At 35.1% G+C, this 72089-nt stretch overlaps 2 protein-coding genes across 2 annotated transcripts; both read left to right on the top strand.

Annotated features, from left to right (window-relative positions):
* Window positions 1-4814: 4814 nt before the first annotated feature.
* Window positions 4815-18174, top strand: LOC149226516 (ubiquitin-conjugating enzyme E2 1-like). Its single transcript, XM_089380218.1, has 6 exons — window positions 4815-4930; window positions 5089-5114; window positions 5203-5292; window positions 5501-5589; window positions 5717-5839; window positions 17779-18174. The coding sequence occupies exons 1-6, from the start codon at window positions 4821-4823 to the stop codon at window positions 18172-18174; spliced, it is 834 nt and encodes a 277-aa protein (XP_089236344.1). The 5' UTR covers window positions 4815-4820.
* Window positions 18175-43984: 25810 nt separating this feature from the next.
* LOC149226517 (ubiquitin-conjugating enzyme E2 1-like) lies at window positions 43985-45016 on the top strand. The gene is made up of 5 exons (XM_089380219.1): window positions 43985-44100; window positions 44260-44285; window positions 44374-44463; window positions 44672-44760; window positions 44888-45016. The coding sequence occupies exons 1-5, from the start codon at window positions 43991-43993 to the stop codon at window positions 45014-45016; spliced, it is 444 nt and encodes a 147-aa protein (XP_089236345.1). The 5' UTR covers window positions 43985-43990.
* The last annotated feature ends 27073 nt before the right edge of the window (window positions 45017-72089 follow it).

A 72089-nucleotide genomic window follows, 5' to 3' on the forward strand; every position in this document is an offset into this window, starting at 1 on the left:
ATACAAAGGACAAGACCTCCTTTCTATATATAGGAGTCTAAGGGGTCATAATATAATGAGAGCCAAAATAACAATAATAATGTAAGGGCACAATAATAACAATATGGGGACTACATGGTCAAAATAATATAATAAGGGTGTTTTACTAATAACAATAATGGATTATGCTAGTAGTATAGGGACCTAACACAGTGATTATTGTACTTGAACAATATAACAATGCAAGAAGAGATTCAACTTTAGGTATAGTAAAACTTCAACCATATAACAAATGTTACAACCATTACACCCTACAATCCACAAGGAAAATCATAATTGTCAAATATTTGCAAACAGGTAATAGGGACTACAATTCTTTGGCAAAAAGTACCATAAACTTTCACAACGAACTATGCAAGGTAAATTAAAAAATATAATCACCATGAAAATTACCTCAATCTATAAATCAAATATTGATTGCAGTTATTTACATGATATGATTCATACTGAGACAATTTTGGGAGGGACCTATAGGTGAAAATAATAGAACACATGGAACTCCATGTATACATTAAACACATTAATCTATTGCAGGGGGCTAGGAAAAAGTATATGCAGGGGTCAGAACAAAATAACTTCATGTGGAGACACCTATACCACCACAACTGATAAATTAGGAAATATGAAGTGAAATTATTGAGGCATAGACACCTTACAATTCCAAGAACATAAGATGGAAACAAGGTCACTAAATTTCAAAGGAAAGTAGTCAATCTAAAATTTCCAATGTCCAAGAAGAAGAAGAATTCCCACCAACAGCTAATGAGGTTACCATTTCTTAGTAGACATGCGGAAGGTCTTTCTTTTGGAATGATAATGTGTATTTTTAGATAAAACCATTAAAATAGCAATAGGTATAGATTAAAGTTCCCCCTTGATCTAGAATTCAACTAAGGATTTGATATTAGCTACGAATTGCAAGAGAAACACTCCCCTTGCCCGACATAATGTGTAAAGCACTAGCCTAATTGCAAATATCTAGATAAGGTTTTGAGTTTAGGTTTGAATGAGGGTTTAATATTAAAAACAACAATTGTTTATAGTGAGGCATTCAAACTGAAAAACATGGATCTTGCAACTTACTTGGGACTCAACTTGTCATTTTCGCTCCACAATGATTCAAACTCCTATGGCATGGAAGCCACTCCTCCCATTTTTGTGGGATATGATAGAAGAAACTACTATCATTTTCATTTTCTAGGGATGAAATGGCTACAATTTAAATGTTTGGCTGAGAGGTTTAAATATAATTTCAAATTCTTGTTATAGAGTTTAATTAGAATGTAAAGTCGAGAGCAAGAGATCTAAAGTAGAATATAGACTCTCGGTTTTTTTTTTCTCAGTAAAACTATGCTATTCTATTATATTATGTACATATAAACATTACAGACAGAAAGACAGGTTGCCCAAGGCCGACCGTGGCACTGTGGGTTGGCAGCTTGCAACTCCAAAGAATCCCTCACAGGGGTGACATTTCCATCTGGAATTGTATCCAAACCACTACACAACACATCATAGATTTCCTTCCAAACCAAAATCACCCACGCAGGAGCTTTGAAGCAAAAAACTTCCCTCGCAGGGGCGACCGAGGACCTGTGCTAGTGCCTTTAATAGACCTACTAACTGAACCAAAGCATATAAAGACCTGCACATGAAGTTGAAAGACCCAGACATAAACATATAACTTTTCCCATACGCAGACACAGATAGCGACCGAGACAGAAGACTTAAACCAGACCTGAACAAAAAGATGGTCGACAGAGCATGCCGCTGAATGCTACTCCTCAGGCTTCTCCTCGATAATCAGAGCCCATCCATAATGCTCAGGGAGGCCTTCCCATTCTTCCCCTGCAGCTTTCTTGGAGGACGACGCCTCCTGCTTCTGAGGTTGGATGGGAGCCTTCTCAGGAGCTCCCACTGTTCTTTCCTCAGCAATTTCCGGATGTTCATCGGATAGCGTTGCCCTGCTGCCCGAACCGTCTTCATCTTCCTTGGTGTCCTTAATGAATAGGACTGAGATGTGTGCACTGATGCTTCCAAGGGTGAAAACTGCAGTGCCAAACGCTGCAAGAGAGGGTGGTCCTGCAGTGGGGCTGCTCATGTCCATGAACTAGGTGGCCTGCATGTGGGTAGCCCCGGCCCTTCTGTGACAGTAACAACAACAGCAATGGTGGTGGGAATCCGCTGCTGGAGGGCGTGAGGAGCCCCCTCGACCAGAGCCGCGTCTGCATGGCATTCTTTCCCTTGGCCTGGCCATGCTGGCAATGGAGCTCGCGGTATCAAACACAGCTTCAATTGTAGGTTGCCCCTGCTTGAGTCACTTCCCAGCGGAGTGAAGTTCTCTCTCCTCAACTCTTGAAAATAACACAGTGATACCCACGCCTCTGTCAACAGGGAATTCAAGCTCGAAATATCCCTTGACCGCTTGTGAACTGGCATTAACAACCGCAGCGTATCCCAGAAGGAAGAGATTGCCCACACCAGCCTGCGCAGCGTGCCTCTCACTCTGAATATGGTTCTTCCCCATACAATAACCCAACTTAACCCTCTCAGCATTCTCTTGAATCCTGGGCGCCATAAATGCACTCTGCAACCTCCACAATTCGCCTTAGATTTCATTGAAGGCTCTGAGCTAATGCCTCAGAATTTAATTCCTCGACGGCGATCTGAGTGTCCTCCCGCATATAATCTCGTGGCGGCACATGTTGGCCATGTTGCCTCTCACCTTCTGCCGTGCGAACACCCGCATCCGGGGGAATATAGACTCTCGGTTGATAGTTTGCACTCCAGAAATTATATTTTACCAAACCTTCTTCCTAGACTATTAATTACAATCTAAAACTCTTCAATGCTAGTTTTAAATAGAATATAAACGATTCAACAAGAGTTGTGGTTAGAGTTTACACTTTCATCTCAGAGATTTTGTCCAATAATTTCTTTCCCGGACCTCTGGACTAAAGACTCCTTTAACTCTTGTCCTTGGAGTTGGTCGCCATGATTGTGAGTCAAACTCTAACTTGAAATATTTTAAAACTCTTGGTTGGGAAAATATATTGGGTTTTTTTCTTGATCCATATTTCAATAAACATAATGCAATTGAGCACTAAATAACACTAAAATAAATTCTAACCCCAAGGTCAAAAATGTGGTAGTATTCATTTATATTTATCTATTTAGCATAAAAAAACATGATATATCAAATTGGATCATATTACCCAACTAATCCCTGTAAAACTATATTAATTTCCCAAAAAAATATACACAACTTGTTATCATTAACAATTATGGCATAATAATAATAATCCAACTTCACGAGATCCATGAGACTCCTTTCTTTGTGTTAAAAGGGGACTACTTCTGGGTAGCTATATGACTGCTAAAGTCTAAAGCCTAAAGGTAGAGATACTCTACAATACTCTTTAATTGAGATTATGACCTCTTGGAAGGAAACACATTGTTAAACATTAAACATTACAATCTAAATATCTTATTCAACTTATACATGTCTATATAACATTTCTATAAATATCATATTTTATTTGTTTTATAAAGTACAACATGCTATCAATTGTAATGATTGTAAGGGTAACCTATATTTACCTTGAATCCAAACTTTTTTACATTTTAATTTTATACATACATATATAAATTTACTTATTATTTGTGTGTCTCCATATTAAACTTCCATAAAAATTACATTTTAGTTATTTTATAAAATACAACTTTTATCGATAGTAATAATAGTATGGTTAACCTATATTGACTATAAACTCAAACTTTTTTAATATTTAATTTTATATCGGGCACACATAAATTTACTTATTTGAAAAACTTAATAAAATATAAGATAAAAATAAATTTATGAGTGATGTATTATATATTGTTTAATTTATTTTATATTTCTGACGAATAACTAACTAGTCTCTTTGCTCTTACACATACCACATACCTTACTCTTTACGGTGTAAAACACATATATGGTTTACTGGACAAACTACGAACATAAGAAATAATGGATTCAAATGAAACAATTAAAATTTTGAGTTTCCCTCATTAGCTATCAAGTTTTGTTTAATATCTGGAATAATTTAAAAGAAAAATAAAACTTAATAACTAGCATATTGATGTAAGGATGCGACGCTTACATTTAAAGGAAATAAAAGTTCATAAATAGAGAAGAAAGACGCGGGGTATTCACACTCCATGGTCACATTTAAATGTGGTAGTATTCATTACACATTTTCCCATTTCCATCTTTTCACATTTAAATGTGGTAGTATTCAGTACACATTTTTCCATTTCCATCTTTTAATTTTTATAAATTCTAACCTTAAGGTCACAAATGTGGTAGCATTCATTTATATTTCTCTAATTAGCATCACAAAACATGATATATCAAATTGTATCATATTACCCAGCTAAACTGTATAAAACTCCATTAATTTCCCAAAAAATATACACAACTTGTTATCATTAATAATGATTGTTAAGTTTTATTTAAAAGAAAAATAAAAAATGTCATTTAAGTTTATTAACACAAACAACGATATTGATGTAACGACGCGACGCCTACATTTACAGGAAATAAATGTTTATAAATAGAGAAGAAAGAGGTGAGCTATTCAGATGGTTATAATCACGGACACCCGTTGAAGTCCTTTGCTTATTCTTGTTGATCTTTTGTTCAATCCCAACAACTTTTCTTAGTTGTTCGGTTGCATCCTAGTAATTGTGGTACCTAGAGAACCAGGATGGCTGGAGGCAGTAAGTCTACTGCGTGCATGAAGAGACTGATGGCTGATCTGAAGAGCCTGGAAGATGACGCCCCTGCAGGTGTTAGCGCCGAACCGAGAGAGGGCAATCTTATGATATGGGATGCCGTAATTTTCGGGTATGTATACTAGGGTTTCTGTAATTTTATATGTCTGCTTCGTCATTAAATAATAATAATCATATCTCTGCTTCTAAAATTTGGATTCATCTGAATACGCTCTTCTGTTCACATTAGATCCAAGTAGTTGACTGACCTGTGTCCATAATTGTTTGCAGGCCTCCAGACACTCCATGGGATGGCGGTGAGTATTTCCCCAAAATAAGACTTCCTGTCTACTTCAGAAATTTTGATTAACTGAACCTGATGAGTTTTGTATCGCAAATTTGTAGGCATATTCAAGCTAACGCTCGAGTTCAGGGAGAGTTACCCTAACAAACCTCCAATGGTGAGGTTTGAGTCGAAGATGTTTCACCCGAATAGTAAGTGTTGTCTACCCAAACTTCATTTCTTAGTTTTCAGTAAATACAAATTGATTATGCATTACGTTTATTTAATAGTATTCGATGTTGTAAGAACAATGAAATCTGCCCTTCTTCTTCTCAAACACTTACCGGGCATATCAGATCATAGGTTTAAAAAGCTCTTTGGTAATCATCAACGAAGTGATGTTTGGTTCGTCATGTGTAGTTTATCCAGATGGTGGTATTTGCTTGGACATTTTGCAAGACAAGTGGTGCCCAGCCTACGATGTCCCAACGGTTCTCGCTTCAATTCAGGTACATTTTTGGTTGTGAGGTGTTCTTATGATGTGGCATCGTAAAAGAAGGGAAATATAATCTACAAATGCTTTAAGTTGCAGTATTATTGATTCTCAATACTCATGTTTGTATCATTTGGGTGCAGTCATTATTGTCTGACCCAAATCCAGATTCTCCTGCGAATCCAGACGCTGCTAAGTTATACTTCAGTGATGTGAAAGAATATAAAAGAAGGGTCCGCCAGGTTGTTGAAGAGAGCTTGTCTGATGTATAACAGAAAATTAACGTGCTGATAAATATTAGAATTTGGTTTCAATTACGACTGTTGTGCGAAATTAATACTTCGTTTTTCACGTGGTCAAGTCCAGCAGAAAACGATAAAATGCGTAATTAAAATTTTAAATTTTCATACTTTTCCAAATATAAGAAAAGCAAGACATGACATGATGGACATAACTATGTTTCAATACTCTATCTTTTTTTTTTTTTATAGATAGAGAAGTGTAAAGCAAGGTATTTATTTATTTATTGTTATGATAAGGATTATGAATTATTTTTATTATTATTATTTTTTAAAATATCATATATCAATTTCCTTTTAATAATAAAAGAAATATATTATATTTTTATGGATTTATATTAAGATGTGTGGTTTTGTTATATTGAAAAAAATAAATGTTTCATTGTTATATAGTTTTTTATTTTTTATAATTATTAATAATCATGTAAAATAAAGGTTTTAGTTACTCATTGGTTTTTTTTTGCTACTTTTGTTGAATATGTGCAAAAATTATGGAAAACAATTATTAAGAACATTTTAGGAGAAATAATTATAGCCTTATTTTATTAAAGTTATCTTTTGTTAACATTAACCAGAAAATAATAGTAAAACGTTTTTTATTTAAATAAATGAATACAAATATTATTATTCTATATTAAACATTGGGTAGGCTATTAAAAAAATAGAAATTGATCGTCTTTTAACAATCAATGGTTCACTACACATGATAGCCTTAGTGAGGACTAATAACATCAAATCTTCTATCAAGTAAGCTCAATTTATTTTTCACTTCATGTAAAATCATACTAAATTTTATGACATTTCTTTCTTATGATTGCCTTCTCATTTTGCAATGAGAATGCTTCAAAACAACGAAGCATTCGAGTTACGTTACCCACAAGTCACATAAAATAGTTATTTGATGTAGGGTATTTACTCCGTAAAGAAGGAGATATTTTATTTTCATTTTAAATTTAGAATTTAATCCTCTCATATTTAACTCTTTGCCTCTTGTAATGTTCATTGATGCCCACAATATAGTGACACTCTTCCTTTGTAAGTCAAGGTTTTCTTTGTCTCTCTTTCCCTATATCTCTCCACTCTCTCACATCCTTTCTCTCTCTCTCTCATCATAGGGGTTGTAATAGGTCTAGGATGTCCATTGCATTTCTTGTTGGTAAGTTCTAGGCCCATGTGGGCTCCTTTGGTTTATGAAATAAAGTGGTTCAATGGCTCCTTTGGCCCTCTGATGTGCAGCTTTAATTACGGATAAAGAAGGGCACTGATTAGTAGGATGGTCTTCTTCACAGACAAAACACACTTTTGTGGAGTGCAATGGACATTCATTCCTAGGATGCTTTTTAGTGCACCTAGGACAAAAAATGGCCAAAGCCCTATCTACTTCATCTCGATATCTTTTGATATGCATGGCAAGCATCTGCCTCATCTCGCTCTTGAAATATTGCCACATGTTTCCAATTTCACTTTCAATGGATCAGTTGGAAGAAGAGGTATTGCTCCCAACATTTCTGTTTTAAGCCATTAGCTCTAGACGAATGTTTTTTTCTTCTTCTTCCCTATAGGTTCTTCAAATATGTCTTACTATTACCTAAGGATGTTTCTTGATTGCAGCCACCGAAGAAGAGAGAAGGTTGGTTGTGTGAAGTAGTGGGGGTGTTTGGCAAGCATTTTTTTGAATTATCTCTACTCCTACGAGGCATGAAAGGAAATCATTTTGGTTGGTTTTTGTTTTTTATGCTTATACCTGTAAAACTAAAATTGATTGAACAACAAATTGCTACTAACTGAAATCTATCTTGCTGAAATGAAAATGCAGAATTGAAATGAAAGTAGGGAATCACTAATCTATTTTGCTGAAATGAAATTGTAGAATTGAAATGAAAGCAGGAAATGATTAATCTATTTTGTTGAAATGAAATTGCAAAGTTGAAATGAAAGTGGGAAATGACTAATCTACGCTTGCTAAAATGAAATTGGAGAATTGAAATGGAAGTGGGACTGGAGTAGGTTGTATGATGGAGGAAGGGTAGGTAGGAATGTATTACAGGTGCTTTACACACTACTTTCTGAAACTGATCCAAACAAAGACTAAAAAAATAGAGATTTAGCTATTTTGACATAATCTGCCCTAAAAACCAGAAATATGATGATCAGAAGTTTATAGACAGAAAATCATGCAAGAAAGATATGGAAACTTAACAAGAACAGAGCTAAACATGAAAACACAACTGATATCAACTTTTCCAACTCAAGTTTGCGTTGGTCTCAATTCATGGTTCCAAGGAGGGAGAAATGAGATCAAGGACTGCTGGGTAGCCTTTTTGTGGATCTTTTCTGTTACCAAACTGTCAAGTCAACCAGAAGCATGAACAACTATCTCAATCATCAAAAACAACTTAAGTAATAAAGTGAGATTTAACCTAAATAACAGAACTTATTCTATGAATGCAATAAAAACACATAGAAGTACACAAAGGTGGTACTGGGCACTTGGGTTGGGCCCAACCTCAAAGGCTACAACCTACTAAGAAAGATCAGAGCTGGTGCAAAGCTAGATTCATCTTGATTGGTAACAAAGTAATAGTTACATCTCAAGAACTATCTACAAGAAGAAGCTCGAAAATGTGTTGATACAGTGCTGCACTAAAGTGCGAAAATAGACTAACAAAATGACTAAAATATAGCTAACAAAACTGAGGCCCTAAGCCTTCTTATTTATACAAATGGAGACTCCCAACAATCTTCCTAAAATTAAGGAACTCGGATTCCTAGAACTGAAGATAACAATAGTTCTACTTGACTTGCTCATGTGCCCCTTAGAAAGTGGACCTTAGTGGTCCGAGTTTCTGATGGAGAATTCGAGGTAAGGCTCATAAATGAAGGGGACACCCTCCTACAAATCCTCTCCCTTGTTCTTCCATGAATTTGGCTGCCAAATGCTCATTAAACCTTTGATTTTGTCTCAAAATTGACCAAAAATCTGCATAAAGCACACATTAGACTTTTTGGCATAATGATTACCCAATTAACTCTATTAGCATAAATATGATTAAAAACATGAAATAAACTAATGAGAATGTTGGATTAAGTTGAATTAAGAGGTAAAATGAGCCCATATAATTACTCATTTCTAGGGCTCATCAAGGATAATGATTGTACCAAGCCAAATAGAAAGTAAAACTAGAAAAAGAAAGTAGGATATGACTTATGGATGTCAAAGGAGTGATCGACATTGGGCTAGCACTGTGGTTTCCTGACATTACTTCTTCGAAAACTGGGGTTCAGAATCTCGGCTTCCTTCATTTTCAAGAAGCAGATAGTTTAGTAGGCTAAAGATTCAATCAAGATTGTCTTATAGTTCTCGGTGAAAGATTTTTACTGATGAAAATTAGTTTCATGTTCTAACTCTAACCAGAGCACTATGCTTTGCTAATCATAGTACTATGTTTTTATATGCCTATATGGTGATATAATATATTGTTTAGGTTCTTTGGACTTCTTAGGAGAGAAAACCCCCTATGAATTTCTTTAGTGCAGTGTGTGACTACCCCCGGTCTACTCTCGACATAGAGATGGAAACTCCCCATCTGTAGATTTGCAACTTGAGGTCACATTGTTCTCCACTATTCTTTATGGGTTTGAGGTGTGAGGGCCTTGCCTTTGAGACAAACTGTGCCAATTCCACATGCCATTGTTCAGTTAGAGTTTGTGACCCATTCACTCTGGCTTGAGACCACTTTTAGATTGGTCTAGCTGTTGCATCATATTTGGTATATCTTTGACACAATATTTAGTATGGAGTGTTACCCATACTTCACTTTTTACTCCTATTGGGCCATAGCCTTGAATAGAGACCCATTTATTGGCTTCATCATTGAAAGCAGAATCAAATGGACCCATTGATTGGCTTCATCATTGATGCTTTCAGAAGTTTCAGACCATCCTCTGTCAATTGGCATCTTGGTGGACAGCTTCCACATATATAGGCAGGATGTATAGGTCGCTTGACTTGACCTATCAAGTGGGTTAAAGGCCAAAATGGCCTATTTTGTAGTAATTTTTCCCTCATATGGTATGAAGTATTCAACGTGGAGTCTTGATGGATCTGCTAGTCACAACGTATGGTCTCTCCATTTGAGCTACAAGGTCTGGGTCTTTGTTTCGTTGGTAGTTCAAGGGCTTTCCTCCAAAGTTTTCCATGCCAAAAGGAAGAAGTTAGATAGTTTATGCCCCTTTTATCATCGTTTAAAATACTTGAAGCATCTTTTAAGGGATTGTAGATTTTATAGATCATGATGGAGGTTGGTGCAGGACTGGCATTTTTTTCTGCTTCGTGGGCAACTTGATTCGTGCACATAGCTTCATTGGTGTGCAGGTCTTCTTGGGGTTTTGCAGTGCTTGGTTTCATGCTTCCAGGGGTTTGTGACTCTATTTAGATTTCAACTTTGATCCACAATCAAGAAGCTTCAATGCAAGTATGCTTCAGGTCAGTTTCGTGAATTCTTTTTTTCACTTTTGGGGTAAAGATGTAGGTATGAAATTATTTGTCAAAGGATACCTCCTAATAATGGATATCGAAGAGCTCAGTGCTATCACGTATTGAGGTTATTTCTACCTTAGTTTCTCTCAAGAAGAGGATATGATTCATGTCTATATAGACTCCTTTCTTTTAGTTGGTTTTTCTGTTTCAGATACCAAGTACAATAGAGAAAAATTTTATCACTCCTTCTGGACTTCCACTAATGAGGAAACGTAATTTGCCTATTCTCGATTCTATACTACATATTAACAATGTAAAGCCCATTGCATAGTTTGTATAATAAATTTGCAATTTATGGATTCTACAGTACATATTAGCAATGTAAAGCCCATTGCATAGTGTGTATAATAAATTTTCAATTTATGTAAAACATACCTGGGTAATTGCAAAGATCTTATCGATAATTTATCAACGTTGAGTAATGTGAAGTAGCATTAAAGTCATTTTTTTCAATATAACAATAGTGTTTTCAATGGCGAAGAACAAATGGGAGGTGCAAGTCATTTAAGCATTCAAATATTACTATTGTTAAAGCCTTGCAAGGGCTAGGGGTCAATGTTTTATTGCCTGCTTCACTATTCGAGTATATGCAACTATTTTTTGTTACTCATATCTTTAATATCTCGGTTTTCTCTCATAAAGGAAGGTTCTCTTCTACATTTACATGAAAACTTTGTTTTCTAGCCCAAGCACAATTTGAGGAATGAAAAAATCTCTTCTGAATACAATACTTTTTTGTATAGATTGTCATCAATGCTAGTTATTTCCATGGTTTTCCTATCTTACCTGGAGTATATCTTTCCCAGGGATTTTTTTTCGAGATTTCTATTTGAGAATTAAACTAATTAGTTAATCCTAAACTACCGTTGACCTATATATATGTGTATGTGGGCATTAAAGTATCCTTGAAGTATATATATATATATATATATATATATATATATATATATATATATATATATATATATATATATATACATGGGCATTAAACTACCTTCGATGATTTTCTTGTCTTACCTAGAGTATATCTTTCCTAGGGCGTTTTGTTTTCGAAATTTTTATTTGAGAAATGAACTGATTAGTTAGTCCTAAACTACTGTTGAACTATATATATGTTTATGTGGGTATTAAACTACTCTTGAAGTATATATATATATGTGTGTGTGTGTGTGTGTTGTTAGCATCTCTCATAAAACAATAATAAATCCAACAATAAATTAATTAATTAAATATTCCAAGTTAGGAATTTGTGCCTAACTCTTGTGTTGTTCCTCTAAGATAGGAGTTAGTTTAGGTAACTCCTATATTGGTGTGTGTCTGGTGAGAAATTATCTCAACCAAAGGAGAAATTATCTCAACCAAAAGTGTCTAAGATAGCACGCACTATCTTGAGAACATTGTCTCTCATCTATTTATTTGTAACACTATATTCAATTATTTTAATGTATGAATGAGAGATAATACATGAGGAAGCATGAAGCTTCAGCCTTTTTCCGCCCATATTTTGTGTCTGATTTTTATATGTGTTTTTCTGTAATTTGTTTGAGTTAGTTTCATTTTCAATATGTGGTATCAGAGCTCGGATTGGAAAGTACCCGCTGAGGTCGAAAATTGAAATCGTTGGGTTTTTCATTTTTTTCAGTGATATGATTTATAATCGACATGAATAAGAGCAAGAAAGTTGTGGCGGCTTTGGGAATTAGTGGCGCAGGAATATTTGTGATTGAGATTGCATCATCGTAAGCTCCAAGATTCCACGTGCTTAAGATGGAGTATTGATATCTCTTTCCTTGTCGAGACTGAAAGTCACTTTTTATTGAGGTTAAGTTTATAAGTTCTTCCATTCGTGTCAACGTGTGGGGTTGTTGTAGAAATCGGTTTTTTCTTAGAGCCACGCCTGAAGGATACATAAGACCAAAAGTAAACAGTTTTAGACTTCGATCGACCACCATACGAGGCTAGACTATGACATCTGCTGCTCCAGATTACCGGGAAAATGTTTGGATTTTGATCTTTGATGATTACCTGCACTAGCATTATGTGTATGAGCACAAGCTCTACGCATAAATGTAATACTAGCTGGAGTAAGAGGAGGCTTTGATAACTTCCCACAGGAAGGAAATTAAAGACACGCGAATAAATGAAGCTGGTATTGGCAGTCTGGAGATCTGCGCGTGGAGAACTGCGTTGAAGATCTAGTTGATGGTGTTGCATTGAGGAAGCAGTTTGCAGTGGATGCATGGTACATACGTTGTTGTATCTTTGGAGAGAGCTAAAATAAATTCCAAGTTCTGAGTTGTAGCATCCGTTATGTGAGGACCTGCATTGGAGCATCAGCTGTGTGAGGAACTGTATTTTATCTGTAGTCGATATTAGAAGAACTATGTGTAGAGCGCAACAGTGGCCATGGTGAAGAGATTTTCGTGCATAAGGACGTTGAATTTGGAGACTGAATCATGGGTCAAACATAAATGTATTTTTTGTTGGAACCTGTGACACACTCCCTTTTGATGTAAATGTAAGTTCCTTTCGATACTGCAACGTATGAAAGATATTCCTTTCTATTTCAAAAAAAATATTTGAATTCGATTTGTGTTTGTTGAACATTCCATCCATGCAATTCTACAAGGACTGGATTATTCTTAAAAGGGAAAATTTCATCATCTACAAACCTGGATTATTCTCGCAAGTTTAAAGACAGAAATTGTTAATTCTGGACCAGCAATTGATTATTTTGGTGGTTGAATATTACATCTGTTGGTTAACGGTTGAGATCTTCATCTTTGGAGGACCGAATTCCTTTTCTGAAGAAGGCAAGTTTATCATTTATACGCATGATTCTTCTCTATATAACTAAAGGTTGAGCTTGACATATTTATGGGTAAGTTTCTTGGCCGAGTTCTGCTCTTGGTGTGGCTACTGTAGTGTCCTGAGCGTTTGTTTGTGCACTGAGCGAGCGTGGAATATGGTTAAGTGATATTTCAACATGTGATAAATTATTTTTTATGTTTGGGAGGAATAAGGTGATAAAGTGTGATTTTTAGGAGAGATAAGGAGTGAATAAAATCATTTATTTGTAATGGAGAGATAAGGTAAATTTTATTTTGTAATTTTGGAGCAATAAGTGTGCATTTTTTTCAAGTGTGGAGTGACAAGTGAGATTCTTTTATAAATTAAGGGATTATTTCCCTATAATGGAGTGATAAGGATTGAATTTTCTTTCTCTGTAAGTTTGAACTGATCGGTTTTTCAAAAGAAAGCTCATTGTTGTAGGAGGTTGAGTCAGTTTTTTGAACGAATTTGCTTCCAAAATTTGCGAGCATCAGATTCTCACTATTTGAGAAAGCTTCAGTGGAAATGTTGTAAAAGATGAAAGATTGATGACCTTATTACTTAATAAAGACATATTTTTTTGTGGTGATTGTGTCCTAGATCCGCCCAAAATTGAATAAAGGGATCTTAGGTACACGAAGAGTGTGTTGATGATGGTGCATGCTTCATGTTGTTGATTTTTGATTTGTGTCTAGTTTTGACACATAAATGATCTCATTTAACACACATAAAAGCACAACACCTGTAACGAAATAACTGCAAGGAAGGATAATTAAGCTCAACACATACAACAACTAATCAAAGCTTTCAACATCGAGATTCTACCTCAACGAACAATTTCACTCAATACAATCAAGTTAATGAATCTGTAAACTTCAACTTTTCAAGGCACAGTCTACATCAACATTGTTGAACTTGTAATCAAACTCAAATCACATTGAATTGTAAGGGTGCATTCTCGGTTGAAACCGACACCCAAGTCTTGAATTGAGTCAAATTTCATTCATTGTCGTGAATCATTGAAATCATTGTAAGCTTTTTTGGGTGCATTTTCGACAGTGTTCGACACGCTTCCTTTAAGCAGAATCAAGTGAATGCACGAATTTCAACTCTAACGCAAACAAGAAACAAGTTCACATCTCCTGCAAGTGAGCGTGAGTATTCATTCAAGCAATTTGCGTCAAAACAGTACAAAGTTCAGACTTTCAAGCGAGCCAAAGTGAAGATCATTGCAGCAACCATCAAAGCAACCAAATAAGTTCAACTCTAACACCAATCAACCAAGTTGAAATTGACATCAAGCGAGCGTGGCTATTCCTTCAAGTGAGCGTCAAGTCATCAAATAAGGCAACTGAGCATTCACACAAACGCGATCATCATCAAGCGAGTGTGTATTCCAAAATTTAAGCAAGAAATTTCTACAACTCTAGCAAGTGTTCCCAGCAAGTGCAATAAGAAACAAATCAAGTGAGCGTTCCATGCAAGTCCCATAGCAAGCGAGCTTGTCATCCAAGTAACAAAATCAAGTGCAACAATTCAAAGCACGACATCTACAACAAGAGAGCCTGATTTCAATTAAGCAAGTTCAGATGGCGCAACATATTCAGTTGTTACACATTCTTCACATTTTGATCATCTCCAGTGATGAAGACATGGTGCACATCAGGAAAGAAACTCTTTTTGATCTTTCACGGCATCTACAACAAACACATGAAACCATTGAGTTTCTTCAACTAGAGTCGCAACTACAAAGAAATGAGCTGCAACAAAAGAGTGCTTCTTCCAAGTCATTCAACCATACAGATGAAGATAAAGATGTTGATTCCAAATCAATTATCCAAACAACTTCAAGTGTCGAAGTTGTTCATGATCAAATTCAAATTTCTTCCAAACCCATCATTAAGCAATGGGAAGAGATTCAAAATAACAAGGATTGACGAGGCTTAGGATATGTCACTGATGACACCAACTTACATATCCCAGATTATTCCAAGCCAATTCAATTCGTGAGTGCAGGATTTCTTTAACCACTCACCTCAGTAGGTTCTAAGAAAGTTCCAGACAAATAGAATTGTACGCAACTTGAAACTGAAGTCCAACCGAAATGTTCTCATTGTCAAAGAACCGGTCATATGGAAGATCAGTGTTTTGATCTCCATCTTTGTTGCCATTGTGGCAAGCCCAATCATTCCTCAGAAAAATTTAGCAACCAACAAAAATCAGCCAGATTGAAGATACATTATGAATGGATCGATCCTTGGGAATGGTCATCTACAGTCAAACCCTTATCTCAGTTCTACAACCAACTATAATCACACATAGTGCAGCCAACAGTGAACCGATGATGGTACTCTCATGAAGTTGAATGAGAGAGTACGACAGTGAAACTCTCCTACACCTGAAGGGGGGGAGTTCAAATATATTTTGGAGAAGATTGTCTCTCCTTTCAGCTGACAAAGGTGGGAAAATGTCAATGAAATTGACAAGTGGTTTTCAGACTGAAAGTCTCGACAACATGAGCGAAGTAGCCAGTGGGCATCTTCATCAGCCAGTGGGCATTTGTCATCAACAGTAAGCATCAGCAAATTCGCCAGTGGGCGATCGACAGCCAAAGCAGTAGTGAGCAGCTTTCATAATAGCAAAAGAAACATTGAGTTGTTTTTCGACATCTTCAGCCAGTGGGCAATCATCATCGGCAAACACGCCAGTGGGCGTTCATCAAATTGTGTCAGTGGACACCGGATGCTGTTTTCAAACAAAGTACAGTTGGATCCTTTTGCGGCTTGGCACGTGATGGAGTTGTCAAGAAACATTCAGAGATGAATCAGGCATGCAGTTGATTCATGTTCTCTTTAGATTTGAGTTTTTTCCAGCATCCAGTTTTGGCGGTTTTTTCAGGCAATGTTTTTGAGGATCAACATGAGAACTTGGAAGATGGTTCCTCGTTCTTATTTTGGATTTATCATTGAAGGGGGGAATGTTAGCGTCTCTCATAAAACAATAATAAATCCAAAAATTAATTAATTAATTAAATATTCCAAGTTAGGAATTTGTGCCTAACTCTTGTGTTGTTCCTCTAAGATAGGAGTTAGTTTAGGTAACTCCTATATTGGTGTGTGTATGGTGAGAAATTATCTCAACCAAAGGAGAAATTATCTCAACGAAAAGTGTCTAAGATAGCACGCACTATCTTGAGAACATTGTCTCTCATCTATTTATTTGTAACAATATATTCAATTATTTTAATGTATGAATGAGAGATAATACATGAGGAAGCATGAAGCTTCAGCCTTTTTCCATCCATATTTTGTGTCAGATTTTTTATATGTGTTTTTCTGTAATTTGTTTGAGTTAGTCTCATTTTCAATATGTGTGTGTATGTGGGCATTAAAAAGTAGCTTGAGAAAGTTGTGTTGTTCACAAAATCTGAACATGATCCATTGGAAAAGCTTGTAAATAAATGTTAAGGGATGTCTTGAGCGTGTCAGAAAAATTTAGTGAATAAAAATAATGGCTAGTTTGAACATGTTTGAATGTATAAGAAAATGATTTTTTTCTTTTGAATACCGAATTATTCTGCACTTATTTGTTTGGTTTAACAACGTGATCATATTCACACAGGTTTATTGTATAGAACATCTATAACCTTTTAAGCAAATAAATTATTTATTGGGAAGGTATGTCATTGCATCACAACCTTGTTTATCCTTTAACAATAACCAATTTACTTCCCATAAACGACAACCTAAAAGAAATTCTCTTCACTTGTAGGGACGCATTGAGAAAAACACCACACAAATCAATCTTCATATTCAATGTAATCCATAATTCGACAGAAAACTCATGCTTAATGCACAAGGAAATGGTGACTTAACACACCAAACAAATACTTTTCTTCATGTTGGCTTAACAGCCAAGAACCAGTCCCACACAGCCATCGACAGGTCGAAACACGAGTGGAGGCCAGTATTTTCAATAGGGATTATGGCACAATATTTGCAGCAACTTCTTAAATTTATAGCAACGATGGTTTCTGCAAATAATCATCTCCCACGCAACTCAAATATTTGCAATGTTTGATTCCACACAAGCCTTAACATGATCAAGACCTCTTGGCACGTAGTCCACAATGAATATTATATAGTGATCTTGACTCTATCTGTCACAATATCAAATCGTGATCTCGCTCTAGTACCATATCATGTTAGATAAACTTGACCCTATGGTGGAGTTGAGGTTATGTCAAGAGTTATGGTTAACAGTTGTGGTTTTGGGCACCTAGTATTAGTGACTCATGGTATTACATGTAGTTGAAGCCCTTAAAAGGCTTCTGTATTCTCCATTGTAGGCAACCATGGTTGAGATTTAAAGCTCAGGTTCTTGGCTGACTTGGCTATGTTTTAGCCAAGGACAATGTTAGATCTATTATTGGTTGGTTTTTCCCAATTTTGGGGTTTTCCATATAATCATGGTGTACATGGTTGTAATGTGTATTTATTGATTTTTATATTTATTTCTCTTCAACCCTAACAAGTGGTATCAGATCTCTGGTTGGCAAGGGCCCTGGCTAGCTGTTCAAAATGTTCCCATCGATGAAATAGTGGCACTGGTTGAAGCAATAGCTCGTTGCACAAACCAGCAGTGTTCGTTGAGTGATGGTTCGATGTGGAGCAAGAAGAAAACGAAGATTGAAGGCTTTTCCAAGGCCTGGTTCGATGAGGAGCAAGAAGAAAATGAAGAATTAAATGCAGAGGCACTGCCCATGGAGAAGGTAGAAGCGCCAGCAGTGGGTCGCGGGGTGAAAAGAAACCATGGGGAGCAAAAAGAAAATGAAGAATTAAACGTAGAGGTAGTGCCCACGGAGGAGGCAGCAAAAGTGCCAGCAATGTGTCGTGGGCTGAAAAGAAACCACGGGGAGGAAGAGGAATAACACAGACATTAAAATAAAATGTGGAAAATTCTCGGGCCGCGTGGGGCTGAAAAGAAACCACAAGGAGGAAGAGGAATAACACAGACGTTAAAAGAAAATGCGGAAAATTATCAGGCTTCGTGGCTGGTAATGTACAAAGAGTTATACGGGATCGATCCTAAGCAATAAAACTCCCTCTCGATCAAATATTTGGTGGCCAGAGTTGAGGAAGATGTCGCTAAGGGCAAGAAATAGGAGGAACGTGTTCCTCTGCTCGGGGTGGACCCAACTGAAAAGATTTGGGTGCTGCCGGACGGGATCCTACGGGAACGCGAATCTGTCTGGAAAAAATAAAAAATAAAGGGTTGGGTCAGAGCGAGAGCGTGACAGAGCGGGACAACACGTAGATTGTTTTTCCTTCTTCTCTGCATTGACTACATGAGGAGGAGTCATCTGCACGCAGAGGTCGAAGTGTGATAGAGTCTGCGTGAGGAGGCCATTCTCTGTATTGATTGCGTGAGGAGGATTCATCTGCACGCGGAGGTTAGAGCGTCACATAGTCTGTGTGAGGAGGTCATCTGCGTTTGAGGAGGAGTACCCTTTGCTGCGTGAAGGTGTCATGTATTCTATGAAGGAAGGCCAAACCCCATCTCTACATGAAGTGTCACATCAGCAGAGTGTGAAGAGTCTGCCAAATCTCTGTTGGAGGTAAAATTTTTCATGTAAATGGTATACGACTGTAAGACCTGGTAAGTTATGCATACCTCAGTAAATCACTGGTAAAGTCTGAATGTCCACTTAGGTGATATGGGGATGCATGTGGTGGTATGATGAAGCATGCTGAACTAGGACAGCATGTGAGATTATCAAATACCCTAACATTGACTAGGTAGGGCAAGGAGGTGAGTGGTGGCTGGCTCACTTGGCAGATTTGGCTAGTTTTGGCCAAGCGAAACCCAAAGTCAAGTTTAAAGTGGGGATTGCTAGATAAACTTGACCCTATGGTGGAGTTGACGTTATGTCAACAGTTATGGTTAATAGTTGTGGTTTTGGGCACCTAGTATTGGTGACTCATGATATTGAGCTCATGGTATTACATGTAGTTGAAGGCCTTAAAAGGCTTGTGTATTCTCCATTGCAAGCAGCCATTGTTGAGCAGCGAAAGTTCAGGACGTTGGTTGGCTTGGCTATGTTTTAGGCAAGGACAATATTAGATCTATTGTTGGTTGGTTTTTCCTCGAATTGGGGGTTTTTAGATAATCATGGTGTACATGGTTTGAATGTATATTTCTTGATTGTTATATTTATTTCTCTTGAACCCTAACATATTAGAGGTGAAACACTGAACAAAAGAAACTAAATATTGCATTCCAACATTTTCAATTTATACACTCAATTTCACTAAATTATACACTGAATGAGTCGCAGATTCAATAGTGGGTCACAGATGCAATTATCAACTACTGCCAACTATTAATTTATATGGTGTGCACATCCCTAACCAACAATTAATCGTTGGCATATGAATAGACATTGTGATAATTATTCTAATAAGAATTGCGCTCATGAGATTACCACAACATCTAGAACAACTCATCTAAGCATCATCATGACTTAGCATAATGTGGAGAAAAAATTGAAATGTGAATAGAGGCACAACTAATGAATCCTGAAATTGGAGGCTAGAGAGCATCTCCTTTGCTCAATTCCTCATTGTCTAGGAAGACTCACAACCGGTAGGGTACGAGGGGATGACAAAAGAGGCTGGAAACATTCCTCATGGTGCAATATCCTCTCTCTTTGAGAAAATAGTCCAATGATGTTGGCGTCGAAATAATCACTGGGGTCATATGTTTTAGTTATATAAGATTTTATTTAACCAAGGATTGAGGAAATAATCCAATGAATTGACGTCGCATATATAACTTGTTGGATTTTAAATAAACATTGTGGTCATATGTTATAGTTATATAACTTTTTATTTAACCAAGGTTTAGAAGTACATGCACTCACTTAAAAATAATAGTCTGAATTTTAATGGAACATTATTTAATTTAATTTGTACAAGATACTTAAATCATGAAAATAAAAATCACTAATAAGAAAACAAATAAAAGCATTTATTTATGTTCAATGTTATACAATACCAATAATATGGCCCCAACAATTTCTTCTAAGGCAAGCCCTAAAAAAATAAAAACTCAAAGTTGCATGTCAACCTATTTGAATGTAATTGAAACCATGGTACCTAATATTTATAGGTAGGAAATAACTTATAGTCAAGATGAAATGAAATGGAATCAATCCTATTCTAAATAACCATAATTCATTAAATGCATGACAAATATAATATGGTCAACACATCCAGATCAAAAATATTGTATCCTAGTAATCCATGTCACTAAGCCCTCCTAGGTGCATAAAAGCCTCCATTACAAGCTAGCATCACAGCAAGAATTTCACCATTGGAATATTTCATTTCCTCAAACAAATCCTTTAGGAGATTGATCTAATCTTGCATGACACAAATGCATAAAGGTCAAGTTCTCTTAAGAATCATGCATCTTCATCAAAATTCACATTTTGTTTCACTGCAATCCTTTTTTTTTCTTCAATGTACATATTGTAAGTTTTGAAAGTGAGAGTATATGCCACAAAAATATCCTTTATGCATGAGGATTCCAACTCTTCCTCTTCTCCTTATGAAGATGAATGTAAATTTGACATTAAAGTAGGTAGAAATGTGATACATTTGGTTTTATACAAATGAATTGGTCCTTTAGTCTCTTTTCCTTCAAGATCTTGCCAAGGCATATGCTCAAAATATAGGTTATGGTATTAGAAACTTATTCTAAAACAAAAATGGGAAAATCCATGTCATGGATCACAAATTTAGTAGCTTAGCATAATACACACTATCATTCAAGGAAGTGAAAAACATAATCCATACATATATTAATGGATTAGCATGGGAACCTCCTTCAATTTTTCTTCTTTTCACATTTATTGAAAATTTAGTTTGGACATCCTTGACAAGTATAAGTACATTGCATACAACTTACCTTTTGTGAAGTATCTTCACTACTCAAAATTTCTCTAAGAGATGGAGTTTCATTAGTTTAAAAATTTTGATGATAGTCTATGATTCATTCAAAATGACAAAGCCTTGTACCAGCATCCACACTTTGTTAATGATCTCATTTCCTGAGAAGTTCTTCCTCTAGATTTTCAAAGTGTTGGATATGCTGAAACTGTCCCTATCAGTTTGTCTGAAGATTGAGGCCATCAAGTTCCACACCTTAGCAGAAAAAGGGAAGAGGTTGAGAAGGTGTTTAATTGTTTCCTCATGTGAGCCACATAGGTGACATTTGGAAGGGCCAATGAAGCCTTTCTTTAGGAGGTATTTCCAAGTTAGGATATTTTTTTGATGCACTAGCTAGATGAATAACTTTATTTTCATCCAATGAGAAGTTTGCCAAAGCTCCTTCCAGACTTGATGAGTGTTCATAATGTTAAAACCTGTGATTGCCTGTTTTTCCTCTTTATGGTTAAGGTTACCTTCATTATTCTTCCCCCGTATTAATTTGTTAGGTGAGGTTGAAACCAGAATCTATCTATGCTCTAAGTCCTCGATAAGAACATCTGCCTTGGCCTTCAAAGGACTCTCATCACTGTAACTTAGATCCTTCCATTTCGTCCATTTCATATTATTCCCTCCCTGGTTCCAGAAATCTTTTACCAATAACAAACCTTTACTATCTGTGTCTCTCTTGAGGGCTTCCATGTCATTCCTGTACAACATGGGTTCCTATTGCTAGCTGTCCTCCAAAAATCGAGCACGGTCCCCTGCTCGAACTTCCCAAAAATAGTGTTGTTGAACAATGCTTTTGTTCTCCCATACAAGGTTCCAAATGTGTGAGCCCCTGTTTTTCCCTGGCATTCTAATGTGATCCTTCTCCTATGCTTGGCATATTTTTCCTGATCTTGTCCTGAAGTTTATTTAAAATTGGTTCCCATATTTTCTTGCTGAGAGGTTTGTCAGTAAGAGGAATGCCAAGATATTTTGAAAGTAACTATTCCCTTTGAAAACCAAGAATCTTGGTAATGTTTCTCTTTATAGCAATATTAGTATTAAAGAAAAAAACTTTCGACTTGTTGAGGCTTACCTTTGTACCTACTGCCATAGAAAGGTTGTTTAGATATTTTTTATTTCTCTTGCTTCCCTAACTGTGGGTATGCCCTGCAACATAGTATCATCCACAAATTGTTGATGAGTGTTAGCCTCTCCACCTAGGGTGAGCTTGATATCTTGAACTTGACCTTCATCATTTTCCCTTTTGATTTCCCTACCTAGCCCTTCCATCATGAGGATGAAGAGGAAAGGTGAGAGTGGCACCTTGTCTGAGTCCTCTGGAAGGTGTGAATGTACTTGAAGGAGCTCCATTAAGAAAAATGGAAAAACTGGTTGTGGTAACTAGTACCCTAACCCATATTATCCAGTTTTGGTCAAAGCCATATGATCTTAGAATAGCTTTGATATAAGACCAGCTGAGTTTGTCATAGGCTTTCACAATTTCCAACTGAATGATCATACCTGCCTCCTTGTTGCATTTGAGAGAGTGTACTACCTCATGTGCTTGGATGATGTTGTTGAGAATTTGTCTTCCTTTCACATAGCCTGTTTTCTCTTCCGAGATGAGTGAAGGTAGCAGGGGCTTGAGTCTATTAGCTATCACTTTGGAAATGATTTTATACACCACATTACATAGTGCTATGGGTCGAAATCCATTTGGAGTTATAGCATTTTCCTTTTTGGTGATTAAAGATATCATGGAAGAATTTAGTTCTTTAAGAATCTTTTTGGATGTTCTTGAGTCTTCCACAACCTCGAGGATGTCTTGTTTGACTATTCCCCAGTAGACTTTGAAGAAGTCTACATTGAAACCATCTGGACCTGGTGCTTTTCCACTTTGCATTTCCTTAATCACCTCACTGAACTCGTCTTCCGAGGCTAGCCTGTTGAGATTGTGGTTGTCCTCTCTGGTGACCTACTTTGGAATATATTGGGTGAACTAATCAATGAACCTAGATCTATCCTCCATTGGCTCCTTTGAAATATTGAGGAAGTGTTGTGCTAGACTGGATTCCATGTCCTTATGAGAGACGAGCTCAACACCTTGAGAATCCTTAATCTTTGTGATTCTGTTATGTGTCATATGGGCCATAGTGGACTCGTGGAAGAACTTTGTATTTCTTTCTCCCTCTTTGATCCATTGAATCCTAGATTTCCTCTTGTAAGCATCTATCCTCCTATTCTTCCTGCAAAGAGTTAGTTATTTTTTTCCTTTCCTCATTGAATCCCTCTGTGATATTAATCTGATTGATTACCTGGAGTTTTTTCTCAGTTTCTGTTTTGGCCTTGAGGATATCGCCAAATTCCTTTTTGTTCCAATATTTAAGTTTGGATTTAATATGTTTTAGTCTCTATTGGAGCATGTATATTTTAGTACCCTGAATATTCAGATCCTCTTTCCACCATTTGTCAATGTTACTAGTGAAATTGGGGTGTGAGAGCCAGGAATTTTCGAATTTGAAGGGCCTGTTTCTTGGAGTGCCCATAAAGGAAGCTTCTAGCTAAACTGGCCAATGATTTGAACCTCCAAAGGGTAGAATGGAAGGTGTGATGGTTGGTCTTGAGAGGAGGAGATCCTCAAAAACAATAAATCTATCATGTTTTGAAGCCACTTGAGATGCCCCTCCCCTTTTATTGTTCCAAGTGAAGGTTCCTTTTATTGTTTTAGTGTCCACTAGTACCATGTTCATAACGAAATCTTGGAAGGCTTTAGATTCTTTGCCTAGCTGTCTAGTGGCTCCTTTTTTTCTGAAAGAGATCTTATCATATTAAAATCACCTGCAACTATTCAAGCATATTGGGATGTCGTGCTCTTAGACCTTATAGGGAGGTAAGAAGCTTGAGTTTATCCGCTTTATCTTGAGGTCCATAAACATTTTTTATCATGTATGTCTCCTTATAACCTACAAGACTACACACCAAAGATAGATAGTTCCCGGATGCTTCAACATCCAAGATTCCAAATTTTTGTGGATCCCACAACATAAGAATCCCACCTACCGAGTTATTTGCGTTAACCTCTAAATACTGATACTTGATTAACCATTTGTTATGAATTTCTCTTATTTTATCCATCAAACATTTGGTTTCCTGAATAAAGACCATGTTTCGTGTTTCTTCTTTTATTTTGTTACATAGATTCCTTTGTTTCCTTGTATTACCTATACCTCTAATATTTCAGGTCGTGAGCATCATTAAGAAAGGTTAGTAAAGGAATAGCTGGTAAGATCTTTCATCTTACCTGAGTTAATCAGTAGTTTTCCACATTCATTTAGCAGTTCATTATGTCTTTTCCTTCCTGAGTTCTTTGGAGATTGTGCCTGTGAGTTCTCCATCATTTTGACCCCACTTGGCTCCTGGCTTTCATGGTTTATTTTCACCAAATTTCCCTTCGATTGTGCTCTTCATAGAAAGAGTTGTTGAACTTGATCATAATCTTTTCTTGGCAAGGAGTCAACTCCTTTGTTCTTTCCTTGTTCCAAAAATAGTTCTAGATCTAGATTCTCCCTGTCTATAATCTCCTGTAGTTCTTGGTCCTCCATTCCTACCTCACCTAGAGTCATCTCATGGTCCTTACTGATCTCCATGCAGTTTTTTAGCTCATCCTTTTGCTGGTTGTTTACTATGATATCCTCCATTTCAGCTTCCATGTCCTGCTCCTTAAGTGCATTCTCCCTGTCCTGGACTGTCTCCAAGTTCTCCTCTGCTACCTCTAGGATTTTGAAATTGTTGTATTTTGTGTATCTATCTTCACTAATCTTCTTGTGTGGCTATTTAGCCCCTTTCCCTTTGCCCCCAACCTTGGTGAAACCCTCGTGATCTCTGTCCAAGGAGGTTTTCCCATTGCATTCCATATTTTTTGTTGGGTAGTCTCAGAATAGATGGTCGTGTTCATGAAATTTGTGGCACTTGAATGGTATGTGCTCATAGTCCACCGTTTGCAACCATTATTCATCATATACCTCTAAAATTGTTGCTTCTGGAAGGGCTCCAGATAGATCCATTTCCACACATATTCGGGTGAAGGAGGTATATTTACCTTTAAGAGTTGCCTCTGATATCTTAAGAAAATGCCCGAGCTTGTTGCCTATGGTTTTCAAAGATTCTGGTTGCCAATAACCGAGAGGTAATGAGTAGAGTTTATCAAAACTAGTACGGATGTAAATGTTTCACATTCTGAGACAATGTTCATGATCCATGGCCATATGTAGAGTCCTGCCGCAGCATAGAAATAAGGCCCCCATTCAAACACTATGTATTTGTCCTCTAGGCTCATCAACACCACCGTGAAGAAGCCCTTAGAACCTAGATGTAAATGTATTTCTCCCTTTGGCTTCTAATGTCTCTTAATCTAGATATGTAATGCCCTTTCCATTGGCCATAACCCCATGAACTTGCAAATGATCCCATGTCATTTCACATGGTCCCTATGGCTTTAATCATTGGATCACTCAATATGACTCATGGAATGATGCTCGATTTGGGTTTACAGAATCCCGTAGCTTTCGTGGAAGTCATTTTCCTACATCCAACTCCCTTCTCCTTTTCTTTACTAGTTTCCTGTTGATTCCCTTCTTGATCCTGGGATTTTTTTCTTCCAACTGTCTCCTTGCCTCTTGCTTCTGAAATTTTTTCCAACGGTTTTTTGAAATGCTTCCCTATTGTTTCCTTTCCTCCTGCTTTGACTTCCTGACTGTATGAGGGAGCGGTGCTCCCCCCTGAGCATCCTGCCATGGAACCCTAATGCAAAACCTTAGTGCCAACTTCAAACCTAGTTCAAGTTGTAGACCACCACTCCTTCGAAATTTGATGTTCATCGTATTCACTACCTCTTTCACTCCTGAGGACTTTGATGTAATGTCCACTTTGCTTCTCGACAAGAGATTTTTATTGGTGAAAGTGATCAAACACTTCAATTTTTTAGTTTTAGGAGATAGACCCATGTCTTCCTTGCATAGTAATCTATGAAGATCAATAAATAATGCCTTCCACCAATTGATGGTGTCTTCATTGGTCCACATACATCTGAGTGGAGGATCTCCAAAGGTGCCTTTGCCCTTACTGACTACCCTGTTTGATAGTTTACTTGTGTGACAACTGGATATTTTCTTCCACCCTCTTGTCAGTTCATTGATAGTTGTGCATGTGCATCTTCTTCTTTCAAATCTAATCTTATCTTTAGGGGAAACATTCTATTGTTTGCGATCTGAATCTTTGCAATCAACTGCCTACTTGGAGGACTATCCAAAATTGTTTGAATAAGACATTGTAGCCCATTTTCATGAGTTGTCCAATGCTTATGAGGTCATGTTTTCGACTGGGGACAAAGTAAACATATGAGATTTTCTTCTTCTCCCCCTTGTTTTCTAGGATATTAACTCTTCCTTTTCCCATGATAAAGACTTTTTTATCAGTCCCTAATGTCACTTCAAATTTCACACTTTCATCTAGGTTGGAAAACATTTCTATCTTCCATGACATGTGGTTGCTACACTGTGAATCTAGATACCATATATCACTTTGTTTCTCTTCTGCCACATCACAAGCTAAAAACATGTTATCATGGTTTTCATTTTCTCTTATGAAATTTATGCTTGGTTTGTTAATTATGTCATATTGCTTCTTTCTACATTCGTTTTCATAATGACCATACTTCTTACAGTAATGACATTGGACATGAGCTTTAACATACCTCTAAACTTATGCTTGATTTTTGCTTGGGCCTTGACTTGGATTTTTATTTCTTCGCCTTCCACATGATCTTGAAGGGTTGCTTCTTCAACTTCTGTGTGGGCTTCTTCCTCTTCATATAGCATATGACATTCCTCTGCCTCAACCTTGACCAAATGAAACTTGTGTCATGAAAGCATGCTATAATGAGGAGATTGCTACTCTATTCATTCTATGTTCATGAGAAATCAGTGATGCATGAAGCTCATCAACTGAGAACTATGAGATACCCTTTGTCTCTTATGTGGCCACAACAATGGCATCAAACGTTACTGGCAAACTTCTCAAAACTTTCTCAACTATTCCCCTTTTTTCAAGGGTATCATCATGAGACTTGATTTCAATAACCAACCCAATTACATGTGTAAAATATGAGTCCAACTTCTCAGAATCCTTGATATAAAGTGTTTCACAGTCTCTTCTCAACATTTACACTTTTTTATCTTGAATTTTTCCATGCCTTGATAGGATTTCTGCAGCGTGTCCCATGCCTACTTGGACTTTGTTGGTCTTGCAACCAGTGGGAAAACACATTCATGAACCGATTGAAAAATGTAGAAGGGGGCTTTTGCATCCTTCTTCCTGTTGTCCTTCAACAAATCTCTTTCTGCTTCAGACAAGGAATTGTATGATGATGCATCTACTAGTTCTTGAAAACCATTCTCCACCAAATCCTAATGTCTTGAGACGAAAACGAGAACTTCATTTTAATAGCCCAATAATCATACTTTTTTTCCAATAAACTGAGTTATCAGAGGATTATTCAATCTTTTTCTTGTTGTTTCAATTTGTGAGTGGAAAAAATACTTTCTATTCACTGGTAAATACACTTCAAAAATCTGCCCTCAAAACAATTCTTTTAACTGCTAGTAAAAACACTTGTTTTTACACTAACAGAGTTTAACCTCCTCTCATACCATGTTAGAAGAAATTTATGTGGGAAGTGTAGAGGCGTCTAGCTAAAAACTTAGTTGTGGAAAATTCAACTTCAGTTGTGGCAAGATAAGTCTTAAGTTGTGGCAAGGATACCACAACTACACAAACCCTTAAATAATACACATGAAATAAGTCACGGCAAGACAAGCTAGAAACAAAAAGGTTGTGGTAAATTTACTCATGAAGGTTTAAGACCACATCACAACAGAACATACTTTGTATTATATTTAAAAACATAGGAAAATCATTCGTGTGATAAATGGAGGTTGTAGCTCCAAGTGAAAAACACAAAAACTTACCGCGATTTATGCATAATGGGGGTTGCGGAGTAAATGTTTGTAAAACATCGTACTAATTTTCATGTAACCACCATTATTTCCTCCATAATTTTCTCCTCACTACCTCACATATTTTCACACTCTCTTGCTCTATAACTTTCCAACCGATGCAAAATGAGTTTTACATTCATATTCATCTCAACATACAAATTTGACATTAATACATGACAAAGAAAATAATTAATATGCAACATGGGTGATTTTACATAGTAAATAGTTTTTTGAAATTGTAGGTGTTGTGGACTGTGGGAAACAAGTGCAGAGTGAATGCTTTCCCATACTTAATTACTAAACTTCATTAAGTTCCTTAACTTCTCTGTTGTGTTGCCGAGTGGTTAGCGTTGTACTTCTAATCTAACTTTAGTCCTTTCTCCTGCAAACAAAATCACAATCATGCAGTAGTTGACTTGGCAACCATGGCGTTCGTCAATGTTTTTATGATGGTGGTTGGGATTATTATTTCCAACAATGAGTTGGAACTGTGTTTGGAAGCGAAGGATGAAATGTCCACTCTAAGATTCAACATGGAAAGAAGTAATAAATTGCATTGTGTGAAAAATTTTGTATGCACTAGGAGTGGCATTGTCCCTATTTTAGTATCGGAATTCTTGGTGAATTACACTTTCACTTTCGTGAGATTTTTTTCTTTTTATTTATTTGTTTATGTTGTAAAAATGGCATGAGTAAATTTTTTGATGCACATAAATTGTATTTCTTTTGTACATTACTGATACTTAGGTTTAGTAAAGTTTTGAATGAGTTTAATTCAATTACAAAACTTGTTTTCATGAAATAACATGGAAATTTAAAACTTCCTTTTCTTCACGATTTCTCAAAACTATGTTAATGTATATGTCTATGACCCAAAGTAACCTGTATATCATTTTGGGTTCAAACTAATGTATTAATACCTCACATGCATTTAAATTCATTTCATGCCAATGGTAATTTAGAGGAGGAAGAGATGGACTTTAAGTTTGGTCATTTGTATATTTTGGCTCATTATATTCGAGTTCTTGGATCGGAAAAGTAGGTTACTAAATGTGATATTCTCCCATTATTGACACAATCTATGGCTTTGAGTCTATCTATTTCCTTTGAACTATTTGTTCAAAGCATAAAATTTTATTGAATAGAACTTTCTAAATAATAACAGGGAAATGATAGTTTATTACATATATACATTTAAACTACATACAATAGACCATTTGTGAATAGAGTATAGTCATAACTGCATTGGCAGTAACAAAATATGAAGCATTTGTAGTGCCCTAGCGGCCCCCGAAAATGACCAGAATATAATACTAGATAACCCATTGAAGATGAGATAATATGGCATTTAAAATAGATTTATGAAGCAATGTGAATGTTGGGCACTGTACAATTCCTCATTTGGGTTCAAGTTTCACCGAGGGGATGCTCTTGCTTATAATCGTTCAATTTTCATTAATGATATGGTTGTGCTTGTGCTCATGTTTGTTGTTGACTGATATTCATAATAATGGTTAGGGCTACATTCAAGTCCAGATGCCGAACATCTCTAAACTCAGGCTCTAGTAGAAACGGTTGCGTGCTTTAACTACAGAGAAGTCCATTGAGTGAAAAATTGTGAATTTAATCGCCTTGATTTTTTTCTTTTGAAGCGAGAAACCTCTAATTCATGGTATAATAAGAATATATGTAAGGGAGAATCATGTTGATTGGAAAATTTTAATCTTATTGAAGTCACCCTAGATATTCTTGTCTTCGTGGAAAATTAAAGCGGGGAATGGTTAAATTCAGTTTCTACTCGGATTGAAATAAATTATTCTAAGAGGTAAATAGAAATCGATGAATTTAGTGAGATATTCATCACGTTACCTCAATTATAAATAAAGCAAATTGACAATAGTACAAGTACGATGTAGGGACTTGGCTAAATGAAAGGATGATTATATAAAAGAGGAAATGTTAAACTATAGTAAGGTGTTTTGTATGGAAAAGATTCCCATGAAAAATGTTAAGAAATAAAGAGCAAATAATGGCACAATTTTTTTTGAATTTCATCCTTTATACAAGGAATTTTTGATTTGTAATTATTTTTGAAAAAGTGATTAAATAATAACATGTTAATTTATATACTAAGGCCTATGCATTGGAAGTGCATACTTCTACTTATAAGCATCCTTTCATACCATAATATGTAAACCATGGTAATTAATAAGAAGCAAAATTATAATGCTTCTTGATTGATAATAAAAGGATTGTGTTAATCATATAATTCCATCTTAAAAAGTATGAAAGCATCTATGCAGATACAAATAAGGTCCTTGGGTTAATACTTAACAAGGAGGAACCCTTCGAATTTAGGAATTGAGGCAACTCCTCGACTCACTGTTGAACTTCTCATTTGGACAACATTCTAATTGACAAGAAATAATGATTATGATCTAGTATTATTCACACAATAGTACTTGTAGATAATTAAAGGTTGGTATTATTTATACCTTGAATTGTGGAAGAAATTATCTTTTCGTTGGAATGTCATTCAAGTATGCAAAATTTAACTATTACATCAATGTATATGAATTTTAGTTGGTTGAATTATATCTGAGGTAATATTTAGAATAAATTATCATGTTCTAATGATAATCAAGCAAAGTGTACAACTCATGAATATGTTATGAAAGCAACAACTTAGGTTACTTCGAAAAATATAGGATCAGGAGGGATAAGATTTGGGTCTTGTTATGAAACCATCTCACAAAAAGATAGAAAAGAGAGATCCACGCCTTAGAATTCAGCCTCTTCGAGGGGGCAACCTCCTTTACATTACATAAATGAACAATTCTTGGATGATACAAATGAAAAAACCTCCTTTCTATATATAGGAGTCTAAGGAGTCACAATATAATCCAGCCGACCTAACAATAATAATATAAAGCCACAAAAATAACAATAGAGGGATTCTAAGGGGCACAGAAATAACAATATGGGGGCAATAGGGGCACAACAATATAAATAAGGGGTATAACTACAATAGTAATGGGGTAATCACTAGTATTATAGGGACCCAACATGCCCCTCTCCTTCAAAAAAGTTTTGTCCTCAACGCTTGAGCAGTTCTGGATACTTCTGCATAAAATTATCATCCTCCCATGTGGAATCTTCAGCGGATAAGTTCTTCCACTTGATAAGATACTCTGAAATTGATCGATTTCGTAGCTGTCGAGTTCTTGTTTCTGTGACTGCTTCTGGTTCCAATATAATTTTTCCTTCCTCGTCAAGTTTTGGCAATATTGTTTGAACTGGGAGCTTGTCGCCTATAACCTTCTTTAAACATGAAACATGGAAAACTGGGTGCAATCAAGAAGCTGCAGGAAGCTCCAATTTGTATGCCATACTTCCAATCTTTTCCAACACCTTGTACGTAGCATAATACTTTGGTGAAATTTATTATCCTTCTTAGCTTGCTTTAGGGACATTTGCTTATATGGTTGTAGCCGTAGGAATACCCAATCACCTACATCAAAACTTATTTCACTGCGATGTTGATCTGCATGTTGTTTCATTCTATTTTGCGCCAACACGAGGTTATCCTTTAAGAGTTGGAGGACTTGTTTTTGATGTTCGATGTGATGTTCCACTTCCTGAACCTTAGAATTTTCTCTTAAATATGATGTGATTGAAGGTGGTTGGTACCCATAAAGTGCCATAAATGGGGTCATTTTTGTTGCTGTATGGAAGGAAGTGTTATACCACCATTCAGCCAGAGGTAACCATTTGACCCATTGTGTATGTTTATCAGATACAAAGCAACGAAGATATCCTTCCAAACATTTGTTTACTATCTCAGTTTGCCCATCAGATTGAGGATGATAAGATGAGCTATGAGCTAACTGAGTACCAAGACAAGAAAATAATTCTGTCCAAAAATTTCCAGTGAAAATGGGATCTCTGTCACTTACAATAATCTTTGGATTTCCATGTAGCTTTTGAACTGTTTCCATAAATGCAGTAGAAACTGTACTGGATTTAAATGGATGTGATAATGCACAAAAGTGTGCATACTTGGTAAGTCTGTCAACTACAACCATGATGACACTCTTTCCCTCAGACTTGGGTAAACCTGTGATAAAATCCATTGAAACCTCCTCCCAACATTGGTTTGGAATGGATAAAGGTTGTAATAGACCCGGTGTCTTAATTGTTTCAACTTTATTTTGTTGGCAAACCAAACATTCTGCCACAAACTTTTGAATATCTGATTTAAGGCCATCCCAAAAAAATTCCTTCTTAACCCTGTGGTAAGTTTTTAAAAATCCTGAGTGCCCTCCTAAGGGAGAAGTGTGCAATTCCATAAGAATCTTTTGTTTTAGCTGGGAATTCTTACAGAGGTATAAGCGATCTTTGTACCATAGTGAATCATTTTTCCAGCTAAATGTATCAGAAGTACTGGAATCTTGTTGTAGCTTTCAAATAAGTGCCCACACTTCTTCGTCATTCTTCCATTCCTCCTTTGCTTCGTTTATCGAATCTAGTTGGATAATAGAAATGGCACACAACAATGCTTCCATATCCTCATCCTTTCTTGAGAGTGCATCTGCCACAACATTTTGCTTCCCTTTTTTGTATATGATTTCAAAGTCATAACCCAACACCTTTGTGACCCACTTTTGTTTCTCTTCGGAGAATAATCTTTGTTCTAAAAAGTATTTAAGGCTATCATGATCCATTTTTACCTTGAAGTGTCTTCCCATTAGGTAGGGTCACCATTTCTTAAGTGCATGGAGTATTGCCAACATTTCCTTCTCATAAATAGCTTTTCTTAAAAACTTTCCCTTGATTGGATGACTTTCAAAAGCAATGGGTCTTTCATCTTGCATTAGAACAACATCAATTCCATTTCCTGAAGTATCACATTCCACAATAAAGGTTTTTGTGAAGTCCGGTGTAGCTAAGACTGGTGCTTGGCACATTGCCTCTTTAAGATATTTAAAGGCCTTTGTTGCTTCCGGAGTCCATGAAAATGAATCTTTCTTCAATAATGTTGTTAGAGGTGCTTTTATTCTCCCATAATTCTTAATGAACTTGCGATAATACCCTATCAACCCAAGAAATCCTCGCAGATGCTTTATGGATGTGGGGATTTTCCATTCCTTAATGGCTTTAATTTTGCTAGGGTCTACCTTAACTCCTTCATGAGATACAATATGACCCAAATATTCCACCTCCTGGACACCAAAGAAACATTTGGATCTTTTTGCATATAATTGTTTCTCCTCCAATAGTTGTAGCACCTTGTCAACATGTTCAACATGATCCTTCCAAGACTTGTTGTAGATTAGTATATCATCAAAAAATACCAACACAAATTTTCTAAGGAATGGTTTGAAAATTGAATTCATCAAACCTTGAAATGTTGAAGGTGCATTGGTAAGGCCAAAAGGCATGACCAAAAATTCATAATGACGCTCATGAGTTCTAAATGTCGTTTTCAGAATTTCTTCAATCTTCATCCTGATTTGAAGATATCCCGAACGAAGATCCAACTTGGTCAAGTAAATTGATCCATGCAATTCATCCAGTAATTCATCAATGACAGGAATGGGGAACTTATCTTTAATAGTGAGCTTGTTGAGCTCCCTATAATCTGGACACATGCGCCATGATCCATCCTTCTTGTGCACCAATACTACTGGAGCTGAGAAAGAACTTTGACTCGGTTGAATTATACCAGCCTCTAGCATTTCTGCAACCATACGTTCAATTTCACTTTTTTGAACATATGGATATCTGTACGAACTGATGTTTAGAGGAACACTTCCTCGAATCAGATGAATAGCATGATCATGATCATGCATAGGTGAGAGACCTTTGGGAGTCTCAAATACCTTTGAATGATTGTCCAGGACTTTTTGGAGATCTAGAGAAATAGATGATTCCAATGTGGAAAAATCTAGCGAACATAATTGTGCAATTACACCTCTTTGCTCATTTTTTAGAAGCTTTGTCATGCCATTAGAGCTGATTATCTTTCCTGGTTTCCCTGCAATACCCCTTAATTCAACTTCCTTTCCTTCCACAGAAAATTTCATGAAAATTTCATGAAAATTAAAAGCTATTGTACCCAAGGATTGTATCCATTGGACTCCTAGTACAACATCAGCACCTCCCATTGGAATGGAAAGCATTGGGCTAGTCAATACATAATCTCCCATGCATAGCTTCATATTATGGCACTTTCCAGAAAAAATTATTGTTCCTCCATTTGCAATCATCACTTGACACTCTGGTGCTGGATATAGGAAGCAATTCAATTCTTTTGCTACCCTACAATGAATAAAATTGTGGGTGCTTCCTGAATCAATCAACACTATTACCTTTTTCTTCTTGATTTGTCCTTCTATCTTGATGGTTTGAGGAGTGGTAATTCCCGCCAATGCATTACAAGATATGGTTGGATTTATTTGTTCTTCATCTAGGCCTTGTTCCTGGAATATATCCTCTTCTTTTGACCTTTCTTGCTCCTTTTCTTCTTCCTCTTCACAATCTATGTAGAATAATTTCTTCTCAGCACACTTATGACCTTTTGTGTATTTGTTGTCACAATTGTAACAAAGCCCTTTTGCTCTTTTTTCTTCCAATTGTTGTGGTGTCAACCTTGTAGGTTGTGGAATACTATGGGCAGCAACACTTCTGTCTTTATAGTTGTGAATGGTATGCTTCCTAGTTTCCATAATTTTGCTTTCCATTATTCTTGCTAACCTGAATGCCTTCTCTAACGAATCAGGTTCCCAAATGCGCACATCATGTTGGATATTATCCTTGAAAGACCCTATGAACACATCAATCCTATGCTCCTCTGGAATATCTTTACCCTTATGTTCAATTTTTGGAACTCCTCAATGTGCTCCATTATTGAACCCTTTTGTTTGAGACTTATCAATTGGCTAAAAAAAGTGTTGCTTTTTGTATCCTCATAATGTGCTATCAATTCTTCCGTAAAAATTGCCCAAGTGATAAATTGTTTATGAGAGCAAAGTCATTTATACCATACAAACTGATTTGGTTCCAATATAAAGTTGCCATACGTACCTTTTGTGTGTTTTGCACATTATTGAGATCGAAGAACTGCTCCATCTATAATATCCATGTGGCGGGATCCTTGCCATCAAACTTCCTCATATCGATTTTTGGAATATGGTGGGTCTTCGATCTAACATTAGAGTCTATGGAATCATGATTAACATTTCTTTTGTTCACATCATGAGTTTCCTTTACAACCTTTTAACCATTAGTAAGTATTTCTTGTAGAAAATTTGTCAAATCTGTCATGTCTGTCTTCAAATCTGTCCTCAAATCTATCTTCAGATCATCCATCTTAGCTTCCATTCCCTTTATCTTAGATTCCACGCCATTTATCTTAGATTCCATGCCATTTATCTTAGCATCTGTTAGCTTTTGTGAGTGTGACATTTGTTGCACTTGTTCTTGTAATTTTGATATATCATGTAGCATTTGTTCCTCTTCTTCATGAGTCATGCTAGAGATTTCAGGTTCCTTACTAGGTGTTTGCATTTTCGTTCCTTGGGGCATCAGTTACCGATAATAATGCTTTACTATGCCCTTTGAATTCCTTCAAACCAAGCTTATGCAAAAATTTAAAAAAAACTACAAACCTTTTTTTTACTTTGTAGAAGCCTGATATTGAATCTGATGTATCTCTGTAATTTCGAATCATCCAGTTCTAAAACTGTGACATGTAGTAGCCTTCTATGTCCTCTTTCAAAATCCACTAGTCTGATCCAAATTGGATTTTCCAAGAAAGAGTTATGCACAATCTCCCGCAGTGACCTGATTATAGACTAGTTCAATAGAGCGAACTTGTATGCAGCGCCACGTGTCAATGTTCCAACCTTTGACTCTGAAAAATATATACAAGAAAACTACAGTCCGTCCTCTTTAGGTACCTTCTTACGCAATTTCAATCCGATGCTCAGAAAGAAAGTTATGACGATTTTCCCCAGGTCACCTATTTTGAATGTAATTCAGGAGTCTGCAAAAAGACCAACTTCCTCAGATCATATCTCCGACAATATCGTGCGAAATGCTCTGAAATTCAGACCCAAGGTTCAGCGCGATGTCTTCTAAAATGAGTTTTTTTTTGCGACTTCTGAAACGTCACAGAAAAAAGTTATAGCGAAAATGCCACGATGACCTGTTTGGAGCAGCGAAACCCTAGAATCCAAAGCTCTGATACCAAATGTTATGAAACCAGCTCACAAAAAGATAGAAAAGAGAGATCCACGCCTTAGAATTTAGCCTCTTCGAGGAGGCAACCTCCTTTACATTACATAAATGAACAATTCTTGGATGATACAAATGACAAAACCTCCTTTCTATATATAGGAGTCTAAGGAGTCACAATATAATCCAGCCGACCTAACAATAATAATATAAAGCCACAAAAATAACAATAGAGGGATTATAAGGGGCACATAAATAACAATATGCGGGTAATAGGGGCACAACAATATAAATAAGGGGTATAACTACAATAGTAATGGGGTAATATCTAGTATTATAGGGACCCAACAAGTCTTGTCACAATAACTAAGTAAGGGATGATAACAAGGATTGAGAAAGGGTGATGTGGACTGAAAGAGCTTGTGACTATTGTGTTGTTTCTTGTCAGCATTGACATAACTCACATATATTATCATGATATTGACATTATAGTTGCACATAACTTGCTTTAATAGAGGAAGTCCATGTTTGCATCACTTTTTTATTGTTGTATAACACATATACTCACGTATTGTCATGGATTGTTGATATATTGTTATCATAAGCCTCGTTGAGTGGTCGTCAAGGTAAACATGTTGTGGAAAGAATCATTCTAGAATCTACACATAATAATGAGGCATATGAATCTTCCATGAAAGAACATAGGTGTACAATATTATAGCCTTGTAACAATATTGTAGTTATAATTTTGTTGATGATAGATGTCAAGCATCTAGCAAATGAAAGAGTCTTGATTTTAATGGATTATTAGAATTCTCTTGCAGCTCATGATGAATTCCGATATTGGTCTTGGGTTCATTAGACAACTTATGTAGGAATCATTGTACAACAACCCTAAATATGTTTGCTACCCCAATTCCAATAAAAGGGGCATATGTATGTCAAAGGAAAGAACATGATTTCCACAATGATCATGTTGCTAAAGTATAATGTAGAGTGGTTAAGTTGTTGAAGCATAAAAAGGGAAATAGTAAATCATCCGAGATGAATTATTTGAGAATGAAGTAGTGATGTAATGATTCTTAAACTATGAGTTAATAGACTCCTTAAGATGAAAATATGCATGAATACATACTATACTATTGATATTGTGTTACAACCACATGAAATCTGGAAATGATTTACACTTGACATAAAAACTTTCTTCGATTACCGAGAGGCACCATGCTCATAAAAATTCCTTTTAAATTGAGTACAATTTTTTTATTTTAAGGAATGCTTGACATGATACTAACATGGTGGAAAAAAAATGTGGATAAATTTATGTCATGCATGTGATACCATGAGGATGCTATGATGGTTGTAGCACAAATGGTATTATGTACAGTAGTACATAAGGTAACCGTAGGCTTACATGTGTGACATGATTGAAAAATGATATGTGTATTGGTGTGTATAATGTAACTTGTGAGCATGTATGCAGAAATACATTGGATAGATGTCTAGCTAGGGCAACCGACCAGGAGGTTACACAGAAGAAGGAAAGTAAGATTGGTATAAGTAACCATGGTTAATTGCAATTTGGCATACATACGCAATGAATATATATTGTTACGTGAACTAGTCTATAATGACCATGCAGACATATTAATGAGGAAAATATGCTAACTCATGTGTTGTATGCAGAGAGGCTACAAGAAGCAGGTGTTCGACAATATCACAAAGGTTTGGAAGAATGCAAGAAGAGAACATGCATTCTTCAGATAAAATAAATGATATGGAATAGCTGCTTTAGTAATATTAAGTAACAGATTATGATATTTATCATAGTTAAAATAATGCATCTATAAATTCTCACAAATGGTTTAAATGCAATGTACAAGTATAAGTGAAAGGAGAACACTCCTTGAGACCGGTGTAGCTATGGAATGAGATGTGCTGGGAGCACTCCTTGTGATCGATGTACATCGGAAGATTGACATAAGATGGCAGAACCATGAAAGCTATGGATTGAGAAACCAACTACCTGTGCGCAAGGAAATGATGCAGTGACACATCGAGTATGGCGTAAAATTTAAGGGGCGAAGTATGTAACACCCGTCCCTTGTGTGCTAAGTTATTGTAAACCTAAGTTGAGGAAAGCTAGGTGGGATACCCTCCTTTTTGGGTTGAATTATTCTAAGCCTAAGATGAGGAAAGGTAGGTGTGATATGTAATATGAGAAAAAAAATTGTTAGTAAATAAACTAATCAAATATATCACTTGGAGGGTGGAACAACAAGACAGAGGATATTCTTTCTAGATCCCATTGATGAATGGGATAGAGTTGAATATTTCAAGATAAAGCTTCTATATGTGATTCTAGATACGCTTGGATGGATTAGAGATCCATCACATGGATGGGAGATAAATATCCATCGAGCATTAAATATTTGTGGGAGATAAAGACAAGCTTTTATGAGGAGAAGCCTCATGGTAGATCAAGACGAGCTCTTCCAAAAAATACCTAGGGAAATTGAAAAAATCCATAAAAGTTAGACGCCAGTAATGGAAAGTAAATCATGAAGGAGGGTATTAACTACCTAGTGCATTGATAAATTGAGGACAGTTGATCCATGGCAAGAACCTTAGCTTGGGGGGAATCATAGGTGATTCATGGTTCGGTGGTGGTTCTCCTACCTCTAAGTGAGTTTTAGTTAGTATCATATGTGTGGATTGTACTGTATGTTGCTCCCTATCCTGCAAATGGTTGCAATGCTTTCAATTTATTGTTTTCAGCAATTAATGAGAATGAAAAAGATTTTCTCATCATGAGTTTCCTTTACTATACATTCACCATTAGTAACCATTTCTTGTAGCAACTTATTCAAATTTATTTTCAATTCTTCCATCTTAGCTTCCATGCCATTCATATTAGCATCCATTCCATTTATCTTATCTTCCATTCCATCCATATTAGCATTCATGCCATTCATATTAGATTCCGTACCATTCATCTTGCTTCAATTACCTATTGTGAGAGTGAAATTTGTTGTACTTCATCTTGTAATTTTGATATATGGTGTTGCATTTCTTCCTCTTCTTCACGAGTCATGCTAGATATTTCATGTTGCTTCCTAGGTGTTTCTATTTTCTTTCTTCGGGGAGTCAATTAATGCTAATAATTCTTCAATATTCCTTTTTAATTCCTTCAAAATAATTTTTCAAACCAATCTTATGAAAAATTAAAAAAAACCTACACACATTTTTTTCACTTTGTAAGATCTCGATATTGAATGTGCTGTATATCTGTAATTGTGGATCTCGAATATCTAAAATTGGGTTCTGCAGTAGCCCTTAGAGTCCTCTTTCTAACCCCATAAGTCTGATCAATATTGGATTCTCCAAGGAACATTTATGCCAAATCTCGCATAGTGACCTGATTATAGACTAGTTCAATAGAGCAAACTTGTACAAAGTTCCACGTGTCACTGTTTCGACCTTTATACCTAAACGTCATATAGAGAAACCTACAGGTCATCCTCTTTCTGGAAATTCTGATGAAATTTCAATCTGATGTTCAGAACAAACGTTATGACAATTTTCCCTAGGTCACCTATTTGGAATGTAATTCAAGAGTCTCCAAAAACCCTTACTTCCTCAGATCATATCTCTGAAAATATAGTGATACAAGCTCTAGAATTTGGACCCAAAGTTCAGAACGATTTCAGCTCAAATGTGTTTGTTGTTTAGCTACTAAAACATCACAGAAAAATTAGTTATAGCGAAAAGTCCACGATGGTCTGTTTGGAGCAGCAAAACCCTAGAATCCAAAGTTGTGATAGAAAATTTTATGAAATGAGCTCACAAAAAGATAGAAAAGAAGGATAAACATCTTAGAATTCAGCCTCTTTGAGGGGAAAACCTCCTTTACATTACCCAAATGAACAATTCTTCGATGATAAAAATGACAAGACCTCCTTTCTATATATAGGAGTCTAAGGGGTCATAATATAATGAGAGACGACATAACAATAATAATATAAGGACACAATAATAACAATATGGGGACTAAATGGTCACACCAAAATAATAAGGGGGTTTTACTAATAACAATAATGGATTACACTAGTAGTATAGGGACCTAACACACTGCTTATTCTACTTGAACAATATAACAATGCAAGAAGAGATACAGCTTTAGGTATGGTAAAAATTCTACCATATAACAAATGTTACAACCTTTACACCCTACAATCTACAAGGAAAACCATAAATGTCAAACATTTCCAAACAGGTAATTGGGACTACAATTCTTTCGCAAAAAGCATGATAAACTTTCACACCTAATTATGGAAGGTAAATTAAAAAATATACACCATGAAAATTACCTAAATCTATAAATGAAGTATTGATTGCAGTTATTGACATGATATGGGTCATACTAAGACAATTTTGACAGAGACTCGTAGGTGACAAAAATAGGAGAACACATGGAACTCCATGTAGACATGAGACACATTAATCTATCGTGGGAGGTGAGGAAAAAGTATATGCAAGGGTCACAAAAAATAAAGTTCACGTGGAGACACCCCCACCACCAAAATTGATAAATAAGAAAACAAGAAGTGAAATAATTGAGGCATAACAAGAGATATTACTCTACATAGATACCTTACAATTAGAAGAAGAAAAGATGGACAAAATGTCACTAAATTTCAAAGTAAAGTAGTCAATCTAGAATTGCCGATGTCTAAGAAGAAGAAAAATTCCCATCAAAAGCTAATGAGGTCACCATTTCTTAGTAGACATGCAAAATATCTTCATTTTGGAATGATTATGTGTATTTGCACATAAAACCATTAAAATAATAATAGGTATATATTAAAATTCCCTCTTGATTTATAATTAAACTAATGATTAGAGATTAGATACGAATTGCAAGAGAAATACTCCCCTTCCCCAACATAATGTGTAAAACACTAATCTAATTGTAAATATCTAGGCCAGGTTTTGGGTTTAGGTTCAAATGAGGGTTTAATCTTAAAAACAAAAACTGTTTATAGTGAGGCATTGAAACCGAGAAACATGGGTCTTGCCACTTACTTGGCACTCAACTTGTCGTTTTCGCTCCAAAATGATGCAAACTCCTATGGCACTGAAGCCACTCCTCTCATTTTTATTGGATAGGATAGAAGAAACTACTAGCATTTTCATGGTCTAGGGAAGAATTGGCTACCATTTAAAGGTTTGGATAGGAGGTTTAACTATAATTTCAAACTCTCATTTTAGTGTTTCGTTAGAATCTAATGTCTATAGCAAGAGATATTAATCAGAATATAAACTCTTGGTTGATAGTTTGCACTCCATAAATTATTTTTTAGCAAACCTTCTTCCTAGAATATTAATTACAATCTAAAACTCTTGGATGGTATTTTTAAATAGAATATAAACCCTTCAACAAGAGTTTTATACTTTCATCTTAGAGATTTTGTCCAATATTTTGTTTCAAGAACCTCTAGAGTAAAAACATGGTTAACTCTTGTCCTTGGACGATTGTTAGTCAAACTCTAACTTGAAATATTTTAAAATTCTGGGGGGAAATATATTAGGTTTTCTACTTGATCCATATTTCAATAAACATAGTGCAATTTATCACTACAAAACAAAATCCTTTACACATTTTCCCATTTCCACCCTTTAATTTCTAGGAACCCTAAAATAAATTCTAACCCCAAGGTGACAAGTGTGATAGTATTCATTTATATTTATCTAATTAGCATCACAAAACATGATATATCAAATTGAATCATATTACCCAACTAATCCCTATAAAACTATATTAATTTCCCATAAAAATATACACAGCTTGTTATCATTAACAATGATGGCATAATAATAGTAATCCAACTTCACGAGGATCATTGAGACTACTTTGTTTGTGTTACAAAGGGACTACTTCTAGGTAGCTATATGATTGCTAAAGTCTAAAGCCTAAAGGTAGAGATACTCTACAATACTCTTTAATTGAGATTATGACCTCTGGGAAGGAAACACATATTGTTAAACATTAAACATTACAATCTAAATATCTTATTCAACTTATACTCGTCCATATAAAATTTCTATAAAAATTACATTTTATTTCTTTTATAAAATACAACATGCTATCAATAATAATGATTGTAAGACTAACCTATATTCGCTTTAAATCCAAACTTTTTTACATTTTAATTTTATATATACATATATAAATTTACTTATTATTTATTTGTGTCCCTATTAAACTTCCATAAAAATTATATTTTATTTATTTTATAAAATACAGCATTCTATCCATAGTAATGATCGTATGGTTAAGCTATATTCACCGTAAACTCAAACTTTTTTACTATTTAATTTTATATCAAGAATACATAGATTTAATTATTAAAAAAATTAATAAAATATAAAATAAAAATAAATTTATGAGTGGTGTATTATATATAGTTTAATTTATTTTATATTTCAAACTTTTTTACTATTTAATTTTATATCATATAGTTTAATTTATTTTATATTTCTAACGAATAACTAACTAGTCTATTTGCTCTTACACATACAACATACCTTACTCTTTATGGTGTAAAACACATATATGCTCTACCTGGACAAACTACGAACAATAAGAAATAATGGATTCAGATTAAAACATTAAAATTTTGAGTTTTCCTCATTGGCTATCAAGTTTTGTTTAATACCTGGAATAACTTAAAAGAAAAATAAAACTTAATAACTAGCATACCCAAAGTCATTTAAGTTTATTAACACAAACAACGATATTGATGTAAGGATGCGACGCCTACATTTAAAGGAAATAAATGTTTATTTAAAATAAATGTTTATAAATAGAGAAGAAAGACGCGGGGTATTCACACTACAAGGTCACATTTAAATGTGGTAGTATTCATTACACATTTTCCCATTTCCATCTTTTTAATGTTTAGGAACTCTAAAATAAATTCTAACCTTAAGGTCCAAATGTGGTAGTATTCTAATTAGCATCACAAAGCATGATATAACAAATTGTATCATATTATCCAACTAATCTCTATAAAGCTCTATTAATTTCCCACAAAAATATACACAAACTTATTATATAGCAACTTGTTATCATTAACAATGATGGTATAATAATGATCGTTAAGTTTTATTTAAAAGAAAAATAAAACTTAACAACCAACATACCCAATGTCATTTAAGTTTATTAACACAAACAACGATATTGATGTAAGGACGCGACGCCTACATTTAAAGGAAAAAAATGTTTATAAATAGAGAAGAAAGAGGTGGGCTATTCACATGGTTATAATCACGGACAGCCGTTGAAGTCCTTTATTCTTCTTGAACTTTTGTTCAGTCCCAACAACTTTTCTTAGTTGTTCGGTTGCATCCTAGTAATTGTGGTATCTAGAGAACCAGGATGGCGGGAGGCAGTAAGTCTACCGCGTGCATGAAGAGACTGATGGCTGATCTGAAGAGTCTGGAAGATGACGCCCCTGCAGGTGTTAGCGCAGAACCGCGAGAGGGCAATCTTATGATATGGGATGCCGTTATTTTCGGGTATGTATACTAGGGTTTCTATAATTTTATATGTCTCCTTCGTCATTAAATAATAATAATCATATCTCTGCTTCTAAAATTTGGATTCATCTGAATACGCTCCTTCTGTTCACATTAGATCCATGTAGTTGACTGACCTGCGTCCATAATTGTTTGCAGGCCTCCAGACACTCCATGGGATGGCGGTGAGTATTTCCCCAAAATAAGACTTCCTGTCTACTTCAGAAATTTTGATTAACTGAACCTGATGAGTTTTGTATCGCAAATTTGTAGGCATATTCAAGCTAACGCTCGAGTTCAGGGAGAGTTACCCTAACAAACCTCCAATGGTGAGGTTTGAGTCGAAGATGTTTCACCCGAATAGTAAGTGTTGTCTACCCAAACTTCATTTCTTAGTTTTCAGTAAATACAAATTGATTATTCATTACGTTTATTTAATAGTATTCGATGTTGTAAGAACAATGAAATCTGCCCTTCTTCTTCTCAAACACTTACCGGGCATATCAGATCATAGGTTTAAAAAGCTCTTTGGTAATCATCAACGAAGTGATGTTTGGTTCGTCATGTGCAGTTTATCCAGATGGTGGTATTTGCTTGGACATTTTGCAAGACAAGTGGTGCCCAGCCTACGATGTCCCAACAGTTCTCGCTTCAATTCAGGTACATTTTTGGTTGTGAGGTGTTCTTATAATGTGGCACCGTAAAAGAAGGGAAATATAATCTACAAATGCTTTTAGCTGCAGTATTATTGATTCTGAATACTCATATTTGTATCATTTGGATGCAGTCATTATTGTCTGACCCAAATCCAGATTCTCCTGCGAATCCAGAGGCTGCTAAGTTATACTTCAGTGATGTGAAAGAATATAAAAGAAGGGTCCGCCAGGTTGTTGAAGAGAGCTTGTCTGATGTATAACAGAAAATTAACGTGCTGATAAATATTAGAATTTGGTTTCGATTAGGACTGTTGTGCTAAATTAATATTTCGTTTTTCACGTGGTCAAGTCCAGCAGAAAACGATAAAATGCGTAATTAAAATTTTAAATTCTCGTACTTTTCCAAATATACGAAAAGCAAGACATGACATGATGCAAATAACTATGTTTCAATAGTCTATATTTTTTTTTAAGATAGAGACGTGTAAAGCAGGGTATTTGTTTATTTGTTTATGGTTATGATAAGGATGAGGAATTAGTTTCATTTATTTTTTAAAATATCATATATCAATTTTATCTTAATAATAAAAGGAATTAAAAATAATTATTATATTTTTATTAATTAATATTAACATGTGTGGTTTTGTTACATTGTAAAAGAATAAATGTTTCATTATTATATAGTTTTATTTTTTATAATTATTAATAATGATGTAAAATGAAGGTTTTAATTACTCATTGTTTTTTTTGCTACTTTTGTTGAATATGTGCAAAAATTATGGAAAACAATTATTAAGAACATTTCACGAGAAAGAATTATAACCTTATTTTATTAAAGTTAAGTTTGTTAACATTAACCAGAAAATAATAGTAAAACGTTTTTTTTTATAAATAAATAAATAAAAGTATTATTATTCTATATTAAACATTGGGTAGGCTATTAAAAAAATGGAAATTGATTGTCTTTTAACAATCAATGATTCACTACACATGGTAGCCTTAGTGAGGACTAATAACATTAAATCTTCTATCAAGTAAGCTAAATTTATTTTTCACTTCATGTAAAATCATAATAAATTTTATGACATTTCTTTCTTATGATTGGCTTCTAATTTTGCAATGAGAATGCTTGCAAACATGTATATTATTTCACCCACAATGAAGCATTTGAGTTATGTTACCCACAAGTCACATATAATAGTTATTTGATGTAGGGTATTAACTCATTAAGGAAAGGAGATATTTTATTTTCATTTTAAATTTAGAATTTAATCCTCTCATCTTTAACCCTTTTTCTCTTGTCATGTTCATTGATGCCCACAATATAGAGACACTCTTGCTTTGCATGCTTTGCAAGTGAGGGTTATCTCTCCATCTCTCTTTCCTTATATCTCTCCACTCTCTCACATCCTCTCTCTCTCTCTCTCTCTCTCTCTCCCTCTCTTGCCCTCTCTTGCTCTCTCCCCCACTTTCTCTCCCCTCTTTTCTCCATATTTTGTTATTTGTCTCAATATCTCACCGGAAAACATGCTCACTATCTCTCCATGTTTCGCTTGTCACTCCCCTTCCATCTTCACTTCTCACTCTTTGTGTTTTTCTTTTCCCCTCCCTCTCTCCCCTTCCAACTCCATCTCTTTATCCCTCCCTCTCTCCCCAAGTTCTCAAATCTTGTCTCTCCACCTTCCTCCCTCTCCCTTTCTCTTTGACCTCCCTCTCTCTCTCTCTCTCTCTCTCTCTCCCCCCCCCATCCAATCCACTTTCTTCCCCCATCACTCTCTTCTTCTCTCTTAAGTCCTCTCAAGTGTTGTATCTTAGCTTTGCAATTGGGTTGAGCTACTCTAATGTGCGGGTTTGGAAATGGTGGTTACCCACTATATACTTTCTGGGCTTGTTGGTTATGCGGGTTCGGGTTCAGTTGAGTAAGCATTTGGGGTTGCCTTGGTGGAGCAAGAGGCGATGGTTGTTGTTGAGCAGGTGGTGGAGGAAAAGGGGCGAGAGGAGAGTTGTATTGGGGCCTCCACCCCTGATGAGGTGCATTCCATTGAGGTTGTGGCTAAGAATAAGAGTGAAACGAATGGGAAACTGGAGGAGCATGGTATTGAGATGGATACGACCAAGGAGGGGGTGTGGACAAAGAAGGATGAGCAGGGGGACCCCAAGAAGGCATGGAAGTGGCTTGATAGGGGTTGTAACAGGTCTAGGATGTCCCTTGCATTCCTTGCTAGTAAGGTCTGGGTCCATGTGGCCTCCTTTGCTTCATGAAATAGAGTAGTTCAGTGGCTCCTTTGGCCTTCTGATATGCAGCTTTAATTTCGAGTAAGTAAGGGCACTGATTCGCAGGATTGTCTTCTTCACAGGAAAAACACACTTCTATGGAGTGCAATGGACATTCATTCCTAGGATGATTTTTAGTGCACCTGGGACAAAAAATGGCCAAAGCCCTCTCTACTTCCTCTCGATATCTTTTGATATGCATGGCAAGCATCTGCCTCATCTCGCTCTTGAAATATTCCCACATGTTTCCAATTTCACCTTCAATGGATGAGTTGGAAGAAGAGGTATTGCTCCCAACATTTCTGTTTTTAGCCATTAGCTCCACACGAATGTTTTCTTCTTCTTCTCCCCTATAGGTTCTTCAAATATGTCTTGCTGTTACCTAAGTTTGTTTCTTGATTGCAGCCACCGAAGAAGAGAGAAGGTTGGATGTGTGAAGTAGTGGGGGTGTTTGGCATGAAAGGAAGCCATTTTGGTTGGTTTTTGTTTTTTCTGCTTATACCTGCAAAACTAAAATTTATTGAACAACAAATTGCTACTAACTGAAGTCTATCTTACTGAAATGAAAATGCAGAATTGAAATGAAAGTAGGGAAGGACTAATCTATTTTGCTAAAATGAAATTGCAGAATTGAAATGAAAGCAGGGAAGGATTAATCTATTTTGCTGAAATGAAATTGTAGAATTGAAATGAAAGCGGGAAATGACTAATCTACGCTTGCTAAAATGAAATTGGAGAATTGAAATGGAAGTGGGTAATGCCTAATTTATGCTTGCTAAAATGAAAATTGCAGAATTTGAAATGAAAGCAGGAAATGACTAATCTAACTCGGTGAAATGAAATTGCGGAATTGAAATGAAAGTAGGAAATGGTCTAATCTACTTTTGCATGCAGAATTGAAATGAAACAACTACTCTACTCTTGCTGAAATAAACTACTTAGTAGAAGGTTGCAGTAGAAAATAGAAGGAAACAGTAATCACAAAGTACTCTGACGTTTCCCTGGAAACGACGCTAAAAATTTGGTGAGCTCCAGTATTGCAGCAATGATGTTGCAACTCCTGGAACTCCCTAGTTTAATTTTATCAACCTGGTAGTTCATAACGAACTTGGAAGTGATGGTGCTATATGCATAAGTATTAGCTCTTACTGCACGCTTTCACTTAATCAGCTGGCAGAAGTTCGCTAAGAGCTTAAGCCAACTTATATGAGTTCTTAGAAGAAGCTTTTAACTATGACAGATGAAAGCTAACCCAAAAAAGTCTAATCTACTTGCAGAAATAAGATAAAAGCTGAAAGGAAATGCAAACCCTAGCAAACCCTAGTTTTACCGACTAATACTACTTGTGAACGAAAAGAGATGTAAACTACTGAACTGGATGCCATTGACTCTTGAAAAGGTAAAATGCATGTGTTTAAGCTACTTCCGAAGGAAAATATGGAAATATCATCTTTATGTATTTTTGAGAAATTTTATGTAGAATTATTATTTATGTGTTTTAAATATTTTTCACTAAGCACAGGTTATTGGGAAGGTGTGGAGAGGACCTATGGGGTCCCTAGCACCCTTCTGGAGATTTCCACCGCACTTAGATCCCGAAAAATCGCTCGCGTTATCTTTTACAGGAGGTTGCAGGGGATCTATAGGAAATTCTACAAGAAGTTCTACATGAACATTCTGAAAATGATTTTTAAAGGATTGATGGTGGAAAAACGATGGGAAACTGGAAATGAAGGGTGAATAGGGGTGTTAAGAGATGTAGGACCTGGTAAATGAAGCTCAGGAGTGATGAAGATGGTTGGATTTGTTCAAGGATGAAGAAAACAATGTTGCACAAGAATGTAGAAATTAGGGTAAGTTGGGAAAGTGTGGCGAATGAAGGAAAGAAATCTTCAGTGAGGGACTGGAGTAGGTTGTATGATGGAGGAAGGGTAGGTAGGAATGTATTACAGGTGCTTTGCGCAATACTTTCCAAAACTGATGCAAACAAAGACTAAAAAAAATAGAGATTTAGCTATTTTGACATAATCTGCCCTAAAAACGCGAAATATGATGAATCAAAAGTTTATAGACAGAAAATCATGCAAGAAAGCTATGGAAATTAAGCAAGAACAGATCTAAACATGAAAACACAACCGATATCAACTTTTCCAACTCAAAATCTAACACTAGCAATTGCATTGGAGGGAAAGGACAATGTTTTTTTGGCAGCAAGTGTGCCTTGGTCTCAATTAATGGTTCCAATGAGGGAGAAATGAGATCAAGGACTGCTTGGTAGCCTTTTTGTGGATCTTTTCTGTTACCAAACTGTCAAAGCAAGATTTAACCTAAATAACAGAAATTATTCTATGAATGCAATAAAAACACATAGAAGTACACAAAGGAGGTACTGGGCACTTGGGTTGGGCCCAACCTCAAGGGCTACAACCTATTAAGAAAGATCAGAGCTGGTGCAAAGCTAGATTCATCTTCATTGATAACAAAGTAATAGTTACATCTCAAGAACTATCTACAAGAAGAAGCTCGAAAATGTGCTAATACAGGGTTGCACTAAAGTGTAAAAATAGACTAACAAAATGACTAAAATCTAACTAAAATCTAACTAACAAAACTGAGGCCCTAAGACTTCTTATTTATACAAATGGAGACTCCCAATAGTCCTCCTAAAATTAAGGATTTTGGCTTCCTAGAACTGAAGATAACAGTAGTCCTACTTGACTTGCACATCTGCCCCTTGGAAAGTGGACCTTTGTGGTCCGAATTTCTGATGGAGAATTCAAGGTAAGGCTCATAAATGAAGGGGACACCCTCCTAAAAATCCTCTCCCTTGTTCTTCCATGAATTTGGTTGCCAAATGCTCATTAAACCTTTGATTTTGTCTCAAAATTGATCAAAAATATGCGTAAAGCACACATTAGACTTTTTGGCATAATGATTAACCCAATTCACTCTATTAGCATAAATATTATTAAAAACATCCAATAAACTAATGAGAATGGTGGATTAAGTCGAATTAAGAGGTAAAATGAGCCCATATAATTACTCATTTCTAGGGATCATCAAGGATAATGATTGTACCAAGCCAAATAGAAATTAAAACCAGAAAAATAAAGTATGATATGACTTATGGATGTCAAAGGAGTGATTGACACTAGGCTAGCTCTGTGGTTTCCTGACATTACCTCTTCGAAAACTGGGGTTCAAAATCTTGTCTTCCTTCATTTTCAAGAAGCAGATAGTTTAGTAGGCTAAAGATTCAATCAAGATTGTCTTATAGTTCTCGGTGAAAGATTTTTATTGATGAAATTTAGTTTCATGTTCTAACTCTAACCAGAGCACTATGCTTTCCTAATCATAGCACTATGTTTTTATATGGCTATATGGTGGTATAATATATTGTTTAGGTTCTTTGGACTTCTTTGGAGAGAAAACACCCTATGAATTTCTTTAGTGCAGTGTGTGACTACCCCCGGTCACTCTTGACATTTAGATGGAAACTTCCCTTCTGTAGATTTGCAACTTGAGGTCACATTGTTCTCCTCTATTCTTTATGGGTTTGAGGTGTGAGGGCCTTGTATTTGAGACAAACTGTGCCAAGATATAGAGTGTAGAGACCCAGATGCTTCAGCATGCTTAAGAGAAATAAAACAATTCCACGTTCCATTGTTCAGGTAGAGTTTGTGACCCATTCACTTTGGCTTGAGACCATTTTTAGATTGGTCTAGCTGTTGCATCATATTTGGTATATCTTTGACAGAATATTTAGTAGGGAGTGTTACCCATACTTCACTTTTTATTCCTATTGGGCCATAGCCTTGAATAGAGACACATTTATTGACTTCATCATTGAAAGCAGACTTGAATGGACCCATTGATTGGCTTCATCATTGATGGTTTCAGAAGTTTCAGACCAACGTCAGTCAATTGGCATCTTGGTGGACAACTTCCACATATATAGGCAGGATGTATATGTCGCTTGACTGGACCTACCAAGTGGGTTAAAGGCCAAAATGGCCTTTTTTGTAGTGATTTTCCCTCATATCGTATTAAGTATTCAACGTGGAGTCTCAATGGATCTGCTAGTCACAGTGTATTGTCTCTCCATTTGAGCTACAAGGTTTGGGTATTTGTTTCGTTGGTAGTTCAAAGGCTGCCCTCCAAAGTTTGTCATGCCAAAAGGAAGAATTTAGATAGTTTATGCCCCTTCTATCATCGTTTAAAATTCTTGAAGCATCTTTTAAGGGATTGTGGATTTTATAGATCATGTTGGAGGTTGGTGCAGGACTGGCATTTTGATCTGCTTCATGGGAAGCTTGATTCGTGCACATAGCTTCATTGGTTTGTAGGTCTTGTTGTGGTTTTCCGGTGCTTGGTTTCATGCTTTCAGGGGTTTGGAACTGTATTCAGATTTCAGCTTTATCCACAATCAAGGAGCTTCAATGAAAGTATGCTTGAGGTCAGTTTCGTGAATTCTTTTTTTCACTTTTGGGGTAAAGATGTAGGTATGAAATTATTTTTCAAAGGATACCTCCTAATAAAGGATGTCGAAGAGCTCAGTGCTATCACGTATTGAGGTTATTGCTACCTTAGTTTCTCTCAGGAAGAGGATATGATTCATGTTTGTATAGGCTCCTTTCTTTTAGTTGGTTTTTTTGTTTCAGATACCAAGTACAATAGAGCAAAATTTTATCACTCCTTCTGGACTTCCACTAACGAAGAAAGGTAATTTGTCTATTCTCGATTCTACACTACATATTGACAATGTAAAGCCCATTGCACAGTTTGTATAATAATTTTGCAATTTATGGATTCTATAGTACATATTAACAATGCAAAGCCCATTGCACAACCTGTATAATAAATTTGCAATTTATGTAAAACATACTTTGGTAATTGCATAGATCTTATAGAAAATTTATAAACCTTGAGTGAGTAATGTGAAGTAGAATTAAAGTCACTTTTTTCAATATAACAATAGTGTTTTCAATGGCGAAAAACAAATGGGAGGTGCAAGTGATTTAAGCATTCAAATATTACTGTTGTAAAAGCCTTGCAAGGGTTGGGGGTCAATGTTTTATTGCCTGTTTCATTGTTCGACTATATGCAACTGTGTTCTGTTACTCATATCTTTAATATCCCGGTTTTCTCTCATAAAGGAAGGTTCTCATCTACATTTACATGGAAACTTTATTTTCTAGCCCAAGCACAATTTGAGGAATGGAAAAATCTCTTCAGAAAACATTACTGATTTGTATACATTGTCATCAATGCTAGTTATTTCCATGGTTTTCCTGTCTTACCTGGAGTATATCTTTCCCAGGGCTCTTTTTTCGAGATTTCTATTTGAGAAATAAACTAATTAGTTAGTCCTAAACTATCGTTGACCTATATATATGTGTATATGGGCATTAAAGTATCCTTGAAGTGTATATATATATATATATATATATATATATATATATATATATATATATATATATATATATATATAGATACATACCTTCGATGATTTTCCTGTCTTACCTGGAGTATATCTTTCCCAGGGCTTTTTGTTTCTGATATTTTTATTTGAGAAATGAATTGATTAGTTAGTCCTAAACTATTGTTGAACTATATATATGTTTATGTGGGCATTAAACTACCCTTGAAGTATCTATATATATGTTTGTGTGTGTGTGTTTATGTGGGCATTAAAAAGTAGCTTGAGAAATTTGTGTTGTTCACAAAATCTAAACATGATCCATTGGCAGAGCTTGTAAATAAATGCTAAGGGATGTCTTGGCTTTGAGCGTGTCAAAAAATTTTAGTGAATAAAAATAATGGCTAGTTTGAACATGTTTGAATGTATAAGAAAATGATTTTTTCTTTTGAATACCGAATTATTCTGCACTGATTTATCCGGTTTAACAACGTGACCATATTCACACAGGTTTATTGTATATAACATCTATAACCTATTAAGAAAATAAATTATTTATTGGGCAGGTATGTCGTTGCATCACAACCTTGTTTATCCTTTAACAATACCCAATTTGCTTTCCATAAATGACAACCTCAAAGAAATTCTCTTCACTTGTAGGGACGCATTGAGAAAAACACCACACAAATCAATCTCCGTATTCAATTTAATCCATAATTCTACAGAAAACTCATGCTTAATGCACAAGGAAATGGTGACTTAACACATCAAATAAATAGTTTTCTTCATATTGGCTTAACAGCCAGGGACAAGTCCCATGGAGCCATCCACAGGTCGAAACACAAGTGGAGGCTAGTATTTTCAATAGGGATTATGGCACAATATCTGTAATAACTTCTTAAATTTATAGTAACGATGGTTTCTGCAAAGAATCATCTCCCACGCAACTCAAATATTTGCAACGTTTGATTCCACACAGGCCTTAACATGATCAAGACGTCTTGGCACGTAGTCCACAATGAATATTACATAGGGATCTTGACTCTATCCATCACAATATCAAATCGTGATCTCGCTCTAGTACCATATCATGTTAGATAAACTTGACCCTATGGTGTAGTTGAGGCTATGTCAAGAGTCATGGTTAACAGTTGTGGTTTTGGGAACCTAGTATTGGTGACTCATGGTATTACATGTAGTTGAAGCCCTTAAAAGGCTTGTGTATTCTCCATTGTAGGCAACCATCGTTGAGCTTTAAAGCTCAGGTTGTTGGCCGACTTGGCTATGTTTTAGCCAAGGACAATATTAGATCTATTATTGGTTGGTTTTCCCAGAATTGGGGTTTTCCATATAATCATGGTGTACATGGCTTGAATGTGTATTTCTTGATTGTTATATTTATTTCTCTTGAACACTAACAAGCTGTATCAGAGCTCTGGTTGGAAAGGGCCCTAGCTAGCTATTCAGAATGTTCCCATCGATGAAATAGTGGCACTGGTTGAAGCAATAGCTCATTGCACAAACCAACAGTGTTCGTTGAGTGATGGTTCAATGAGGAACAAGAAGAAAATGAAGATTGAAGGCTTTTCCAAGGCCTGGATCGATGAGGAGCAAGAAGAAAATGAAGAATTAAATGCAGAGGTATTGCCCATGGAGGAGGTAGAAGCGCCAGAAGAGGGTCGTGGGGTGAAAAGAAACCATGGGGAGCAAAAAGAAAATGAAGAATTAAACGCAGAGGTAGTGCCCATGGAGGAGGCAACGAAAGTGCCAGAAATGTGTCGCGGGCTGAAAAGAAACCACGGGGAGGAATAGGAATAACACAGACGTTAAAATAAAATGTGGAAAATTCTTGGGCCATGTGGGGATGAAAAGAAACTATAGGGAGGAAGAGGAATAACATAGACGTTAAAAGAAAATGTGGAAAATTCTCAGGCCGAGTGGCTGGTAATGTACAAAGAGTTATACAAGATCGATCCTAAGCAATACAACTCCCTCTCGATAAAATATTTGGTGGCCAGAGCTGAGGAAGATGTCGCTGAGGCAAAGAAGAAACAGGAGGAGCGCGTTCCTCTACCTGGAAAGGACCTGACTGACAAGATCTGGGTGCTGCCAGATGGGATCCTGCCCGAACACGAATCTATCTGGAAAAAAAAATAAAGGGTTGGGTCAGAGCGAGGGAGTGACAGAGCGGGACAATGCGTAGATTTTTTTTCCTTCTTCTCTGCATTGACTGCATGAGGAGGACTCATCTGCACGCAGAGGTCAGAGTATGATAGAGTCTCCGTGAGGAGGCCATTCTCTGCATTGACTGCGTGAGGAGGAGTCATCTGCATGCAAAGGTTAGAATGTGACAGAATCTGTGTGAGGAGGTCATTTTCATTTGAGGAGGAGCACCCTTTGCTGCGTGAAGGTGCCGTGTGTTCTATGAATGAAGGCCAAACCCCATCTCGGCGTGAAGTGTCACATTAGCAGAGTGTGGAGAGTCTGCCAAATCTGTGTTGGAGGTGAAAACTTTCATGTAAATGAGTATACGACTGTAAGACTTGGTAAGTTATGCATACCACAGTAAATCACTGGTAAATTCTGAATTTCCACTTAGGTGATATAGGGATGCATGTGGCGATACGATGAAGCATGCTGAACCAGGACAACATGTGAGATTATCAAATACCCTAACATTGACTAGGTAGGGCATGGAGGTGATTGGTGGCTCGCTCACCTGGCAGATTTGGCTAGTTTTGAGCAAGGAAAACCCAAAGACAATTTTAAAGGGGGGATTGCTAGAGAAACTTGACCCTATGGTGGAGTTGAGGTTATATCAACAGTTATGGTTAATAGTTGTGGTTTTGGGAACCTAGTATTGGTGACTCACGGTATTGAGCTCATGGTATTACATGTAGTTGAAGTCGTTAAAAGGCTTATGTATTCTCCATTGCAGGCAACCATGGTTGAGTGGTAAAAGCTAAGGTTGTTGGTCGGCTTGGCTCTGTTTTAGCCAAGGACAATATTAGATCTATTGTTGGTTGGTTTTTCCCCGAATTGGGGTTTTTTAGATAATCATCGTGTACATGGTTTGAATGTGTATTTCTTGATTGTTATATTTATTTCTCTTGAACCCTAACATATCAGAGGTGAAACACTCAACAAAAGAAACTAAATATTGCATTCCAACATTTTCAATTTATACACTAAATGTCACTAATTATACACTGGATGAGTCACAGATTCAATAGTGGGCCAGAGATGCAATTATCAGCTATTGCCAATTATTAATTTATATGGTGTGCACATCCCTAACCAAAAATTCATTGTTGGCATATGAATAGACATTGTGATAATTATTCTGATAAGAATTGCGCTCATGAGATTACCACGACATCTAGAACAACTCATCTAAGCATCATTGTGACTTAGCATAATGTGGAGAAAAAATTGAAATGTGAATAGAGGCACAACTAATGACTCCTGAAATTGCAGGTTAGAGAGCATCTCCTTTGCTCAATTCCTCATTGTCTAGGAAGACTCACAACCGATAGGGTACAAGGGGATGACAAATGAGGCTGGAAACATTCCTCATGGTGTAAGATCCTCTATCGTTGAGAAAATAGTCCAATGGTGTTGGCATCAAAATAATCATTGGGGTCATATGTTCTAGTTATATAAGTTTTTATTTAACCAAGGATTGAGGAAATAATCCAATGAATTCACATCGCATATATAACTTGTTGGATTTTAAATAAACATTGTGGTCATATGTTATAGTTATATAACGTTTTATTTAACCAATGTTTAGAAGTACATACACTCACTTAAAAATAATAGTCTGAATTTTAATGGAACATTATTTAATTTAATTTGTACAAGATACTTAAATCATGAAAATACAAATCACTAATAAGAAAACAAATAAAAACATTTATTTATGTTCAATGTTAGACAATACCAATAATATGGCCCCAACAATTTCTTCTAAGGCAAGCCCTAAAAAAATAAAAACTCAAAGTTGCATGTCAACCTATTTGAATGAAATTGAAACCATGGTACCTAATATTTATAAGTAGGAAATAACTTATAGTCATGATGAAATGAAATGGAATCAATCCTATTCTAAATAACCATAATTCATTAAGTGCATGACAAATATAATATGGTCAACACATCCATATCAAAAATATTGTATCCTAGTAATCCATGTCACTAAGCCCTCCTAGGTGCATAAAAGCCTCCATTACAAGCTAGCATCACAACAGGAATTTCACCATTGGAACATTTCATTTCATCAAACAAATCCTTTAGGAGATTGATCTAATCTTGCATGACACAAATGCATAAGGGTCAAGTTCTCTTAAGAATCATGCATCTTCATCAAAATTCACATTTTGTTTCACTACAATACTTTGTTTTTCTTCAATGTACATACTGTAAGTTTTGAAAGTCACAGTATATGCCACAAAAATATCCTTTATGCTTGAGGATTCCAAATATTCCTCTTCTCCTTATGAAGATGAATGTAAATTGGACATTAAATTAGGTAGAAATGTGATACATTTGGTTTTATACAAATGAATTCCTCCTTTCGTCTCTTTTCCTTCAAGATCTTGCCAAGGCATATGCTCAAAATATAGGTTATGGTATTAGAAACTTATTCTTAAAAAAAAATGGGAAAATCCATGTCATGGATCACAAATTTAGTAGCTTAGCATAATACACGCTATCATTGAAGGAAGTGAAAAACATAATCCATACATATATTAATGGATTAGCATGGGAACCTCCAATTTTTCTTATTTTCTCATTTACTAAAAATGTAGTTTGGACATCCTTGACAAGTATAAGTACATTGCATACAACTTACCTTTTGTGAAGTATCTTCACTACTCAAAATTTCTCTAAAAGATGGAGTTTCATTAATTTAAAAATTTTGATGATAGTCTATGATTCAAAGTATGAAGATAAAAGTAGTGTGGAGATATAAATTATGTGGAAATATAAATTATGTCTAGCAAATAAAATCCATAGTGTAACAATATAAATTAGTGAGTGATGTGTCATACACTTAAGGAAAATGTCATAGTTGGATGTAAATGTGGATATATCCAATAACAGATTTTGGTGATAATTGAAATATAATATAACATGGAATGCATAACTACAAGTATATTGTAATGCTCATAGAACACATTTTTCATTCACCACCTTGTGCACATATAAGGGTTTAGAGTATATTAAAATAACCACCAGAATTTTTTTTATTGCTACAAGAAACATTTTGAGATACTCTCGAAATACTAAATAGGCTAAATTCAATATATTCTACCCAATATATTTTGATTACTCTCCAATATCATGAAGAGTATACTATCCCCTATGATTCACAACTTAATAAGAAAGGAATACATGAAATTTCACACTAATATCTCATAATCATATATTTCATAGAAGCACATATTTATGGACACAAATTTGTTTCAAAATCATTTTTCTAAAATTAGAATAAGCATTCAGCCAAAAGTAGGCCATCCCAAAGATAGAATTTTTTTCCTCAAGTAAATGTCTTATTCTAACTTCTCTCTAGTTATATGGGAAAACTACAACTCTCATCTTAAATTCAACATTACATCATGAAGGAAAGTCATCTATTTCCATATTGTAGTTTGTGTTTCCAAAGAGATTGATCACGAACCAAATCTACCATATCTTTAGTTACATAGGCAAACTACAATTATCATCTTAAATTCAACATTACATCCTCAACCATAGTAAGTCATCTATTTCCATAGTGTAGTTTGTATGTCTAAATAACTTGAAAAGGAACCAAATCTATAGTGTCTAAAGCCAAATACACACAAATTCACTATATCCAGAATGATCTTTAAAAAAAATGTTTAAATATGATCCTTTTAAATAAACTCTCATTTATGGAATTTTCATACAATAAACTTTACAGCACAATCACTTTTACCGCACTTCTAAAATCCAATTTTAACATCCTTATTTATCCATTAGTAATACCCAATTTACTTTCCATAAACAACAACCTCAAAGAAATTATCTTCACTCATACGAACTCATTGAGAAAAACACCAACACAAATCAATCTCCGTATTCAATGTAATCCATAATTCAGCGGCAAGCTCATGCTTAGTGCACAATGAAATGATGACCTAACACACCAAACAAATACTTTTCTTCCTGTTGGCTTAACAGCAAGGAACCAGTCCCATGCGGCCATCCACAGGTCGAAACACGAGTGGAGGCCAATATTTTCAATAGGCATTATGGCACAATATTTGCAGCAACTTCTCAAATTTATAGCGACGATAGTTTTTGCAAAGAATCATCTCCCACGCAGCTCAAATATTGGCAACGTCTGATTCCACACAAGCCCCAACATGATCAAAACCTCATGCCACTTGCTCCACAACGAATATCACATAGGGATCTTGACTCTATCAGTCACAGCACCAAACCGTGACCTCGCTCTGGTACCATATCAGAGGCGAACACTCATCAGAAGAAACTAAAGATTGCATTCCAACATTTGCAATTTATACACTGAATGCGACTAATTTATATACTGAATGAGTCGCAAATACAATAGTGAGTGTGCCAATTATCAACTACTGGTAACTATTAATTTATCTCCTACCTACATCGTTAACCAACAATTCATCGTTGGCATATGAATAGACATTGTGATAATTATTCTGACAAGAGTTGCCCTCATGACATTACCACGACATCTAGAACAACTCATCTAATCATCCTCGTGGTTTAAAATAATGTGGAGGAAAAATTGAAATGTGTATAGTGGTGCATTCAGGCAGTGTAGAAAGATAATCTAACTCTCCCCGTGTGTTTAGTGGTGTCCAACCATGGTATTTCATCACATGTGCTTAAATCTAGCAATGTGACTCTTTACCAACACCACATCAATTGTGAATAATGGCACAACTAATAACTCTTGAAATTACATGATAGAGAGCATCCATTGTACTCATTTCCTCATTGTCTAGGAAGACTCACAACCTATAGGGTACTAAGGGATGACAAATGAGGCTGGAAACATTCTTCATCGTGTAAGATCCCCTCTCATTGAGAAAATAGTCCAATGAATTCAAATTTCATATATAGCGTGTTGGAGTTGAAATAATCATTCGGGTCATATGTTTTAGTTATATAAGTTGTTATCTAACCAAGGATTAGATGTACATACACTCACCCAAAAATAATAATATGAATTTTAATGGAACATTATTTAATTCAATTTGTACTATATACTTAAATCATGAAAATACAAAGTAATAATAAGAAAACAAATAAAAGAATTTCTTTATCATGAAAATACAAAGTAATAATAAGAAAAAAAATAAAAGCATTTCTTTATGTTCAATGTTAGACATTTTTAATATTATGACATGAACTAGTTCTTCTAAGGCGAGCCCTACAAAAATTTAGAGCTGCATGTCAACATGTTTGAATGAAATGGAAACCATGGTGTATAATACTTATAAGTAGGAAATGATTGACAATTAAGATTAACTGAAATGGAATCAATCTTACTCTAGTAACTCATAATTCAGTAAATGCATGTCAAATATAAGAAGGTCAAAAAGTCCTAATAAAAAATATTGTATCATAGTAATCCATTTCACTAAACCCTCTTAGGTGCGTAAAAGCCTCCACTACAAGCCTGAATCTACCATCACACCAAGAATTTCAGCATTGGAATATTTTATTTCATCAAACCAATCCTTAAGGAGATTTATCTAACCTTCCATGAGGCAACGCTCGTTAGCATCAAGTGATCTTAATGATCATGCATCCTCATAAAAAATCACATTATTTTCACTTAAAGCCTTTATTTTGCTTCAATGTATATATTGTAAGTTTCAAAAGTCACATATATGCCACAAAAATATCGTTTATGCTTGAGGATTCCAACTTATCCCCCTCTTATTAGGAACAAGAATGTAAATCAGACATTAAAATAACTAAAAATTTGATCAATTTTGTTTCATACCAATGAATTCCTCTTTTAGTGCCTTTTCCTTCAAGATCTTGCCAAGACATATGTTCAAAATATAAGTTGTGGTATTAAAAGCTTATGCCTAAAGACAAATGGGAAATTCCATGCCATAGATCACCAATTTAGTATCTTCACATAATACATGTTATCATTCAAGGAATGAAATAGACACAATTCCTTACCTATATTAATGTATTAGCATGAGAAAATCCCTCAATATTTCTTCTTTTCTCATTTCATGAAAATGTAGTTTGGGAATACTTTACAAGTATACTTACATTGCATAAATATTATGTTTGGTGAAGTATCTTAACTACTCAAAATTTATTTGTAAGATGAGTTTCATTAATTTCAAAATTTTGATGATAGTTTATGATTGAAAGTATGAAAATAGAACGAGTGTGGAAAATCTTGCCAGAACCATAAATATAATTCTCTTAGGAAATTTCTTTGTATCAAAAACATAAATATAAATTATGTCTAGCAAATCAAATCCATATTGTAACAAAAGAAATTAGTGAGTAATGGGTCATACATTTAAGCAAAAATGCCATATTTGGATGCAAATGTGGATGGATACAATAATAGATTTAGGTGATAAAGTATAATGGATTTGGTAATGAAATTATGTCTTCTATATATATATATATATATATATATATATATTTAAGAAATTATTGTATTTTATACATAGATACATACAAAATTGAAAAAATTCCACACACATAGCAAAAACATTTCTCAATTTGTATTCCCTATATATAATACTTGTTGGATCTAACTTATTCTGAACTTGTTAAAGGTATAGAGGGTATTTCAATAATCTCCAATAAACCCCAACTATCTCTAAAGTAAACCTTAATTCTAAGACTAGTGCCAATGATAAATTTCCTTGTTGGAAAGGAATGAAACATTGATTAAGGTTTACTAATGTATTTGAAAGTTTCAAAGTAATCCAGTTGCGTTTCCATCAAAAGTTCAACAACATTTCCCTATATATATATATATATATATATATATATATATATATATATATATATATATATATATATATTACATGGAATGCATAACTACAAGTAGATTGTAATGCTGATAATCACCACCTGATGCACACATTAGGATTTAGGGAATATTAAAATAGAGAGGAGAAATTTATTTATTGCTATAAGAAACATTTGAAGATACTTCGGAAATAGTCTAAATTTAATGTATTTTACCAAATATATTTTGGTTACTCTCCAATATCACTGAGAGTATAGTCACCCTTGTGATTCACTGCTTAGGTAGAAATGAATACATGAAATTTCACACTAGTCTCTCATAATCCTGTATTGTATAATAATCATGTATTGTATAGAAGCACATATTTATAGACTCAAATTTGTTTCAAAATTATTTTTGGACGATTAAAGTAACCAGCTAACCCAAAGTGGGCTACCTTAGGATAGACCCCCTTTTTTTTTCCTCAAGTATATTTCCTACTCTAACTTGTCTCTAGTTATATCCTCAAACTACAACTCTCATTTGAAATTAGGCATTACATCATTAACCATAATAAGTCATGTATTTCCACACTGCAGTCAAGTAGCTTAATCACAAACCAAATGAACCATATCTAAAGCCAAATGCAAGCCAAATCCACCGTATCTAAAGCCAAATGCACCGAAATTCACTAGATGATCTTACAAATAAAATATTTAAATATAATAACTTTAAATAAAAACTCATTTATTAAATTTTCTTATAATCAATTTTACACCACAGTCATTTTTACCACGCTTCTAAAATCCACATTTCTTAAACTTAACTTTTAAAATCCTTATTTTTCCTTTACTCTCCAAACACAAGAACCTCAACGAAATTCTCTTCACTCGTAGGAAAGAATCGAGAAGAACACCAACATAAATCAATCTCCATATTCAATGTAATCCATAATTCAGCGGAAAACAATTTTACACCAAAATCACCTTTACCACACTTCTAAAATCCACATTTCTTAAACTTAACTTTTAAAATCCTTATTTTTCCCTTTACAATGCCCAATTTACTCTCCAAACACAACAACCTCAACGAAATTCTCTTCACTCGTAGGAAAGAATCGAGAAGAACACCAACATAAATCAATCTCCGTATTCAATGTAATCCATAATTCAGCGGAAAACTCATGCTTACATCAAAAAGAAATGGTGACTTAACACACCGAACAAATATTCTCCCTCATGTTGGCTTAACAGCAATGCACGAGTCCCATGCTGCCGGTCCCAGGTTTAAACACGAGTGGAGGCCAATATTTCCCATAGGGATTATGGCTCAATATTTGCAGAAACTTCTTAAATTAATAGCGATGACGGTTTCTGATTCCACAAAAGCCTCAACATGAAGACCTCCTGGCACTTACTCCACAACGAATATTACATAGAGATCTTGACTGTATCCTTCACAGTATCAAACCGTGACCTCGCTCTCATAACATATCAGAGGTGAACACTCAACAGAAGACACTAAAGATTGCATTCCAACATTTGCAATTTATACACTGAATGAGTCGTTGATTCAATAGTGAGTGTGCCAATTATCAACTACTCCTGGCAACTATTAATTTATCTCCTGCATGCATCGCTAACCAACAATTCATCGTTGGTATATGAATAGACATTGTGATAATTATTCTGACAAGACTTGCGCTCATGAGATTACCTCCACATCTAGAACAACTCATCTAATTACCATCGTGATTTAGCATACTGTGCAGAACATCGTCATTTAGCATAATTCGGAGAACATCGTAAAATAGCTTAATGTGGAGAAAACAATGAAATGTGAATAGAGGCACAACTAATCACTCGTAAAATTGCATGCTCGAGAGCATCTCTCATGCTCATTTCCTCATTGTCGAGGAAGACTCACAACCTAGAGGGGATAGGGTAAGAGGGCATGGTACATTACGCTGGAAACATTATTCTTGGTGTAACATTCCCTTTGTTCGAGGAAATAGTCCAACGAATTCACATTTCATATATAACGTGCTGGAGTCGAAATAAACATTGGGGTCATATTTTAGAGTTATATAACTCTTTATTTAACCAAGGATTACAATTACATACACTCACCTAAAAATAATAGTCTGAATTGTAATGGAACAATATTTAATTTAATATGTAATACATGTTTAAATCATGAAAATACAAACTAATAATAAGAAAACAAATAAAAGCATCTCTATGTTTAATGTTAGACATTCCCAATACTATGGCCTTAACAAGTTCCTCTCAAGCAAGCCCTACAAAAAATCAGAGCTGCATTTCAATATGTTTGAATGAAATGGAAACCATGGTGCACAATATATATAAGTAGGAAATAACTCACATCCAATATGAAATGAAATGGAACCAATCCTACTCTTATTACAAACTATTCAATAAATGCATGCCAAATATAGTAACCTCAACAAGTCCTAATAAAGAATATTGTATCCTTGTAATCTATCATACTAATCCCTCCTTAGTGCATAAAACCCTCCACTACAAATTTGAAGCTAGCATCACACCAAGAATTTCAGCATTGGAATATTGTATTAATGCATTAACATCAACTTATCTTAAGGATCATCCATCCTCATAAAAATTCACATTTTGTTTCACTACAATCCTTTTTTTTACTTCAATGTATATATTGTAAGTTTTGAAAGTCATGGTATATGCCAAAAAAATATCCTTTATGCTAGAGGATTCAAACTTATCCTCTTCTTCTTAGGAACATGAATCTAAATTGGACATTAAAATACTTAGAAATGTGATAAGTTTTGTTTCATACTAATGAATTCATCCTTTAGTGCCTTTTCCTTCAACATCTGACACATGTTCAAAATATAAGTTGTGGTATTAAAAGCTTATGCCTAAAGACAAATGGGAAATTCCATGTCATGGATCACAAATTTAGTAGCTTCACATAATACATGTTGTCATTCAAGGAATGAGAGACACACAATTCCATACATATATTAATGGATTAGCATGAGAAACTCCATCAAACTTTCTTCTTTTATCATTTTTTGAAAATGTAGTTTGGACATGATTCACAAGTATAAGTACATTGCATACAACTTACTTGTTATGAAGTATCTTCACTAATAAAAATTTATATATAAGATGAAATTTCATTAATTCGCAAATTTTGATAATATTCTATGATTCAATGTATGAAAATGGAATCAATGTGGAAATTATTCCAAGACTATCATAAACCATAAATATAATTCCCTTAGGAAATTTCTTTGTAACAAAAACATAAATATAAATTATGTCTAGCATATCAAATCCAAAGTGTAACAAAAGAAATTAGTAAGTAATGGGTCATACATTTAATCAAAATGTCATAGATGGATGCAAATATGGATGGATACAATAATAGATTTTGGTGATAATTGAAATATAATTGGTTTCGCTAATGAAATTATGGCTTGAAAAGAGGTATTTTTTTTAAAGAATTTATTCTATTTTATACATATATACCAAATTGGAAAAATTCCACACACAGAGCAAAAACATTTCTCAATTCTCTATATATAATACTTTTTGGATCTTACTTATTGTTAGCTTGTTAAAGGTTTAGAGGATATTTCAGTAATCTCCAATAGACCAATAAACCTTAATTTCCATTACACTGTTAAATGTCCTTGTTGAAAAGGAATGAAGCATAATTTAATGTTTACTAATGTATTTTAATGTTTAGAAATAATTTAGTTGAGTTTCCATGAAATATTCAACAACCTTTCCCATATATATATATATATATATATATATATATATATATATATATATATATATATATATATATATATACAGATTGTAATGTTGATATAACACACTTTTAATTCACCAACTTGTGTACACCTTAGAGTTTAGGGTATCTTAAAATAGTAAGGATAAATTTTTTTATTGCTAGAAGAAACACTTTGAGATACTCTGGAAATAGCCTAAATTCAATATATTCTACCAAATATATTTTGATCACACAGAGTATAGTAGCCCTTGTGATTCACAACTTAGGCTGAAAGGAATACATGAAATTTCACACTAGTCTCTCATAATCATGTATTACATAGAAGAACATATTTTTGGACTCAAATTTGCTTCGAAATTAATTTTCTAAAATTAGAATAACCAACTAGCCAAAAATAGGCCACCTTAAAATAGACCTTTTTTTTCCTCAAGTATATGTCCTATTCTAACTTGTCTCTAGTTATATCCTCAAAATAAAACTCTCATCTGAGATTGGGCATTACATCATCAACAATAATAAGTCATCTATTTCCACAATGCAGTTTGTATGTCCATGTAGCTTGATAACCCCCTCAAATGGAGAGTAAGGATCTTCGTTATTTGTACATTAAGTTGAGGATGCTTGACCTATGATATTGAAAATTATACCATTCAACATAATAGGAGTATTCCTTAACTTCAACTACTTAGCATAATACAATCGTTATTGTCTAGATGAGATTTCATGTGAAAATATGAGTTCATTCGAGTTGAAAGGTATCTCACATTGCATCTAGATTGAGTGATTGTTGTCTAGAGTCATAGAGCTTGAATTGGTAATCATTAAAATCAAGATGTATACTATGGTATGAAGGAATTTCCAATATAAATTTATTGCATTTAATTTTTTAAATGTGTCTAGGTTAATACATTAAGCATGCTAATGAGGTATTAATTCCTATTGTAGACTAGTGAACCACTCCTTTCTCCCAACCACCACAATTCGATTCAATTAAATTCAAGATGAAACTTCAAGAAAATTGAAGTTAGCAAATCTTACATTAAAAAAACCCTAAGAACTTGATAAATTTGAAGTTCCCCAAATGTGGAATTGATGCAGGAGCATTCAACCCAAGGAAAATCATTGTATTTTAGCAGACATAGGGGGGTCATGTGTTTTAGGGAAGTCGGTTTCGTAAGTCTCAAATTAATGTAATATTTATGATTTTAAGTGATTATAATAGGAATTAATTAGATGTGTGAGTATGTTTGTAAATTCTCTCGAATAAAGGAGAACATGAGTGGTTAATAATGACAAGAGAGTTAGAAGTCAATTATAACTCTAAGGGTAGTTTCATGATTCGAAGAAATAGAGAGTTCTTAAGAATTAATTGAATTTAGAAGTGGACATAGAGGACATTTAGGACTTAGTTCAGTAGATCTAGGATTTGAACCAGAATTAGTTCAAGAGAACCTTTCTGGTATAAATGTAAGCCTACAGGTAGAGTAAAAGGGGGAGGTCACTGATACTGAAGATTAGGCCTATGAGAGACGGAGAATCTCGATATGTAATCAGTTGTTCATATTTATATATACAAAGGTTCATTCGGGAACTCTGTAATGTGTGAAATAAGTATGTAATGATTGATTTATGCGTGAATTCGTAGGTTATGTAACAAAGGTTGCAGATAGAGTTCTGAAGAAATACACAGAGGATGAGAATTAATGAGAGGAATCATAGTGGGTCTTTAAATCCAATTGAATGATTTGAGTAAAGCTCTTGAGAGATGGTGAAGTGAGATTTCGTAGAAGGCAAGCTCAAGAGAGAGTTCGTGGTAGAATGGTGGAAGGAGGAGAACCTTTGAAGAACCTGAACCCCAAAGAAATTGCTAAAGAGATAGTCTAAAACCTAGCAAAGGGACGAATGAAGAAGTGAGGCATCAGTACACAAGAGAAGTTGGATCGTTACAACCAACCAATAGGATCATACTGTGAAGACAGAGGAATTGATATTGCATCAACAGTTTAAAGAAATGGAAGTGGTATTTTAGGCGGCCTCAAAACCATAAGTGGTATTGAAGGCTAGTCACCCAATTCCATACATATCCTGACACGTAGTAGCGGAGGAGAGAGAGGAAATAGTCTCATTGGGTGGGTATTCCACGTAGAACTTGTTAACCTGAAAACCATCATGGACTATTGGATCTACAAAGTGTAGATCAACGGTGAAGGACCGTCAAGCGACTTTTGGATCAAGGAAAGATCTCGACCGTTGGATCGAATGCCAGATCAATGGCCAAGATTTAATCACAAATCGCATTGGACAAAGGTCAAGGAATGGTGGAATGTTGAAGCACTAATATAAGATTACGCAATATCACCAATAGTCGATGAAGCCTGATCAGAGATTGGGAGTATAAAAGAGTCAGGAAACGGGCTTGAAAATTTTATGAACGTGGGTGCAATGAATTTGAAGTTCATATTTATGGTTGGAAGCAAGTTTCCCATGCAATCCTTTGTATTGCGATAAGGTGTTTTGGTTCCGATTTATAAGCAATTATGATAAGGCATATGGAAAAGAAGCAGACCCGATGGGGTTATATGGAGCTTAATCGCATATCGGAGGAGATGGGTAGCCACATGTTAATGTGACCTGCAGACTATATCGATTGTGATAAGCGAAAAGGTAAACCTCGGTAAATGTGCCAAGGTTGTATCAAGGTGGAAAAAGTATGGTGTGGGTATATTTCCTTCGTTAATGGTTTATTAAGAAAATAGTGCCGTTAGAAGGGTTATGCGTTAAAATATATGTAACCAAGGTTTAAATTTTAAAAGGTTATATATGTGGGGTTAAAGGGATAGCGAAGGTTTTATAAAGGTTATGAAGGGTTTTAAAAGTCCCGATAAGAAGTCATAGATGAAGGGCTTTAATAAAACTCAGATTGAAGATTTGAGGGTTTATTGAGGTCTCGATAAGTGAATATTGCCTAATGGTTAGACTATGTTGGTTATTCTATAAACTATTACCATTGATGGTCTAAGATTTGACAGAGGAGAAGGAATTAGCATACTGATGTTCTGACAGAGGAGAAGGAAATAGAGCAGCAAACTAAACTGTTTGCAAAGGAATATAAGCCATAGAATCCTTATTTCTTTTATTTTAACAAGTGTTTTATGAGTACAAGTTTAGTTGCAGATGCTCGAGGAAATTTGGCACATATGAGTAGTCAAAAAAAGATGAAAGAATAATATTTTGTGGAAGAATTCAATCCATGGAACAGAGATGCTCAATTGCTGGAGAAAATGCTAGAAAGTCATGATTCGATGTATACAAAAATAATCATGAAACAGGGTAAGGATGAAAGGGAGGTAGCAAGAATAACAAAACAAGTAAGAATGAGAGGAAAAGTATGAGTAAGTGATAGCAAATAACAACTACAAGAATAATAACAATAGATTGAAGAGTTGTGGACAACAACAACAACCTAAAACAAAGAGAAAGAGGCAAAAGTAAGTGGAAAAGTATAGATCAGTCCAACAATGTGTTAGTGATGGATATTGAAGAATTATGGTAGCTAATGATGAAACAGGGCATAGGGAGTAAAATGATAGCAGCAGGAAACATGTTCAATCATAATTTTAATTTAATTAACAAGGGGAGGAATATGAAACAGAAAATAGCATACATACGACAACAACAATGGTGCAGAGCTTTCAGACAGTTACAAACTAAAGTTTGGGACCCTGGAGGTTTTATATCAGCACATGAAGACACAGGATCACGAGATCATGAATATTTTATAATTTGGGAGTCTGATGTAGGAGCATTCAACCCAAGGAAAATAATTGTATTTTAGTACAAATAAGGGGGTCATGTGTTTCAGGGAAGTTGGTTTCCTAAGTCTAAAATTAATGTAATATTTAGGCTTTTAAGTGATTAGAATAGGAATTAATTAGGTGTGTGAGGATGTCTGTAAATTCTCTCGAAAAAAGGAGAACATGAGTGGTTAATAATGACAAGAGAGTTAGAAGTAAATTATAACACTAAATGTAGTTTCATGATTCGGGGAACTAGAGAGAGTTCAGAGGAATTAATTGAAGTTAGAAGTTAGGAGTCAGTTTAGTAGATCTAGGATTTGAACTAGAATTAGTTCAACAAAACCTTTCTGGTATAAATGTAAGCCTACGGGTAGAGTAAAAGGGGGAGGCCACTGATACTGAATATTTGGCCTGTGAGAGATGGAGAGTCTAGATATGTAATCATTTGTTCATATTTATATATACAGAGGTTCATTTTAGACCTGCGTAATGTGTGAAATAAGTATGTAATGACTGATTTATGCGTGAATTCATAGGTTCTGTAAAAAAGGTTGCAGAGAAAGTTCTAAAGAAATACACAGAGGAGGAGAATGATTCAGAGGAATCACAGTGGGTCTTTGAATCCAATTGAATTATCTAAGTGAAGCTTTGGAGAGACCGCAAATTGAGAATTCATAAAAGACAAGCTCGGGAAAGAGTGCACAGTAGAATGGTGGAACAACGAGAACTTTTGAAGAACCTGAACCACAGAGAAAATGCTAAAGAGATAGTGTAAAACATAAGAAAAGGGATGAACAGTGAAGCGAGGCATTAGTAAACAAAAGTCGTTGGATCGTTATGATCAATAGATAAGATCATATTGCGAAGACTCACTCCAAAAAGATAGGATCACTTGCAGAGACGGATGGGGTATGGAATTCTTCCTAGGTCTATATGATATTATGGGGAATGATATCTATGTCTATATGATATAATGGAGAATGATATCCTAGTTATGGTAGAAGAGTCTCATAAGAATCAAAAACTTATTCCATCACTAAACTACATATTTATAGATTTCATTCCAAAAATATACTCCCTTGATTGTTTTAATGAATTAAAACCTATTTATCTATGAAATTCCATATAAAAAGCTTTTATAAAAGTGATCACTCTACTTCTTAAACTGGTCCTCTATGCCTCTATTGCTGAAAAAAAAAATGATTCCATAAAGGTAGAAATATTCATGAAGCTATTTGCATTTCTCAAGAAGGTTTGCATAACCTAATCATAACGAATATAAAAGGATCTATTTTCAAATTTTCCTTAATATATCTTATGTCTTGCTTACTAACTTTTCCAATTGTTTCGAAAGTATCAATATGGTTCAAATACTTGTACAAAATAAACATTGGCCAAAAAATAACTTGATTCTAAATTAATCTGAATTTATTCTGGTTTGGGTATTCTTTTATTGGCTTATCTAACCGTAACAACATCTGTAACATTTTACGTCCCTATAGTGTTGGAGTACCCATAAGGCTACCCAAAAGTAGGCATTATTCCAATGATAAAGATGAAGGATTTGGTCCTCTCTTCTACTTCTTCATCGGTCACTCCAAAAATAGACAGAGGATGCCCAGAAGCACAAACATTAAGTGGCCGTCGCCCAACATAACAATTGTGGGTGCTACTTAGCACTCCTCCTTGAGCCATGTTCTTAAGCCTCGCAGGCGTACCCATATCCTAGCTCATAGATGAGTTAAGTCATTGTGTTTGATTTTGTGTTTGATGACTTTGAAATTCAAATACAGTTTGGCACAAAATTTGAAATATACATATATATAATTTAATAGAATTTTAAGTAAATTAAAAATCGCGTATATAAATATCTTTTATATCTTTTTCTTATATAAAACTGAATAAGCAAATTTATAGCTATACAAGAAAATAATTATATAAGTAGAGTTTTATTTACAGTTATATAAAATCACAATTATATATACATTAACATATACAATCTATGCATTGAAATATACCCCAGTCGCAATAATAACAAAAAATAACATAAAATTTTTCACTATCACAAGCAAAAATGATACACTAGTTATTTTACTTAAGCAATGTAACAATACAAGAGGAGATACAATTTTAGATATGGTCAAGTTTCTACTATATAACCACTATTACAACCTTTGCACCCTACAATCTACAGGGAAAATCATAAATGTCAAATATTTCCAAACAGGTGATAGGGACTACCATTCCTTGGCAAAAAGCACAGTAAAATTTCACACCTAACTATGCAAGGTAAATTAAAAAATATACTCACCATGAAAATTACCTCAATATATAAATCAAATATTGATTGCAGTTATTTACATGAGTCATATTGACACAATTTTGTAGAGACCTCTAAGTGACGAAAATAGGAGAATAGATGGAACTCCAGATAGACATGAGACGCATTAATCTATTTCACAGGAAAAAGTATATGCAGGGGTCACAACAATATAAGTTCATGTGGAGATACCCCCACCACCATAGCGAATAAATGAAGAAATAAGAAGTGAAATAATTTAGGCGTAGCAAGAGATATTACTCTACATAGATACCTTACAATGACAAGAACAAAAAATGGACAAAAAGGTCACTAAATTTCAAAAGAAAGTAATCAATCTAGAATTATCGATGTCTAAAAAAGAAAAATTCCCAATAAAAGCTAATGAGGTCACCATTTCTTAATAGGCATGCACAATATCTTTCATTTGGAATACTAATGTGTAGTTGCAAATAAAACCATTAAAATAATAATAGGTATAGTTTAAAATCTCTTCTTGATTTAGAATTCAACTAAGGATTAGAGATTAGATCAGAATTGCAAGAGAAACACTCCCCTTGCCCGACATAATGTTTCAAGCACTAGCCTAATCGTAAGTATCTAGGTCAAATTTTGAGTTTATATTCGAATGAGTGTTTATTATTAAAAACAATAGTTGTTTATAGTGAGGCATTCAAATTGGAAAACACGGATCTTGCTACTTACTTGGCAC

Source organism: Pinus tabuliformis, chromosome J (genome assembly GCF_031772625.1).
Source record: "Pinus tabuliformis cultivar Carrire ecotype Pingquan chromosome J, CPIR1, whole genome shotgun sequence".
NCBI lineage: Eukaryota > Viridiplantae > Streptophyta > Pinopsida > Pinales > Pinaceae > Pinus > Pinus tabuliformis.

Bases quoted from the DNA above. Each gene is read 5' to 3' on its own strand.
- LOC149226516 (XM_089380218.1), top strand. From the start codon at position 4,821: ATGAAGAGACTGATGGCTGATCTGAAGAGCCTGGAAGATGACGCCCCT. The intron at 4,931-5,088 runs GTATGTATACTA...AATTGTTTGCAG, and splicing joins TGGGATGCCGTAATTTTCGG to GCCTCCAGACACTCCATGGG. The intron at 5,293-5,500 runs GTAAGTGTTGTC...CGTCATGTGTAG, and splicing joins GAAGATGTTTCACCCGAATA to TTTATCCAGATGGTGGTATT.
- LOC149226517 (XM_089380219.1), top strand. From the start codon at position 43,991: ATGAAGAGACTGATGGCTGATCTGAAGAGTCTGGAAGATGACGCCCCT. The intron at 44,286-44,373 runs GTGAGTATTTCC...GCAAATTTGTAG, and splicing joins AGACACTCCATGGGATGGCG to GCATATTCAAGCTAACGCTC. The intron at 44,464-44,671 runs GTAAGTGTTGTC...CGTCATGTGCAG, and splicing joins GAAGATGTTTCACCCGAATA to TTTATCCAGATGGTGGTATT.